Source organism: Polistes dominula, unplaced genomic scaffold (genome assembly GCF_049000335.1).
Source record: "Polistes dominula isolate Pdom_NZ unplaced genomic scaffold, Pdom_raw_medaka contig_15, whole genome shotgun sequence".
In the NCBI taxonomy this organism is placed as follows: Eukaryota; Metazoa; Arthropoda; class Insecta; order Hymenoptera; family Vespidae; genus Polistes; species Polistes dominula.
Genome location: NW_028300915.1, coordinates 4,737,257 through 4,809,345, shown reverse-complemented (window position 1 = coordinate 4,809,345; position 72,089 = coordinate 4,737,257). Strand labels below are relative to the sequence as shown.

General features: G+C 33.2%; 7 long non-coding RNA genes across 18 annotated transcripts in view; 4 read left to right on the top strand and 3 right to left on the bottom strand.

Annotated features, from left to right (window-relative positions):
- The window catches only part of LOC149033186 (uncharacterized), a 14,770-nt gene extending 4,185 nt beyond the window's left edge, over positions 1-10,585 (top strand). The window contains exon 2 of the long non-coding RNA XR_016175922.1: positions 5,062-10,585. This is a non-coding gene — a long non-coding RNA (uncharacterized LOC149033186). The remainder of the gene's footprint in view (positions 1-5,061) is intronic.
- An 885-nt stretch (positions 10,586-11,470) lies between these two features.
- LOC149033185 (uncharacterized) lies at positions 11,471-24,506 on the bottom strand. 2 transcript variants are annotated; one of them, XR_016175919.1, is made up of 3 exons: positions 23,806-24,506; positions 19,873-20,054; positions 11,471-11,589 (listed from the first exon to the last, which is right to left on the bottom strand). It is a non-coding gene; the product is annotated as an uncharacterized LOC149033185 (long non-coding RNA). The 2 variants fall into 2 exon arrangements; XR_016175918.1 differs by lacking the exon at positions 23,806-24,506 and adding an exon at positions 20,411-22,122.
- Positions 24,507-29,222: 4,716 nt separating this feature from the next.
- Positions 29,223-35,489, bottom strand: LOC149033184 (uncharacterized). The gene is made up of 2 exons (XR_016175884.1): positions 30,824-35,489; positions 29,223-29,883 (listed from the first exon to the last, which is right to left on the bottom strand). It is a non-coding gene; the product is annotated as an uncharacterized LOC149033184 (long non-coding RNA).
- Positions 35,490-49,258: 13,769 nt separating this feature from the next.
- LOC107071213 (uncharacterized) lies at positions 49,259-55,789 on the bottom strand. Of its 3 annotated transcripts, none has more exons than XR_016175914.1 (3): positions 54,662-55,789; positions 49,569-49,649; positions 49,259-49,507 (listed from the first exon to the last, which is right to left on the bottom strand). It is a non-coding gene; the product is annotated as an uncharacterized LOC107071213 (long non-coding RNA). The 3 variants fall into 3 exon arrangements; XR_016175915.1 differs by having other exon boundaries at positions 54,724-55,789; XR_016175916.1 differs by lacking the exon at positions 54,662-55,789 and adding an exon at positions 50,459-50,600.
- LOC149033183 (uncharacterized) lies at positions 52,242-57,905 on the top strand. The gene is made up of 2 exons (XR_016175917.1): positions 52,242-52,382; positions 55,809-57,905. It is a non-coding gene; the product is annotated as an uncharacterized LOC149033183 (long non-coding RNA).
- Positions 57,906-58,410: 505 nt separating this feature from the next.
- On the top strand, positions 58,411-71,208 carry LOC149033181 (uncharacterized). Of its 9 annotated transcripts, XR_016175911.1 has the most exons (4): positions 60,631-60,788; positions 63,295-63,623; positions 68,121-68,212; positions 68,699-71,208. It is a non-coding gene; the product is annotated as an uncharacterized LOC149033181 (long non-coding RNA). The 9 variants fall into 9 exon arrangements; XR_016175912.1 differs by lacking the exons at positions 60,631-60,788; positions 63,295-63,623 and adding an exon at positions 58,411-60,490; XR_016175909.1 differs by lacking the exons at positions 60,631-60,788; positions 63,295-63,623 and adding an exon at positions 60,483-60,623.
- Positions 66,006-66,730, top strand: LOC149033182 (uncharacterized). The gene is made up of 2 exons (XR_016175913.1): positions 66,006-66,146; positions 66,291-66,730. It is a non-coding gene; the product is annotated as an uncharacterized LOC149033182 (long non-coding RNA).
- Positions 71,209-72,089: the final 881 nt, after the last annotated feature.

The following is a 72,089-nucleotide window of genomic DNA, read 5'->3' as shown; positions in this document are numbered from 1 at the left end:
TCTATCTATCTATCTATCTATCTATCTATCTATCTATCTATCTATCTATCTATCTATCTATCTATCTATCTATCTATCTATCTATCTATCTATCTATCTATCTATCTATCTATCTATCTATCTATCTATCTATCTATCTATCTATCTATCTATCTATCTATCTATCTATCTATCTATCTATCTATCTATCTATCTATCTATCTATCTATCTATCTATCTATCTATCTATCTATCTATCTATCTATCTATCTATCTATCTATCTATCTATCTATCTATCTATCTATCTATCTATCTATCTATCTATCTATCTATCTATCTATCTATCTATCTATCTATCTATCTATCTATCTATCTATCTATCTATCTATCTATCTATCTATCTATCTATCTATCTATCTATCTATCTATCTATCTATCTATCTATCTATCTATCTATCTATCTATCTATCTATCTATCTATCTATCTATCTATCTATCTATCTATCTATCTATCTATCTATCTATCTATCTATCTATCTATCTATCTATCTATCTATCTATCTATCTATCTATCTATCTATCTATCTATCTATCTATCTATCTATCTATCTATCTATCTATCTATCTATCTATCTATCTATCTATCTATCTATCTATCTATCTATCTATCTATCTATCTATCTATCTATCTATCTATCTATCTATCTATCTATCTATCTATCTATCTATCTATCTATCTATCTATCTATCTATCTATCTATCTATCTATCTATCTATCTATCTATCTATCTATCTATCTATCTATCTATCTATCTATCTATCTATCTATCTATCTATCTATCTATCTATCTATCTATCTATCTATCTATCTATCTATCTATCTATCTATCTATCTATCTATCTATCTATCTATCTATCTATCTATCTATCTATCTATCTATCTATCTATCTATCTATCTATCTATCTATCTATCTATCTATCTATCTATCTATCTATCTATCTATCTATCTATCTATCTATCTATCTATCTATCTATCTATCTATCTATCTATCTATCTATCTATCTATCTATCTATCTATCTATCTATCTATCTATCTATCTATCTATCTATCTATCTATCTATCTATCTATCTATCTATCTATCTATCTATCTATCTATCTATCTATCTATCTATCTATCTATCTATCTATCTATCTATCTATCTATCTATCTATCTATCTATCTATCTATCTATCTATCTATCTATCTATCTATCTATCTATCTATCTATCTATCTATCTATCTATCTATCTATCTATCTATCTATCTATCTATCTATCTATCTATCTATCTATCTATCTATCTATCTATCTATCTATCTATCTATCTATCTATCTATCTATCTATCTATCTATCTATCTATCTATCTATCTATCTATCTATCTATCTATCTATCTATCTATCTATCTATCTATCTATCTATCTATCTATCTATCTATCTATCTATCTATCTATCTATCTATCTATCTATCTATCTATCTATCTATCTATCTATCTATCTATCTATCTATCTATCTATCTATCTATCTATCTATCTATCTATCTATCTATCTATCTATCTATCTATCTATCTATCTATCTATCTATCTATCTATCTATCTATCTTTACTTAATCTGATTTTTTCCTTTTTTATTTTCACACTTTCATGGAGTATTTCGAATTTTTGGTTACTTATTTTCTTACTAGATACACATTTTAAGATTATTTCATTAATTTTGAACACGTTATACGTTCCGATCAGTGTTTAACTTTCAAGTGAATTTTTAAACTGCATAATCATATTTGAGCCGTTTATTTTGAAAAGTTGCCTAGCTCCATTTATGTTTAAATCGAAATATTGAAGGATTTGCGTTTCAATGCAATTAAAAATATACGTACAAGATTCTAACGAGTTATACTGCTTAAGTGTATCTAAAGGTGTTAAATTTATAGTTCCTATTAAAATGGTGGCAATTATTAAATTAATAATATGCGTTTTCTAACCATGAATGGAGTTAGGCCATTGTCAATATCAACAATTTGATTTGTTATAAAATTTCGAAGGGACTTAACTCCATTCAACATAATTTAAGATGCTTCAAATTGAAAAAAATTTATTTTACATTTCTTTAAAGCAATTCAGAAACATAATTCATGCGATTGAAAACATTTTTTAACTACATAACGCACAAAATTACAAACATAACCTACAAAATATTTTACTACTCATCTACAATAACCAGGTGCAACCGGAAAATAATACTTGACAAATAGAGTTAGGCCACTTTCAAAATAAACTTTTCATCATTCGGTTAATCTACAAATTTTCTTGTTACAAAATCTTCATGATTTTAAATATATTTATAACAAATTACTTCAAAATGAAAAGATCATGTAAAAATGTAACTACTACGGTAGGTAACTCGATTTTTTTGGAAAATGGAGTTAGGCCACTTTCAAAATAAACGGATCATTTATTTCTTTTTTATTCTTACTTTTCATCAAGTCTTATTTACCACTTTTTACGGTAACGTTAAAGAAATATTTTCAATTAGTAGACAAAGGTGGAAATCAGAGCCGTGTTATTTATCGTCAAGAGATAATTGTTCAATATATTTTACAAAGATTTTAACATCATCATTTTATCTCATACCATTTATTTATAAATAATTATCATTTCTTGTAATTTAGATTTTACAATCAAATAATTTTTATTTACATTATTATAGTTAATGGTATTTCCATTTTGACCATTAAATATCGTTACTGTACAGTATATCAGATTATTTATATTCTTATTACGCCTATTAGCATTTATTCATAAACCCTAGTTTAAAGAGATGATTATTTTTCTTGTTAACAGTCAATCATTATTATAATAATTATGTTAATTATTTAAATTGTAATAATACGTTATTGCTTCTTACGTAACATCATTCGTTTCTTTAGAGTTCTCTAGTTGCTAGAGAAAAACAGAAAGAAAGAAGAAATAAAAAAGAATAATAATAATTATAATAATATCTGTTCTCTTTTAATTTGGAGCCAGTCAAACGCTAACGACGCGAAAATAGACATATATGTACGTACATCGTATTATCCGTTGAACAACGATAATCTCACGAACGACAAGATTATCAATGGCGATGCACCGATCAAACAGGAGGACGTCATCGGCATGAGGACGAACCTGTACGTGCATTTTATAAAGCAAACGCAACTCTTTTTCCCCTCTCTCTTTCCTGGTCTCCATCTCTCCACCTCCCCTCTTTCTCTCTCTCCCTCTCATTAATTAATCCCCTTTTAATGATAATGCCGCTACTTTTCATCGCTTCGAGAGAGTTTCGAATTTTTCGGAAACGAACGAACGAACGAACGAATGACGAACGAACGAACGACGAACGAACGAACGTTCCATTCGTTCATTCGTCCATCCATCCGATCTCGTTCGGCGAGTTTGCACAAGCGATAATTACACGCGCGATCTATTTAAAGACTCGACTACATCGGTGCACGCACGAGGGGTGGAACAAGGGGGTGAAACAGGGGAAAGATGGGTGGGGTAGGGTGGGGAGTATATGTAGGGCCTTTAATCCGCGTGGAGCTTTCATGAACGTTGAGAGTTAAAGAGAGATACAGAAAGAGAGTAAGAGAGAGAGAGAGAGAGAGAGAGAGAGAGAGAGAAAGAGAGGGGAGAAATAGAGGGAGGAAGAATGTACACGTGGAAGGTTTGTGTATGCATCACATCGACGAGGAAATTGAACAATTCCCGTTACCGCAAGGCACACACAACGCATTATTTATCCCGGATAATAATGAATTGGTTCGTCAACGAGAAACGGCCGCTTTCCAGCGACGCTATCCGTCCCCTGGACCTATCTATACCTCCCTAACCCCCTCCCTCCTTCCTACCCCTATGATCCTCATCCTCATCCTCATCCTACTCATCTTTCTCATCCTACAATTCGCGTGTCTTCCTTTTCTCTTTTCATAATCCGTTAATATCACACCAATGATGACATATCCCAAACGTTATGCGACAATTTGGTAATCGATCGATAACAGAGACATCGTTTAGACCATTCAGTTGGTTTCCTATTAAATTGTCATTTGGATATTAGGATTTTAGTATGCTCATTTTCAGAGTAATTAAGTTGACATTTAGGAAACGACGTTAAGGTTTGTTTATCATATGTTTTAAGAGGATTCAAATGTTTTTCTGAGGAGGTCATGTCGGATAGTTTTTATTTGTTCATTATATTCTTACGTTTTGTTTTCTTTTACTTTTTAACAAAGAAATAAAAAAAAATAATTAAAATATGTTAAACTTTTGATATACAAATTGTATTTTTTTTATTAATTTTTTTATAACATAATTTTAATTTTTCATTTTATTGAATAAAATATAAATGTATTTATTTATTTATATATATGACTACGATGGCACCGTGCTAGATTTGTTTGGGAAGTTTGTTATTATTATTGATACAAAAATGATTGAAAGTAGACTATTGTCATTGCACTTCGTCGAAACATAAATTATATCGATATAAATAAATTAAAGATATATTTACCTACTGTCTCTTAAAATAATTCTACTTTATAAATATTTCAATAATTATGATATCTTTTATATTACAATTATATTATATCAAATATATTATAAAATCAATTCATTAAATTCTTTAACAGAGAATCCATTGTAATAATTATCAAGACAAATATGTTTGCGCGTATCAGATTAAATAAAATAAAAGTAAATTGTAAATCGTTTGGTTTGATAGGTAAATAATTCTCGAGAAATAATATGTAAAATAATACAACTTCACAAATATTTCAATAATTACGAGATTTCTTTAATATTTCATAAAATATTATCATATAAAATATAAATCGTGAAATCGAGTTTGTCCAATTTCTCAATTCAACTCAATGTCATAATTATCAGTAGAAATAAACTATAGAGAATAAAACAAATGAAATAGGTGTAAATTGTAAATTGTCGGGTTCTGATAGGTAGAGTTCTCTGAACGTAATACGTTCTGATAATTATGATCTGTAGGAAGGAGAATACGAATCGGGTCTTTCTCGTCAGGATCGATGTGTATCACGGTAGAGCCTGTGCGTTTGTTCGTTCGATGGTATCGGAGAACATGAGAGGTAACAGCACCGGCACCAGCACCGGCACCGGCACCAGCATCAGCATCAGCATCAGCACCAGTACCAGCAGTAGAAACAGCAAGCAAGCAAGCAAGAGAGTATAGCAGTAGCACTAACAGCAGAAACCCCGTTGCTGTGCTGGGGTCACAGTGAAAACGGATAACAGCAACCATCCTCTACGTATACCACTAGCCCAACGGAATAGATTCATTATGCTCGTGACCAACGCAGCTATGTTTGCTAGTTTGAAAACAACTATTTCTCTCGGCAATCCTTCTATTTTCTCCTACTACTACTACACAACCTCACCTTTCCTCCCTTCTGTTCATCCCTTCGAGTACGAGTTGTTACTATAAAGCTTTCCTACAGATCAAAGCAAAGAGAAGCTAAGATAGATAGATAGATAAATAGATCGATAGATCAATCGATCCTTTTAGTTTGCCTTTCAATACCTTCTAATGTTTCTACACAGCATTGTAATGTACACAACCTATCATTTATCTTTCATCTTTATTTTTAGATTTTAATTAGGAAGTAGTAACATAAATATAATATATATTTATATATGTATGTATATATACTTCATTGTTTTGATTCAAATTAAATAACAGGCTGAAAATAGCTTATAATAATTTCTCTTAGGTAATTTCGTTTGTGAAAAATGCTACTTACGTTTGAATCGTCTGGTTGAAGTAGACGAGGACAGAATAAAGACACTGGTAGATGCTAATAGTCGAATAATAACAACGTGAAAAATGGCCGAGAACTTGAATTTATTAAATTTGATCATTCGCGAACGTATAAAGCTTCTTGGATTTTAAATATATAAACATATATTTTTATATTATATATAATATAAATTTATTTAATTTATTTATTTAGTATTACTATTAATTATTTTTTATAATTTTATAAATAAAATTCTTATATATATTTTTATATTGTATAAAAAATTATTTATTATTAAATAAACTAAATTACTATTCGAACAATGTAATAGATCGATAGATCAAACGATACCTTTAATAATTTCTGACGTTTCTATATAGAAAAACTTTCATTTATATCTTTCATGTTGTTTTCAATTCAATTAGAAAGTTCATAGATATACTTCAATTGTCTTACCTCGAATTGATATAATTGACTAATCGATAAACGAATAGAAAGATCGAGATTGATAATCGTATTTACTCTTTGATATACATATACGTTAATAGATATAATAGATAAATCGATGTGATCATATTTAATACAATAATTAACGTTAATAATTCATTATTTTAATAGCTCTACATCATAGCATAGGTATTGTATACATATTTTAGTCTGAAATTAGTTGATATAGGAGTAACGTTAATAATTTCACGAAATTAGATACGGTAATAACTACAAACTCTAATAAAGAGAAATACACGTAGATAGAACTGGAGGAGTAAATAAACGATATATACATATATATATCAAATATTTCATAAAAATTTACTTTTTTTTTCCACGTAATTAATAAAAAATTAAATGTGAAAACCATTGCAAAACAAAAAACCAGAAAAAAAGAATAAAAACTATTATTGAAAAACAAAATAGATGAAACGAGGACGTGATTCCTTAAATAAAGGATTTAAACGAGTGGGTAAAAAAAAAAGAAAAGAGAAATAAAAGAACAAAAGGTAAAAAATGAAAAAAAGAAAGAAAATACACGGAAAAAAACGAGAGAAAGGAAGAAAAATAAAGAGAAAAATAGAAAACGAGAGAGAAAAGAAAGAGAGAGGAAAGCGAATTGTATCAACTCTTCGACGAGGGGAAGTAAATAAAGGAGATAAGTGGAAGGTGTAGTTTGTTTACGGCAGAGCGTAAAGCACAGGCCACTCGGTTGCCGGTGTAGGGTAAACAAAGTGATGCTGTGGTGTATGGCAAATGAGAAAGAGAGAGGGAGAAAGAGAGAGAGAGAGAGAGAGAGAGATTTTACTTTCGATCTCGTCGGTGCATACGATTCGTTAGAGTTAGTATGAGAAACCTTCTCGCATCTTCCTATAGTTCGTACCTCGTTGCACCTGTAACGTACACACCTTTTCCCCTTGCCCCACCCCCTCTTACCCTTTCTCACCGGGTTTTCTTCCCTCCCTTCGTTCCTCTTTTACCTCTAAGCCCTCGACTGTCGACCTCTTCAAAACTAACTACTATTTACCCCCCCATTCGCATAACGGGGAGACAGGTAAAGCGTACACGCCGCATCCGAACAATGCAGTCGCGGTCGAGAGAGGATTTATTTGAATGCATTTTCTTTCTCTTTCTCTCTTTCTATCTATACGAGTATATTTCTATGTGTTTGTCTGTGTTTAGAAATGTTAAGTATTTATAAGTGAGTATCCTACGTGTTTATATTTGAATAGATTTCTACTAATCGAAGATGTATCGTTTTGATTGAATATATCCTGTAAAGATATTATTTTGTATGTGTATGTGTGCTACATATCCTACGTGTAAATTGTAATAATCGTTTGTGATGAAAAATGTCAATTATTAGAATATACGAAAATACACATTTTTAGTATTTAATAATTTGTCTCACTTTGTTCAGAGTGTTACAAAATTTTGTAATAATTATGTTTATTTTGTTTTATGAAAAAAAAAAAATAAAAATAAAAATTGTAGTTACAGTTAATAGATAAATTTACATGGATCATCTGGTTATTTACTCGTATATGGAAATAATTAGAACCGGAATGGCAACGTATCTACCAATGACGTCTTCTGGGGAGCAAACCAAGGGCAGGGGGGAGTAGGGGCTCTGCATTATATCGGGCCCGGTAGGACGAATGTTTAGTCAAAATTGATGCTCCGTGTGTAATAAATTATGTCGATGGGAGACCGCGTCAGCGCAATGCACCGTACAAACATTGGATTAATAACGCGCCGAAAGCGTTCAATACCGAACGCGGATGCAGAGGAAGCTTTATGCGCCCGCTAACTTCAGAAACGGTTTGAAAATTTCAATTTACATGTTACATTCCGACACGTTTGGTTATCGTATTACTTTTATCCGATCAAATCTAATCAATTGTTTCTTACGATTATGTTTTGTTTTGTTTTCTTTTTAATATGAAGATTTTTAATTATAATATATAATCGAGATAAAATGATTTGAATGGGTCAGACTGTACGATATACACAGAGGGTGGTAATCGATTAAAACAAGTTTTATGATTCGGTCGATATTTAAACTGTCTGCTGTTACTGGTTGCTAGACGATTACTCGTTTTACCTGATCGATAATTACGAAAGATAGATAGATAGATAGATAGATAGATAGATAGATAGATAGATAGATAGATAGATAGATATAGATAGATGAGAGTATTTGGTAACGTGTGTACGAGTACTCTCAGAGGAGAAACTGAACTTTCTCTCTCTCTCTCTTTCTCTCTCGTTTCTCTTACTTTATGTGTGTTTGTGTATGTGTTTATGTGTATATGTGGATTCTCTTTCTCTGTGTCTACGTATAGCGGCCGTTGAGGATATTCGAGGTTTATAGCCGGGAGCGCTATCGCGACCAGACGAAACGAATGTCCCGCAGCAAGTGGGCAGTAACGTTTGACGAGCGGGCTAACCCTTTAATTGAGCGCAGTTTTACGATTTCAGACGTCGTTTTGGACAAAGGAGTCAAGAGTCCCGACGAACGTTTATATCACGACTCCGAGGAATCATTTCTAAAAGCACTCGAAAAAAGAGACGAACGTTATTTCTATTATCTCGTATTCGTAAGAATTTGCAAAGAATAATTCAAACGTCTGAATATGATATAAACGAATAGTTCAATATTTTCTACGATCAATTATAAAATCATTTTTCAATGAAACTTCAACAATCGACAATTTTTATTAATATCAATGCAATACTTAAATATTGTATATACGATAGATAGTAGATAAAAATATAAAGATATCCGTTTTAATCGTATTTAACCTCAAATAATTGACTTACTTATTATAAGTTATATTATTATTATATATATTTAATATTGCTTAATAAATATTTAAATATTACATCTGTAAGGTAGATAGATATATAGCACCAACAACAATCTTCTATACTACTCATATTTTTTTTCTTTCCATCTCTCTTACAGAATCATCCCCTTCGCAATTATCTTCCCAGCCTACCCTTCCCTCTTTTCCTATCTCCCTCGCTATCTCCTATCTTCTCCATGCTCCTTTTCTATTTCTTCTTCACTTTCTCTCTCTATCTCTCTTTATCTCTTTTTCTCTTTCTATTGTTTTCTCTTCTTCTCTTACAACGAAGGGTGCTTCGTCACTGTCCGTCATGTAACGCCTTTCTCTGTGTTCCAAGCACGTGTACTTTGTTTCTTTCTCGTACCAAACTTTCTCTCTCTTTCTCTCTTTGGTGCATTCGATTCTCTCGTTGCCATAGGACTCGTTTTTTCCTTCTTTCTTTCTCTTTCATTATAATTTTTTGTTGTTGTATTTTCTATCTCTTTCTGTTGGTTCGTGACGTAGCTACGATATATCCACAGTTTTCGTCTCTTTCAACGCGACAAAGTACGATGACAACACGAGATCGTTCCCTTTCCCTCTCTTTGATAACAACCTACGCGCATAGTCGTACACGCATGAGAGTCCACGTCCCGTTTTACTTCATTAAGGGATATGAGTTTTTCTTCCACCCTCCTGTAGTGCGCACGCAATTCTATCTCTCTCTTTCTCTTTCATTTTTTTCTTTTACTCTTTGTTTATCTTCGTGTTTGTCCTCTGTTTCAGTCTTACCAATGCAACGTGAAACAATTCTCTTCTCATTTTTTCGTGAGGGTCGAATTCTCGAGATGAAAGCTACGTCTTCTTCTTCTTCTTCTTTTTCTTCTTTTTATTTTTCTTCTTTAACCTTTTTCTTCTTTCTCTTCTTTTTTTTCCTGTCACCTAAGAGAAAAAGAAAAAGTACCGGTTTTCATCTCGACAGTTTTCTCTTACTTTTTTCTTTCTTTCTTTTTGTTAATTCGTTTTTTTTGCCGAGACTTTTATTCCTTTTAACTTGTTCGATTTTATTCTTCTACGATGTTACATAATCGAAATTTATCTGCTCGATTCTTCGTAGATGTTCAAAGATGATAGAGAAAATAGAGTGCGTAACTTTTCTATCAATATTTCGGCATGAACTAATGATGCGAGAGTAATGATTTAAAATAAACAAAAAAAAAAGAAAACCATTTATTTTCAACCATTATTAATGACAAATAAAAAACAAAAAAATTAAAAACAAAAAACGGATTACGTCGGATAAAAATTTGTACTTACAATTGGTATTATTCGCGTGGGATGATCTCTCGTTGACGATTTGTCATTTTTCAATAACATTATTTCACACAGAGAGAAAATAAAAATAAATATATTATAGAAAAAAAAAAAACCAATAAAATGAGCTAGAGAAATCGATTTCGAATTATTAAAAATGATTTAAGAAAGTAAAATCTCTTAAAAATCGAAGAAACAATCCAAAATGCTCGTAACGTTTATTCTATTTCATAGAATTCGTTTCTATGAGTCGTTTCCATTCGCGTGTTCATGGTTGACGAACAACCTCCGGTGAACAGTATCGAGTACGGACGGACTTACGCGCAATTTCGCTTAGATTTTTCCAAAGCAATAGAAGTATGTAATGTATATCTATATATTTACACGTGCATACAACATACACATACACACATACAGACATTTACATATTTATATATATATACGAATCTGTGGCGTCTAGCTCGAATGTTTTTCGGTGTGCCGCGCGTACGGTAAAGTGCAATTTCGAGCGGGAAACGGCATGAGGGGTGAAAAACAGAGAACGCGTGCAACACAGAATGAGAGAGAGAGAGAGAGAGAGAGAGAGAGAAGAGAAGAAGGGTAAGAGGGGAAGAGCAGTGGTAGTGAACGCGTACGGGTAATACACGGTGTTTCGACCCATCCAATTCGTCCGAATGAAGAACCGTTATACGAATTCGCATACGAGCGTGTACGAGAGAAACACCCACACACCTACACGAATATCGTTAATTCCGTCTGTAAAACGGCTCTACCCAGTTGGAATTTCGAAAATGCGTTGGTCGAGCAGGCCAGCCAGCCAGCTAACTCTCTACCTCTATCTTTATCTCTCTCTCTCTCTCTATCTTTCTCATGAACACATATACACATACAAATACACACACATATTCTCTCATTCTCTCTGTCTCTCTCTCTAAAATTCTCTCTTTCACTTATTCTTTCAACTACATTTCTCTCTTGCGTGTTCGTTTCTCCAAAATCAGCCAAACCGTTACCCCTCCCGCCGTACAGCACCTCCTCTTCTTTTTCTCGCAACCAGCACCACCATCCCCCGGGTCCATCAGCACTTCTTCCTTCTCCTAGTCTCCTCCGCCTCCTCCTCCTACCTCCTACGAAGTTTCAGTGTTAAATCCGCCGGTACAGCGCGTTAGTTTCGACTCTTTAACTTAATTACTCGCTCGTGTTCGTTCACGGGAGAAAAAACACCGAGAGGGAGGAGGGGTGAAGGGCTTTGGTTTCGAAAAGGTGGGTTAGGGCGAGAGAGGAGAACGGTGGGGAGGACGAGAGATGATCGAGAGGTAATTGACTATCGGCCGGGTAGACGGACGGCCCCTGTCGTTCAACGAAGGCCGCCGGAAGGACGAGTTTACCACGTGACAACAGGCCGCACGTGTGACGAGAGAGATAAACGCGAGTGTCGCAAACTTCTCAAAGTCCCTCCCCCTTAACCCCACCTTCTCATCTTTTCTCTGCTCATCCCTGCCTCGCTTACTTCTCCTTTTTCTTTTTGGTGTTTTTATTTTTAGTTTTTTAGTTGTAATCCAAAGTAACACATTTTTGGTCACTTTCTCTCTCTTTTTCTTTCACTTTTCGTGTGCTATCGTTTGTGTATCATTAATTTTCCTACCAATCAGCCTGCTACCGATTGGCAAAATCGTTAAACTAATAAACGTGATTTTATACATACATGTATGAAAGTGAGAGAGAGGGAGAGAGAGAGAGAATTATTATGCGTGATATAATAGAGAAGTAAAATCGAAATGGATATCGGAAGCTGGCCTGATAGTGGTGTCAGATTCGCAGGCCAATTGGAATCACATTACATTTGTTCACGTACGCCGGCTAATTACTGACCCCGTGGTGGATAATAATAATTTATTTTGATGAGTACGTTTTACGGATATATATGTTTGTGTATATATATAAGTATTTAAATATGTGTATATATTGATAAATTTCGATATTGAGATTTTCCAAAATCTGCCACACGCATTTTTTGAAAATAATTATTCTTACTGACTTATCATAATTATTCCTAACTCGTCTAAATGTTCGATTATTTAATGTTAAAATAACATTATTTACAAATACGATTTACTGAATTCATTTTAAATAAATAAAATGTATTAATGTATATTACTAGATGATTTATTAAAATATAGTAATCTTCATGAACTAGTCATAATTATTTCTAAGTTATTTAAATGTTCAATAATTTTATCCTCATCAGATAATACTTACAAAATTACGTATTGTCTAAATTGTTTGAAATAAATTGATTAAAAAAAAGAATCTACGTCAATAGCACACAATAATTGAGATTTAATTATAAAATAATAATCCATCGAGAGAGAATAATTCTAATTATTGTAAACTCATCTAAACTTCGTTCGTGTCGATTTACCAACGATTATTTATTGCCAAGTAGCAACATTGTACTAAATGTACGATTTTCCATGCACGTTTTAGAGTCCAAGTACCATTCGATCGATCCCCTTTCTTTTTTGGGGATTGTTACAAAAGGGGGTTCTTTCATGGTAAAAAAAAAAGAAAGAAATAAAAAGGGAGAGGAAAGAGAATCAGTAGTTCCTTTCATGATATAAAAAGTCCCAAAATTCAAGCAAGACAATGATCATTGTCAGCAAAAAAATAAATATACAATACCGAAAATCTTTGTAACTTACAACACCTATTTATTTATTCTTTTCTTTTTAATGCTGCTGTTATTGCAAAATAAAATGCAAAAAATAGAAAATAAAAAAGAAGAAAATATGATAAACGATTGAATATATCGAATCGTAGTTTAAAGTATCGACTCGAAAAAGATATACGTTCGATCTTCGTTCGAAGATCGCCCTTCCCATGAATTCGAAGAGTACTGAGATCTCGTTTACCTTCGCCAGCAAGAGAGCTTCCACCTGTTCTGTACATACCGAAGGAACCTGTACAGTCACGCTCCTCGATTTCTCGTCTCGAGCCAACTATACTTACTATGCTTCGAATACTATATGTATATTCTATCCTCCTATTTATGGTACTTGGGATTCTCAAAAAATATCATTCAAATATGAATTGTTTCTATTATAGTTTTGTTTTGGGAACATTTAGTTAAATATACTTGCTTTTGATAATAAAAAAAATCGAAGTTTTGATATTTATACATATAAATATATATTTTTAATAATATATTTTAAATACACACACACATAAAATAATAAATTTTTAATAAATAAGACATAAATAATATATTTTTAATAAATATACTTTATGTACATAAAATATATACTTTTGTAAAATTTTATTATTAAAAGAAAATTTTTATAATTTTTATACAAATTGTATAAAAATATAAAATTCTTAATATTTTAAAAAATTTATATATTATTATATATAATTTTATAATTTTATGTGATCACTGTCTTCATAATACATTATATATATTTATTTATTAAAGCAATCATATATAGTTTTTGATTGTTTAATACAATGTTTATCTTTGATATGATAAAAGAAAGAGAGAAGAAAGAGAAATAAAATTAAGTTATTTAACTAATTAATTATCTAATTATTGATATATTACATATTGTTTATTCATTAATAATTTGAATAAAATATCAAGTGTAAACATAATCATATGCCATCGTGACTCAAGTGTTTATTTAAAAAATGCAAATAGTTATTAAATTCATTTTATGTAAAGGTAAGTCAATATCTCTGAGATAATTCAAAAGTTCGAAACTTGCCAATATTTTGTATATATTGTAAAACAAAACGAGAGAGAGATAGAATTTTCGTTATAATGAGGATACTTTAACAACGTATCTTGTTAAAGAACTTCATATCAATAGAGTTTATTTGATTTTGTAACAATTATCCAAATTTAATTTCGTGATCATATCGTAACAATTGCAATAATATTAAAGAAATGATCTAACATAAGTGCAGACAAAAAAAATATGAATAAAAATAAATACCAAAATTTTATAAATTATGTTTAAAGTCGCGTGAAACGATGAAAAAGAGAAAAAGAGAAAAAGAGAAAAAGAGGAAAAGAAGAAAAAGAAAGAAAGTTTTGTTCTGCTATTCTACATTTCTTTTATATTTTTACATGATGAAAGGGAACTAGAATTATTTGAAAAATTCCTTGGGGATTTTTTACCCGTTAGATATGCTACTACAGTTTATGAATGAAATTTGTACGCTAAAAATAATAAATAGTTGAGAAGTTTTCTAATAATCCTCCAGAATATTCTCAAAGTTATATATATATATTTTTATATTTTAACAAATGATTAAATACATCGTCAAAAAAATATATTCTACAAATTATTATAAATAAGGTTAACGATCTACGATACTCGTATCAATAAAATTAAACCCAACACACATCCACACACATATATATATATATATATATATATATATATATATATATATATTGGTTTGTGATATTTTGTCAAATTGGAAATCGATCCAAAAAAATTTAACCCTTATGATCGACAACTGTCAAACGAAATATTATCCGTGCACATGTTGCACCCGAATAAAACAACAAACAAATAAAAAAAAATTAAAATAAAATAAAATAAAGAAATAAAAGAAGAATAAAAAAGGGTCAAAAACGTAAATACTTGAAAGCACGTAGAATAATTCGAGAATAAATCCTAAAGTCGAAGTTTTAGTAGTGATCGTAACCTAACCAAAAAAAAAGTAGAAGAAGAAGAAGGAAAAAGAAGTAGAAGAAGAAGCAGGAAAAGAAGAAGAAGAAGAAGAAGAAGAAGAAGAAGAAGAAGAAGGAGTAGAAAAAGAAGAAGAGGACCCTTATCGCGTTCGAAAGAGGGTTTCGTGAAAGATGGAAAGCTCGTATTTCCCGTGGCAAAGGTCTGACGTTTTGCGACGCTTGGCCGATCGCCAAGGCGCGTTTTTCGGAAGAACGCCGCTCTAGAAAGGCTTCTTTAGCGTTGCTTCGAGCCGATTTTCGCGGAGAGAGGAGTCCTTGTCGTTTCCGGTAACGGATCTTGTCCTTCTAAGCTCACTAAATCTATGAAAGTCGAATATAAACCTTCCCATCACCTCCTCCTCCTCCTCCTATCATATATATGTTAGGGGCAATGTATTACTGTATTGTATCAAATGTCCTTTAGTTGAGCTGTATTTACAGCTTACAGGGAGGAGGGGGTGTTTGAAATTTCTATGCTTTTTTTCACTTACATTATTTTCAGATGTCTTCCCCCCACCCTGTGCCTCACTTCATGTTCTAAATAACTTTTATAGATTGACCGAAACTATCTGGATATTCTATAGAATGACCGGATATATATACCTGGTCACTATACACACATGTATACACACTATCGAAAAGTTTCGAATTTTTACGTAGATTACGTAATACATCTTTTGCTATAATATTATATTTTATTTTTAAATAGCTCTCGTATGAAATTTAATGTCTAACACATTTATAATTCACTTATAATGGTATCACAGAAAAAATTGGATATTATTAATAATAAGTATTAAAATGAAAAAGAAATAAATATTCTTAACACGTTCCGTGTGCCAAGCCCTTTTTACTTTACTTGTCATTCAGGCCATTTAAATTTGTTTGAACAAAATCAATCTTTACATGTAATTATTAATAATTGTAAATATAACAATTAAACAAACTTATGTGCTTGATTTTATATTATGCTTATAATATTTTAATAGGAATATTTTTCTACACAATTAAATTTGTTATAAACATATATTTTTAGTACATTAAATAAATATGTGTAATTGTAAGTGTAGCACCGGTGGTACACGTGGCACGGAACGTGTTAAATATTCTTAATATTCTTAAAGTAAAAGTAATTATAAAAGTGGAGTCACAATTGTTAATTTTTGACTATACATAAATTACTTTAATGTTATACTGAATAGCTAGGTTTTTTTGTTATATCATTCGGATATTAGATGTTTTACATTTTAGAAATCGGCAAGTGATTCTATAATTTCAACGGATAATGTATATGCGCGTACATGCATATTTATGTGGAGGGTGTTGAAAAGCGACTAGGGACTTTGATAACATGTAGTACTCAAATGTTTCACCAACATAGTTTCGATTGACCTTGAAGGAGTTTGAGTAATCCTCAAAGTTTCCTAACGATAGTAACTTATGTAACTTGTTTCCGTTCATCTTTATAATATGTTACAAGGATCTTATAGATAAGATTTTAAATATAATTTGTGTTTAAAAAATTTGATTATTTTTTAAATAAACTTTTTTATTATTATAAAATTTCCAAATGAAAAAAGCGAATAAAAATTGACAAATCAAGTATGGTAAAAAATTGTTCAACTCGTTGCGAGTATTTTTATTTTACAATTACTTTATTCATCTCCTTTAAATTTTGAATCCTTTCTATTAACAAAAATAAGTTTTGGAAAATATTTTAGTAATAGAAAAAATTAATAATATTGCACATACATTCTAAATCGTAAATCCTTTTTTAAACTAACCCATACATAAATATATCTATGTGTATATGTGCAAAGGAAGTAACCGTTGATATAGGATCGAATAAACCGATCGTTGGATGTTTTTCGATGGTCCAGTAGTCAGCTTTAAAGTAAACGTTCGAGGTAACAGTTTAAAAGGGCAGCACTTTCGCCGCCATGATTCCTCAGTTTATCTGTTTCGCGACATTTAACGCGACTCCGTGAAAACGTTTTCCTTCTGGATTCGAGAATGGAAAGAGGTGGAGGAGGAGGAAAAGGAAGATGAGGAGAATAAGTACGAGAAGAAAGAGGATATAGAAGAAGAAGGTAAAGGAGTATAAGGAGGAAGTTGTGGAGAGGAAGGGGGAGGGGAAGGATACTGAACGACCCTGAAAAAGGTGCTCGACGTTCTCTGCCTCCATCGAGCAACCATTCTGAGATTCTGTCTTTGAAAAGACGACCCTCATCCCTCTCTCTCTTTCTACCCTTTCTAGAATAGAAATTGAAACGAATGTTTTAAAAAGTAAAAAAAAAAAAAAAAGAGAAAATGCATGAACGAACAATGAAGAGAATGTTAAAAAAAGAAAAAGAAACATACAAAATAAAAAAGAAAAAAAAACATAAAAAAGAAAAAAAACAAACACACCGTGCACAGATACCAAAAAGAATTTAATTTATTTATACCTGCCGTTGTTGATTCGTATTAATCTCGACTACTTATTTTTGGACATTTTGTTTCAAACTTTTTTTTCTCACGTTAACGTAAAATGATTTTTACGAAAGGTGGGGGTGGGCTCTATTTGTGTACTCAAATTTATGCTACGGGAAAAATGGTATCCTTCTTCTTCTTCTTTCCGCTAACTTGTTCGAGTGTCAGTGGATTTCTTTGGCGACAAAAATGCTGAGAGGGTAGTAAATCGATAACTCGTTTCGTTTCTGTCCCCCCCCCCGCCCCCCTGTATCGCCCTTTTCATTCACTCTCTTTTTTTTCTCTCTCTCTTTTTCTTTTTTTTTTCTTCTTCTTTTGTTCTTTTGTTTTCTCTTTGTTATGGTTGTCGAATTTCATTACGATGAGATCTCACATTTGGGAAGAGGGGACAATTAACGGTAGGAAAACCACGGCTTACCGCTAATTAATTACAGATAATACTATTTGAAGAGAGAAATTCGAATTAGCTATTTTCTCATTTGGGAAAAATCATTTCTAATGATCTTGTTCGCAAAAAATGTGTCTCATCGTTTTAATTTTTTTTCTTTTTATTATTCGTGTTTTCTCAGGTATAGAACGGCGAGATCGAAGAGAAATAGCAAATTAATGGTAAGAGAGAAAGAGAGAGAGAAAAAGGACGGAAGAATTTGTAAATGTTTAGCAAATTTTGTGAAAAAGAATTTTTTTACATGAATGTTCGAAAATAAAAGCCATAATAATGGTACAAAATTAATTATTGAATTTATTTCTATTTGGTATATTGTTTTTTTTTTAAATAAGTATTACAAAAATATTTGTTGAAAGAAAAAAATTGACACGGTGTTTTAATTGCTTTGAAAATTTAATAATTGTATTTTCGATAAAAAATTAAAATATGTAAAAAATAAATACAAAAAAAAATCTTTACGTAATTTACGAATGAATGAAAAATTTTTTTAAATAATTAATTTATCTATTATTTTCATCTATTGGAAACTATCATAAAATATATAAAAAGTTTTACAAATATCTATTATAATCTATCTTTTCATTATAATCTTAAACTATTAAAAAATATTCTTCAGATATCTACAAACATATCGATCGATCAATCTATCGATGCTGTATAATAATAAAACAAAATAATTAGTAATAGCAGATCCAGAGAGAGAATAAAACTATTTTTTTCCAATAACTATCTTTTTTTTTTCACCTATCTAAAAAAAATTGCATTTCCTCTATACAATTATAAAATACCTTAAAAAAAAAAATAAAATAAAATAAAAAAAAACAGAAAAAATATAGAAAATAAAAATACATAGATATGTAGATATAACCACACTGACGTGCTATTAAAAATAATATCATCGATAAAATACTCAAAACATTGAATACATTTATATGCATCTATCTATCCATCTATCTATTTACATACATACATACATACATACATACATACATACATACATACATACATACATACATACATACATACATACATACATGCATACATACATACATATATACATATACATATACAGATGTATAGATGTATTCAATGTTTAGAGTATTTTATCGATAGATATATAATATGTATGATATTATAGAAACATCCCCATAACAAACGTCCCCACATACGTCTGTTCATAGATAGATACATATATACATGCACGAAACTATCGACTAGAGAAGGTAACTAGAGAACTTTAGAATATAACAGTAGTAGTAGTAGTAGTAGTAGTAGTAGTAGTAGTAGTAGTAGTAGTAGTAGAAGTAGTGTCGTAGTAATACTAATAGTAGTAATAATAGTAGTAGAGAAGCGAGCTGGAGCGGGTTCGAGCGGATTCGAGCGGACTCGAGCAGAGTACGGAGTCCGATGTTAGCGCGATCGATACGACCACCCACCCCCTCCTCATCCTCCTCTCATCCTCCTCCACCGTTTCTCCCATTCTCCTAGCCGGGCCGATTTTTTTCCCTTCGACCCTCGCGCATGCGCATAACCCCGTACAAGATAGAACGACAGAGAAAGATGAGAGAGCGAGAGAGACAGAGGAAGAAAGAGAGGGGGTGAAATGGTGAGAGGGTGGGAGGAGGTGTGAGGGGAGGTTGGCCAACGAGATGGGTGGAGGAGTGAACAGGAGGGATGGCAGTGGCGATGTCGAGGGGTGTTGTGGGACGGAACGGGGGTTGCCTTCATTATAGTTACGCTCTCTTGCCATACCCCCGGCACACCGGCGTTCCAAGTAGAAACTCCCCGGTACTGGTGCTTCCATCGGTGCTGGTACTACTATCGTTGCTGTTGCTGCTGTTACTGCTGGTGGTGCTGCGGCTGCTGCCGCTCCAGGCCACGCCAATACCAATTTTCGAACGCCCCGACGCCGAACCAAATCCACCTACGGGATCCTGGAATTAGGGGAGAATGTACCAACTACGAATATATCTATATATATTTATACACACATGCATGCATATACACATATATACACAAGCCCGTGAACATACACATATATATTTAGATATATTCTGATATGTAGACCTGTTTTTCACTATCTTTCTCTCTACAAAATCTACTTAACTTGTCATCAATGTCAAAGTTCATGAAAAATATTCATTAACCAAATGTATTATATTTCATTTATTTTTATATTTTTTCTTTTAATTTTATATTCATTCGAGTATTTACATACTTGATATTCAATGATACTATACTATTATCTTTAATATTATTATGTAAAATATAAATACACACACGTGAATACCTGTAAGATCGTCAAGATTTTTCATCGATCAACAGACACCTCAGTAGTATTCGATGGATGTTCCTTTATTTTTATATTATCTGGATGGGGGTTGGGAGAAGATGGTAGGTGAAGGGTACTGATAAAATAGATAGTAAAATATATAATATTATTCATTGTAAATAGGGTCGACGACCGATGGTATTCGCGTCGATAAACCAAAACCGATTTAATGAACGGGTAGTGGCTGAGCATCAAACCGCGTCAGTCTGCTTTTCTCTTGCTATCTGGCTAGAGATATACGTAGGTATTAAGCCACGTGCAAAATAATGCATCGTCGTGGTGATGTCCACAGCTGTAGCTGCTGCCTGCGCAGCCTGGACACGTTACTGTGAGTTCGAAGCTATTCCATTCTGCCATCCTCTATTTCTCTCTCTCTCTCTCTCTCTCTTTCTCTTACACAAATACATACAAACACACACACCTATTCTTTTCGTCTCTCTCTTTTGCCCTCTCGAGCTCACTTCTACATAAGTGGAGGACGGTCACACGCATAGCCGATAGTTTCTCGACGTCCTCTCTCTCTCTTACTTAGGGGTTATATTTAGGTGAACTCTGGTATTATCCAACGAGTATAGAAACGGACATACAGACAGCGAACGTCGTGAAGAGTGATTTTACCATCTTGTCCGTTAAGTCCAAAGCCAGTGTAACCTCCGGCACACGTTCGATAGATCGATAACAACAAGTCTCGCAATGATGCTCGCAAAATCAAACGAACCTTCGACACTTCATCTTTTAACTATCCAACCGAAACACCTTCAATCAATCCTATGAATGATCAATGATTCATCCATTTATCTAATTACGATGTATCGAGTACTTCCTTTTTTTTTCTATTACGTTTTCATACACATTCGTTTATTCATTTATATTATTATTATTATTATTTGCTTTATTGATCGTGCTACGGGAATTTATTTTATTTTATTTTTTTTTTCAAATCGCATGATCAAAGTCTTTTGACTTTTTAATATTTCATTTTTTTTATTTCTATTGTTTTAAATACGAACGAAGATTTTTTTATTAGTTGAAAACGTTTAGGGTAGCTTTTGATTGTTACTTTGCTCAATGATGTGTTATGATTTTTATTGTTTTTTTTTTTTTATATTTTATTTTTAGTATCAATTGTATGTATTTTTGTTCAACTTTGTCTGATATTTTATTATGAATTATCGTTGTTGTTACTTTTTCAATTTTCTAAGTTTGTTTTATTGTTAGAGTCAGATTCTAGAGTAGAATTGTATCGATCGTATTTTCTTACCAGCATTTTCGTTCGACGTTCTCGCTCGTCGTTTGTACTACGTAGAATTTGTGGTGTCCGTCTCGATAAATCGATACGTTCATCCCGAACGCGCTAAGAGCATCAAAGGGAAAGAACATTTCCCGTGTTATTTCGAGATCCGATCGATTCTTCGACGAACTAAGTAAGCAAGTTGTATATAAGAAAGTACACGAAAAGGAATAATTGTCCAAATTATCTCAACAAACATTTTTTCTGATCTTTTTTATTACTTCATATTTCTTGTCACTTGGTAAAAACACTAAAGTTAATTTTCTATTTTTTATCTAGAATTATTTTGAGATTGTTTTAACAAATTGTTAAGAGAAACTTTCTATCACACGTTCTTTAACGTTTAAAAAACAAATAACATAATATGATTTCTATAGATAACGAAAAGAAAATGTTTGATTAGTATAATAATAGTGTTATCAAATATCAAATATTTTTATTCTATTTATATTTGAAAGTATCTACGATTTAGAACAATATTCAATATGCATACTTCATTAATCCTTTGATAAGAATTTTCGGATCTATCTTAAAATAAAAGAAAACAGATATTTTATAACAAATTTAAATTCGCAAAAATATAAAACAATATATATACACATAATTATTATCAACTATCTAAATTTGGTTTATATAAATGATATCGATCTAATCTGATTCTTTCGAAAAGAAAAATAATCTGCGAACATATAGAAAGCATAGAATAAAATATGATTATTATCTAAACAACATACTAAATATATATAAATTAACTCATTCTTATCTGATTATCTTAAAAAGATCGATTAATACTTCATAAAATTATTGTTACATGTGATTTACATTAAAAAATAATATTAACCAACGCCCACTCTGAAAAAAAATAAAAAAAAGCAAAATAATTATAAAAAAGATTAAATTAATGAGATACGACGATTTAGTCGACGTTCGTACACGTCCGGTAGTGTTCGTTTTCTCCCTCTCCTCCCTTCCTTTTTTGTATTATTTAATTCGTACATTGCGTTGTAAAAAAGGAATAATACACATACAGAGACACACATACATAAAAATACGATGAACGTCAACGCAAAAAGTCGCTTGTGATTCTCAGCAAATGGCTTATTCGCGTGACCGCCAAAAGCACGAGGGAGAAACGAAAGAGGAGAAAGCTTTCCTGGGGGTATGAGGATGGAGAGGGACGGTGGTGGAAGTTTGCAGAGAAAGATATAGACAAACAACACATACGCACGCACACACACACGCGCATATATAAACACATGCATAATATACACAATATCTTCGATTCGATGGAATCTCGTAAAATTCCAACATTAAAGTCCTCAAATTTTTTTCTCTAACTACGAAAAATACAAAATAAAAAAATATCCGCGCATTTAGCGAATATCGGTTCGATCGTAACACACGTGTACACATCTATGGTTTATTTTCTGATTTTTTCTTTTTTCCTTTTTTCTCCTTTTTTTTTATATCGGCGGCAAACTTCATCGTTCAAAACTCTGTCGTCTCAAGGTCACGTGATCGACACTGCCGAAGCGCCACACAACGTTCCTTCCTTCCTTTCTTCCTATCTTCATTTCTGAATCTTCTTTTTTGATATTTGTCATATATTCTTTACGAAGATATAATACAAATGTTATATCTGCATAATAATGCATATTATTTTTTTCTAATATTTCAATTTTAATTATGCAAATAAATAAATCAGTCTATTTGGGAATTCGTCGGGCGATTTTTGTTCAGTAATTTTAATATTTATAATATTGAATATTGTAAGATCAGTTTATTTTAGTTTACAGCGAAGAAACTAATTATGAGATTTATAATAAATTTTTCTATTTTATTGTCAATATATAAATTGTACTTTTTTTCCAATAAGATGAACAAATAGAAGGTTTAAAATTATCGGAATAAGAAATCTAAGCGCCATATTGGTTGTTGTAGGTTAATCAGTTATTTCAACAATATGAATTAATACGATTGACAAAGCAAATAAATGCATGTTTAGTCAGATATATTAAAAGTTGTATGAGTAGTTGATAAAATCAAGTATTTATACACTTACATGTATGCTTAGAAGGAAGAAATTTTTATTTTTCCGTTCTGACCCGCTACCGAGATACAACGGCAGCCATTTTGTTGGCGGCAGAACACGATATGACGTCACGTGGCCTACATGATAACCCCCGCCGCTGGCATCGCTAGCAAACGACCAACGATGATAGCATTTCGCGGTTCTTCCTTCTTGCGAAAGAAGCAACAAACCTACTACGAAACTTTGCTTGCGCGAATGTTTATGAAACCTTTTATGTATACCTATATATATTTATACATATATTGGTACAAAGATCAGAGTTTTTATCTTTATTGGCGGGAAGTTTAAATAAAAATTGATTAATTTAACGAGAAAATGTTATAACCTCGAACTTTTCGTAGTATTATTCGATTATTTGATGCACGAACAAACACAAACACAAATAGACAATAAAATGGAATGAAAAATAAAAATGAATAAATATAAGAATTGATCGATAAATTGATAGAAAATTCAATTCGATTAGATTAATTTTAAAAGCTTTGACATCGTTTTACGATCGAGTGTGAATCACTATCGTCAAGATTATCGATAGGCATGGCTAAAAGATAACGAAGAGATTAGAAACGACGTAGTATGATTCGTCGAATCAAATATCAAACTTTCCAAGCATACTTATTATACTTAAATACTTAGTATAACACATGTATGCGATCTATGAAAAAGGAAACATATTAATCTAATACTAGTTTTAATTGAAATATATTTAAAAAATATATATTTAATAAAATTAAAACATTCATGTTTTTTTTCTCTTTTTTTTTTTTTTTAGCAAAATATGCAAATTGTGTTATTCATTTCATTATTTCTTCAATGAAATAAAATTTTGATATTTTTTTAATAAACAGCAAAAATTATACTTAATCAATTTTATCCTATTGAATAACATCATGTTCAAGTTTACTTTAATTTTGTTGTTATTCATACTATTCGTACAGCGAACGCATTAATACTCGGGCTTGTATTAAACATAATGAAACATGTTCTCTCACTACCCACGAGTTTGATTACTTTCTTTGTACCAAATGAAAATGAATAAAATTGTAAAGTGAATGTATTATCTGTTAACGCTAGAAATAAGATAGACACACTTCTGCAATACTGATCTTTTGTTATCAACGATAATGGTTTCTATGCATTTTCCAGCTATCCGAACAAATCCTAAAGTTAATAAAATATAATTCAATTAAGAGATAAGTTATTTAACGCGATTATATTTCTCTTAGAAAACTTTTATTCTACGATTATAAATTTTTATTTTATTTCAAATATTAAACAGGAATAATTGAAATAATTTCTGAATATTTATGAACAAATGATAAATCTATTAAAGACAAATTTATGGCTAATTTATTTTGTTGTATTCTTAGAATATAATTTTTGGATTGATCATCTGTAAACAATTTCAGAATTTTTACGAGTATGGGTTGAAAACTTTTCATTCTTACATAGAAAAATTTTTTCTATCTCTGGGGTAATCTTTTATTTTTCAATGTAATCTTTTCGATTCATTCTCGTATATTTAAATAATATTAAGAAATTATTTATTTAACCGTAAAATACTAAATATTTTTAATAATAGGTAGAAAAATTATTTATTTACATACAAAGTAACGTAACGAAAAATTTTGTTTTTACTTATTCGACGTAGAAGAATAAAAAAATCTGCGTATTTATTTGGATAACCTTTTCGTAGATTCAAAAAAAAATTAAATAAATAAATATATATATATATATTATAGAGGTCCATTTTTTACCACGTGCGAATATTATTCTGTAATAGAATAAAATTGGATCGTTGGGTTAATTCGTTTCACTCGAGTGATACGCTCAGTAAAGTGCAGTACGAGAAGGGTGCGTCACCGATTTGTTGGCCTTCGCCGAGGTGACTAAACTCTTTCCAGTACTCTTTGAAGAAATTATCGACGATTCGCACAAGACCGGTAGTTTTATCTCCATTTCGGAGAACTTATTTCGAAACGGTCGAATAATTTCTCGAGTACGGCGTTTTTAAACGAAAATTTTATTCCGACTAATTTCTCTTTTTCTTTCTGTTTATCTTATGAAAAGTATAAAACAAAAAAAACAAAAAGAAAGAAAAAGAATCAACCCAATAACTCAACGTGCAGAAGAAAAATATATTGATTAAGTTAATTGCAAGAAACTGTTTGATTCAGGTAAAGATTTTCGAAAATAGAACAAATTTGGTCGATCGATTATTCGTCCAATGAAATTATTTATAATTTACTCTCTATTTTCGAGGAATTGAAATTACTAAACACACTTTGTGAGGTTATTTCGTTCTCTAATACAATTGGTAATAGGTTTTTGTATGATTAATTAATTAAATAAAAAAAAATAAATTAAAATATTTAGAAACTAGTTTTGTTTATTGTTATTAATAAGTTCTAGTTCTCTATTTTTTTCTCTTTTGTGTATATAGAAATCTAATTCGTGTCATAATAGCTTAATAATTAAATAAAAATGTCACACACACACATAACACTAAAATATAAGTGAGTACCGTACAAAACAAAAAATTATATTACAATAGAGTATTTGTATAATTTTATTTCTTAATAATGAATATACAATATTAATACTCGTGATTGATCAATTATTTGTTAATAAACTTTCACACAAAACGTTTTTCATATAATTAAAATCCAAAATCAGTCCAATAAATAATAATAATAATAACAATTAAATCGTCCTATTTAACAGAGGACTCCCTTCCAAAAAATTAATACAACTATAAACAATATATTTGTAAAAAAATAAAAAAATATCATCCGGACAAATAAATAATTACTTACTCATCCTGTTGAACGAAGTTCCCGGTGACTAACGTAACTGCAGATAATCTATTCGAGGAATAGGTGAGTTTATAAACGTAAAGAAATAAAGAAGTGAATCTAAAGAAAAATAAGAAGAAGAGAAAGAAGAAATAGAAGATGATGATGATGATGTAGAAGAAGAAAAAGAAGAAGAAGAATAAAAGGAAGGTTACAGAGCTCGTAAGAATCGAGAGCGCTGCGCAGAAACCGCGGCGTGTCGGCGTCATCGTGGCCTCATCGACCTAACCTACTTTGTCGAGGGACACCCGCACGAACATACGACGACGACAACGACGACGATGACGACGACAACGACGAAGACGACGACGACAACGACGACAACGACGAAGACGACGACGGTGGCGCCGTTATTCGAGGACGTTCAACGGCGACGCCAGTAAACTCATGTAAACTATTGCCGTTCACCAATGTGTCCTCGTTGAACTGCCACCAATAATATTTCTCTTGTCTTTTTTCATTTTTTCTTTTTCTTTTCTATTATATCTCTATTTTTTTTATTCAAATATTTTAAATCTCGAATATATATTAGCTTTTTTTATATAGATTTTTTTCATCTACAATCTGAAGTTGTAGGAAAAAAAGTGTCGGCCATATTTGTTCGCTATTTAATACGTTACGCAATACTTTCAACAGTACCAGGGTGGATCTATAACCTAGCGTGGGTAGCTTGCCAAGAACGAAAGAAGGATCTTTTAGTTTGATTACGTTGGTAATTTTTTTTATTCCAAATTTATTAATTATATATATTTTTTTTTAATATACTTAATATTATTTTTGAAACACGAAAAATTCATATATACGATAACAATTATATTAGGTTATTCGATAAGTAATTTGCTATAATTTTTAATATTTTCACTAATATTAATATCAAAAAAATAACTTAATACTATAATTTAGTAAAATTTAATTAAAATTGTTCGGATTTTCAATAAATAATATTTTATATATTTTATTGGAGATTTCTTTATTAAGATATCTCACTGATACATCAATGTACATAATTGTATTATTTCATTATAAACTTACATAGTAATATTGGTGGTATAAAATATGAAAAATAAAATTAATGGGAACAATTTGGAAAATTAGAAGTTACTAAACGGAAGGTCCATGGTGTTATGAAAAATCAAAGACAAAGATACGACGATGTTTGCGGTTAGTCCTGTCCAAGTCTTTTCTTCCGCGACATTAAGTACAGCAAAGTAACCAACTCTGTTCGGAAAACGCGCCGCAAGCCTGATGTGACTTCTCTCTCTCTCTTTCTTTCCCTCTACTCTCTTTCTCTCTCTCTTTCCCTCTCTCTTTCCCCCTCTCTTTCTCACTCTCTATTCTGACTGGTGCTTGAGTCATAGAATGAATCACATTCTCTCTGTTCTCCGTTCTCCGTTCTACATACGGCAAACGAACCAAAGAGTTTCACGATTCCCGTTGCAGTGCCATGAACATACCTCGTTAGAACACGTTATAGTTGTAAAGGATGAAGTATAAGAAATAAGAAAAATTTTATTAAAAAAAAAAAAAAAAAAAAAAAAAAAACAGAAAAAGAAGGAAAGCAAATAATCAAACAGAAAATAATAATAAATTAAATAAGACAAGTGGGAAAACAAAAATGTAAAATAATAAAGAAAGAATATTTAAGGTTGTTGGTTCTTCGTCCAGAAATTCGGCTCGTGAAAGCAATGGGCTGGCCTAAATTTAGAAAGTAGCCAGCAAAGCAAGTAACTTCTCTAGCCAGCTAGAGCAGCAACTTTCATCCGATGTGCCAAGATGAGAATCGGCTACGTTCCTGTACTATTCGGCGGCCATTTTTGTTGAAAAAACTTTTTACACCGTCGCGATTTTGCTTTTTTTTTTATTTACAACAGAAACAGAACGTAGTTAAAAATAAAGAATACTAGACAAATATCATTACCACGCGTATATTAAATATTTACATATGCATTTGCGTTACGATAAACCAAATAAGAATATATTATACACGTAGGAAAGGTAAGTGCCCGAGTACGTGGATGAAGACCCTAGGCTTTTGTTATGAACAAGAGAAGTGGATCGGTCCTATCAGGTCTAACTCAAAACCCTGACAAATAATAAATTATGAATTCGTAGATAGGATGACAGGGACGGTACCAGGGGAACGGGACACGTTCCTGTGTTTTCGACAGACACGCGATATTAAAATCCTCCTCGAGTGTCTTTTTCGTCATATTAAATTTCCATCAATGCCTCGTTCAAGAGGGACGCGCCGATCCATTATGCTCGAGTGCCGATTTTACCCAGGAAAAATCAACTTCTACATATACTACATTCGTATTTACGTACGAATATACGCGGCTTGTCTTTCTATCTCTATCATTTTCTCTTTTTCTCTTCCTACCACACTCTATCTTTCTCTGTCTAACTCATTTCGTCTTTTTCTGTCTCTTCTCGCGCGATGTTTAAATCGAGTTCAACGAGCGAAACACGATCGACTCGAAAAGATATGACTCGAGGAGTCGATCGTCCATGAAAAGGATCTCTTTCTATTTATCTTTCTCCTCCTCCCCCTTTCCTTCTCTCTCTTTCTCTATCTATCTATCTATCTATCTATCTATCTATCTATCTTTCTTTCTTTCTTTCTTTCTTTCTTTCTTTCTTTCTCTTGGTGGAGAGTAGTAGAAGGACACGATAAACGAACGTGCAAGACGAGTTTCTTCCTCGGGAAGAGGAAGAGGGGGAGAGGCAAGTGGATCGTTTATTAAAAATAAATTACTGCGACGAAGCTATTCGTTCGAGATAGAAAGAGAGAGAAAAGAGCAGAGATGCCGACCGAATGTCTTTGAGAAAGCCCCTACGATCATCGTATGGACGATGGAAAGTTAGAAAGAGAGGAAGAAAAAGAGAGAAAAAGAAAGAGAGAGAGAAGCAAAGGATGATAACGACCAACAGCAAAGACCAAATGGAGGAAGAAGAAGAAGAAGAGAAAGAGATGGAAAAGAAGTAATGAATATAAGCGGGAGGGAATGCAGGAGCGTAGAGAGAAGCGACGCGTCGTAGTCGTTCGAAGGACGAAAGGTGGGAGCATCCTTTGAAACCGGTCCTTCCTCTCGGACCACTGCTCGCTAAGTCGTGAAGCACAGAGAGTCCACCAGAAGAAACCATCTCTTCTGGTTTCTTCTTAACATTTCGAACCTTTCTGTTCTCTTTCTATCTGTAGGAATACGAAAATATCCTTGTTTTTTTTTTTACCGTTTTTCTATAAAAAAAAAAAGGTTTCATGTCAGAGTTAATAGGAAGTTTATAGGAAAAGAAAGAAAGAAAAAGAGTCAATTTGGTGATATAAAAGCAAGCAAATGTAAACGACGATGAAGGGCGCTTTGACGTGAGGATTAGGGGGTTAGTGGGTAGGGGTAGGGGGGAATAAAAGGGGTGTTACGAAATGGGAAAGAATCGGAACGTAACGCTCGTGCGACCGATGCTTCATCGGCGCACTCACAGGCGCCGATCATTCAATCTAGCATGCAATCGTGCGACCGAGTAGAACGAGACGAGGACGAGGCGTGGGTGCGAAAGAAGACACACGGTGCGGACGATCGTCACGGCCTCGAACAACATGCCATACCATGCCATGCCATGCTATATAACCCTGCTATAACCATACCATGCTATGCCATGCCATGCTATGCTACGCCATGCCAGGCTACGCCACGCCAGGCCAGGCCAATCCGGGCCCGACAATTGACACGAAAAATGGTTCGACGTGACGACTATCATGCTAGTATTTGTAGTAGTAGTAGTATTCTCGCGTTCCTCTACCAGTTCCCTTGATCATCTTGAAATTGTATCTGTGAGTAGCGTCCTTCTTCGAGCCGAGTAGGCTGGTGCCTTGGTTGCTTGTTTGCTTGCTGCTAGCTTGCTTGGTGTGGAACTCGCTTGACGATGCCTTTCCTTCTGTCTTTGTCATGCAAACGCTTGCTTATGGGACTGAGCGAGCGAGAGAGAAAGCCAGATATAAAGAGAGGGTGAGAGGGAAGGAGGGAATAAAGTAGAGGCAAGAGAGTGCCTGCCAGCCAACCATACTCTTCTTTCTTTTGCTTCTCATTGCTCTTTCTTTCTTTCTCTCTCTTTTTATCATATATATACATGCTTACATATATGCGTGGGGAGGACTCTCGCGCCTTCCTCCTCCTCCTCATTCCCCTCGTCGTCGTTCTCCACTTTGGTCGCACGCGTATCTACCGTCTCTGTCTGTGCGAGGCTTCTTTCTCATGGCCCGATGCCAGTCTCTCCTGTCTCGGTCTACCCAACGTACCGATGACCTCCCAACCTTGTCTCGTTATAGAGTCCCTCACTGCACTCCTCTTCACCGCTTCATCCTCCTCATCCACCCCATCCTCTTTCTCGGACGAACGATCATTGCGCCTTTCTTGTCTCTATTTTTCCCCCCTTTCCCCTTCTTTCGAGCCCATCCCACCTCACCGACCTCCTTCTCTCTCTCTCTTCGAGCCACTCGCCAATCCTTCCCACCCTCCCCCTCCGTTCCCCTCACAGCAACCCAACATCAACTCTTTCCTTCCCCTCATCCCACTTCTCTTCCTTTCATTCCAGCATTTGCTTCTTCTTCTTCTTCTTCCTTTTCGTGTTCTTTCTTTCCTTCCATCCTTCCACCCTTCTTCTTCTCTTTCTTCTTGTTCTTTTTTTTTTGTTCTTTTTCTTCGTTTCGTTGTTTTTGTTCTTTTTTCTTGTCTATCGACTACTCTACTCGCGCTCTAAGTTTTCAAAGTAACTAACGGTAAATCCCCGTAGCATGGCGCGCGGCGCGTAACCAACCAAGCGCGAGGAACGGCGTGGTGTGGTGTCTTTCGACGATGGCTAAGAAACGTCACGTAGACAACTTTTATTAGTATAACTATTTGTTATATTAACAATTGGAAGTTATGATTTTATGGGTTAAACCTGTTGATAAGTTTTATATTTCGAATTTTTTTTTCTATAATATTTTTTTCGACGACAATATTAAGAGGACCGAAAAGTAATCAAAATATTTTCAATGAGTTCACTCACATTTAGTTTGTGTCAATAAAAAATCGAAGGATTTTTTAAAAATGAGAATTGAACATTTGCCTTTACCCACAGCAAAAAGTATTAGAAAATGATGGAAACATTTTTTATTGATTAGCATTTGAAATTTCTTTATTAAATAAATATTTTCTGCAACGAAACCAAATTTTGATTACTTTTCGGTACCCATAATAAAATATTTGAAATAATAATTTAATGATTCGTCAATATTGACGAAAGGTTTTATTTTTTCTCGATATAATTTAATGTTTTACTTATAAAAACAAAAAAATAAAATCGCTATATCGGTAATATCTTTCAGAGAGTCATATTTAACGTGATACTTTCATTCCCTAGTTTTCCTTATTTAAGTAAGTTATATTTAAACGTTTTTGGGAAACAATTACAACGACAATAATTAAATCATTTCTTTCCAGTTGTATACAAATGTTAAATGTAGAAAATAAATGCGAGATGATATCGCGTATTTTTGTTCAATAGTTTTCATTCGTTCCGTTGTATTTTTCCAAAAATTACAAGTACCGTGCCATTAACTGTGACCATTGGGAAGGGGTTACACGATTTTACGTGTAATACATTACAGGATACTCCAAGCTCCGTTAAATAGTTTTTACAAAAATTTATTTCAACTGATACGCGGTTATTTGTACGCCATGAAATACGGACAACAATTTATAATGTTTTTTTTTTGTTAGTTAAATTTGTTGCATTTTATTATTGAAATAAAACGTTCATTTCTACTTTTTCTTTTTAATTATCAAATAACGATCTGGATAATTTGTTAGAATATATGGGGCGTCCCAAAAGATTTACTTGAAAAGAATACCGATGGGGATCCCGTAGAACAACTTTTTAATAGGAACCAATGACCGCCGTGACCAACATAACGACGCTGTGGGGTCTTGAAGTTGGTCATTCGGTACTTCTTCTCTCGTCGTATAAGATGCGACGTAAAATAATTTATTTATTCATCGGTATTCTTAAAAAATGTTGTAATTAGTCTTAATTAATAGTAATAAAATGAAACGATTAAAAAAATCTTTTTTTGCAAATATTGGAAAAAGAAGTAAATTTTCGATTGGGGGGATGCCATAGATACGATGATAAAAATTAATTTACGATATCGTTGTTCGTAATTAAAAGCACAAAAAAATAAAAATAAAATAACAGAATATTTAAAAAGAACATTAACCCGTTTGTTTTAAATATTTATTAAAAAAAAAAACATGATTCTACGAGTGCTCATAAATGTACTCGTAAATTATGATTCCCCAACCTTTAAAAGGGAATATAATTTGATTTAATAGCTGGTAAAATATGATGAATTTCTCTTTGAAAATGATTCCATCCAAGATCGCGGCAAATGTTAAACCGAAGCCGGAAGTATAGAAGGAAAGAAAAATTTCGCCTAACGGCAAAAGAAGAGGTAAAAGCAAAATCGCGGTGGCGGAAAACGCTGTACCGTATCGTATCGTATCGTATCGTGCCGTACCGTACTGTACCGTACTGCACCGTACCGTACCATGCCGCAAAGAACTTCGTTCGGTACCGACGGATAAATTTACCCTCTCGTTCCCTCCCTCTCCTTCTTTGAGCACATCTTCTTTCTTCATTACATGACTTCGCAATCTCTTTCTCTCTTTTTCTTTCTTTCTCCCACCCTTTCTCTTAGAAGTCTCCTTTCACATATTTCCCCCACCACATAGTCCTCGCGACGCATTCTTTCCATGCCTTTTGCGTTAAGAGAAAGAGAAATAAATAAATAAATAAATAAATTTCATTTATTATGATTATATCTGCCAATACTAAAATTCAACTTTAAAAATAAATTCCTTAATTTTTCTTGAAAAAATAAACATACAAAAAAAATAAGAAATGAACTTTCAGTGCAATTGTTTCGAACGATTATCTACTTCAATTAACCGTAAAATTAATTTTCTTAATAAATACAAAACTAAAACAATTGTATTTAATATTAAATGTAACAAAAATTTAATTACAAAAATAAAAAATAATATAATATAAAAAAAATGTAATCGTCCAGAACATTTGATTATATTGAGTACGTAATTAGGGATACAAAAAAAAATAACAATAAAAATGGCTGACATTTCTCTCGGTAATTTATAAATGAAAGTATTGGCAAAACATCGGTCATAGGGAGGAAGTCTTCGCTAAAACCTCGATTCACTTTTATCGGAATAACACGAATATTGCTATTCGGTAGCAAAATGAAAGTGAAAAAATAACGAGAAAGCCAATGAAAAAAAAAAGGAAAAAAATAGAAACAAAAAAACAAAGCGTTGCAGGGCGGAAAGGGGTTGGAAAGTTACACCCGATAGAAGAGAGCTTCCCTAACTTTTTCGTCGATCGGTTTACTCGTGCGAGATTAACGCTCTATCGAACGTGAGATATACATTGTGTCGTTCACGAAATTCCATCTCTTCGTTTCGATATCTCGTTGGTATGAAAACGTTGATAACAATCGGCGTTGTTGAAAAACTCGGTTCTTCGTACGAGATAATACGAAAGAGTATCCAGAGATGAGCTTTCAAAGTTTACTCGTACAAGATATTTCATTTTTTTAACTTCTAATGCAAATGCATCATATACCATTTATTTCTTGAAAAATAAAAATAAAAATAAAATAAAATTAATTTTTATATTCTCCTAGATTTTCTATTTCTGATATTAAATGTGAAATGTTTATTGGTTCAGTGTTATGCTACTCATCAATTACTACGTTCTAATACTCGAAAATTACAAACTATGATATTACAAATGCGATATACAATATTACACAGGTGTATCTGATGTTCCAGATTTATTTGATCTTTCTTTTTTTTATTTATGATTTTAGGATTTATCTTTTTATTTACTCCGAATAATAAATTATGATATTAGCGAATTGATATTACCAGTTTATGTTATTTATAATTAATTGAAATGATTTTTTTGTCATATCTCTCTATTAATTAAATAGAAGAAAAATATTTAGATATTCCAATAACTTCTCGTAGATTGTAATATCTGAGAAAGATTCAAAAAAAAAAAGAATAAATGATTAATTCATCTTCGATCGAAATGAAACTCGAAGCTACGAGCTCAACTCGATACCGAATAAATCAAACCCGAGCTCAGTCTTTTAAGATAAGAAACGTATATCATGTATCATAATTATCCTTACTGCATAAGATTAAAAAGAATGTAATTAATCGTTATATAAGATAACTCAGAAATCATGCTCCAAACCGGATTTTGAATCGTTGTACTTATTAAATTCAAACTTTTTTTTTTCCAATGTATATTTCGATTTATAGTTTTAAAAAACAAGAGGATCCCTTAAAAATTGATTATGATTTACAATCAATTCCGTAACATTGCTTTAAAAACTCATTAATTGTACAAAAGTTATTCAATGATTTAAAAATTAATTTTTTTTCGGATTATAACAAAAGTTTCTAAGTTTTTAAGAAACGTTTGTACGATTTAAAGAAAAAAATTTATTAGCCTTAAATAGTAGAATAGTCTTATATTTCTCGTGTTGTTATTCAAAAATTAGCATCCATCGAGGGTTTTCATTTGTTCAATCTGAAATTATTAAAAATAATTTCAATTGTAACATTCGTTTAACAAATCTTTTTTCGTAAACTGTATATCATTTTGTTATGTCAAATGTGATTGTTAAATGTTTATTTTATTAAATAGTAAATGATTTTGAGATTAAAAGTAAAAGTCCGATGTCAATAAATACGACTAACTAAGGCTTTATGCGAAAAACGAAATTTATTTTCGAACATTTAATATATTTATATATGTATATATTCATAAATACATATAATTCATTTAATATTTAATATTTATACAATTCACACATTCATTCATTAATTATAATATTATATAATTTAAATTATATACATATTCAAATTTTTGTTTACAAAATCATAATATTATATTACTATGATAAAGAAATAAAATCAAATAATTACAAATTATAAAGAAATTGTTGAAAAATCTGAAATCCAAACGTTATATTAGTTCCCAATGATATCTCAGTGATTGTAAAAAAAAAAAAACTTATTAAAATCACAAATAAGAGGTCAAAGTTTCTTCTGTTCTTTAGTTTGGCAGTTAGGTGTATAAATATTAATAACGTTCGAGAAAAGGTAAAGAGTTTGTACCTTTCTTGTTCAGTTTCAATGTCTTTTTCCGCGTCGGCAAGTGAACGGAGTGAACGTATACGAGAAAGTAAGCAACCGGTGTTGCTGGATATCTTACGTAACTATAGTTAGGTGACCTGTACATATTCATATTAACATATTTTTACAAAAGGCTTATGCAACCCTGACGACGAGCCACTCACAAAATTCAACTGAACACGCACGCGCATTCATTATGCATTAAATCATGGAAATAAACTCACCTCCCCTTCCCTCTCCCTTTTTCTCTACCGCAAATCCGAATATTTCAATATTTATCTACTCTCATCAATAGATCATCGATCATTGATCCAAAATATTCCAATTAACATTTGTTTCAATGTTTATAAACTGACCGTTTCCAATTTCTGACGAAAACAAAATAGAATTTATAATAATAAGCACAATTTTACATTTATGTATTATAGATTTACATGTATTATTTAAGTATATACATAAGTATGAATAAATCATTCTTTATCACCGTTGTCAAACACTATCTCACGTATCTTTCACACTTCCTTATTTATTTATTCATTCGTTCATTCATTCGTTCGTTCGTTCGTTTATTTTTACTTTTCAAATCTAACAAAGATAATGAAAAGTTTATTATTACCTATTTAAAATGTGATATCCAGTCGAACAGTTAATTATATTGGAATCTCACGAATGAGATAATGGGATTTTATGATACACACGTCAAGGTCTGTACACGTTACATTATACATATCGTGGAAATGTCTAGTCGAAAAGAATCTTTAAAACATAACAAATTCACAACTTTTCTGATCACAGTCCGGTCAAATTAAGTAAAGTAACCAATAACTATATTTGTTAATTAAAATGATAGCAATAAAAACGAAATATTTTATATGCAATTAAAATGGCATCAAGGGACTAATTGATGGTGAAAATATTTCTTGTTTTTTGTCCAAGTATTTTTAATTAATTAACTAATAATATGCAAACAATTATATTGTAATAAATTCTTATTGTTAAACAATTCAAACGTATGTCGAAAAATGTACAACTCATCAAGATTCGGTTGTTTAATTTGAAATATTTACTAAACATAGATATATATATATATATTTATTTGTGTATGTGTGTGTGTGTACGTGCAATACATATTTCCTAGAATGTTTCGAAATATTTACAATCCATGTAATTATCTATTTGTATATTTAACACAACAAACATACAAACATAAACATGCATATGCACATACATAGATAGGCGCACGTGCACGAGCGTCCTTGTACATTAGAGTGTCGTAAAACGATGATCGCAATGCTTAGATAGCAGTTACGCGAAGTCGATCATTATAATTCAGGTTGGTCGATCAGCCGATTAGTTTCCCGAAGAATACATAGACCTCGTGTGTACGTGTGTCTGTGTATAGAAGGCTGATCGTTTTCATGTTTAATGTGTCTACTACATTAGTGTGTTGTGTGTGGGTGACACACACGTACTATTGTGCCGGTGGCTCGCGTTCGTACTTGCAAGGCCGCGTAGATTATCCTCCGTGTTAGCGCAAGGCACGTGGTTGGTTTGTCGTGCTGCTCGGTCAATGAACGACCGAATGAAAGACCGAGATAGAGAATGAATGAATCGAATCGTGCTTAGGTTACGCGCGCGCAAACGACAAACGCTTTAGACTATTTACCCGATTCCATATCGTACTTATATATATATTATATATATATAACTATATTATGTTCCATATATGTTAGAGCTAACACTAAAAACATAGAATTATGTCTTACGTGTGTTGTTGACATTAAAACATTATTTTACTGATCGCAAGTCTAATAATTAGATAATTATGTTGATAATTATGATAACGACACATGTCAATATATTATATTTATTTATATCACTTTAATGTTAAATTAATTAAAATTTTAAATGAGAGATTAATAAAGACGATATAAAGTTAATCATGGAAATTGATCTTTTTTTTCATTTATAATTATTCATTGCAATTATTATCGGCACAATTCGAATTGATATAAGATTTTTTTGTGAGAGAAAGTTAAAAATGTTAAAAATTAGTAACAAAATGATGTAATTTCTATTAAAGTGTAACATAATTTCTAATGTACAATGAATGACATAAATTAACATTGACATCATTTTGACCACGAATTTAACTATTTACGTATTGATTATTTAGAATTGATCATTTACTAAACAATTTATAGATACCGAACAAAGAAAAATAATATTTTTAATATTATAAAATAATATAGAAATTATATAACAATTTATTAATATATATAAATTTAAAAATTTTGTGTAATTGTAATTATATTATGAAATATAATTACAAATCGTCTGACAATTAGATACGAAAATTCTCCAATTTTTATTACTATTCTTGTAAAATGATCATCGATTGAAATAGCACATCAAATAATAGAAACAGTTATCAATGATATCCCTGAGGTTTTTAAACAAAAATATTTCTCAAATCCAATGAGACGACGAACTTTAACACGTTGAAAGATATTAAAAAATATATATATATATATATATATATATATATATATAAGACTTGTAATACTGTGTTACCAAGTAAAAGAAAAACCGAGTGCGTGGCATTTGTTTGATTCCATCGGAAAATCTGTTGAAAACTTGCTGTATATATACAGCAGACGTATATAAATATTTCGATTATTCAATATCGATGCGGCTGGTGTGATAAGAAAAATAAGCTGTTATATGACACGTCATAGAATTTATACGTAATCCTTTAGTATTGTATAATATTACACATTCGTATTGAGAGGACGTCACGCATCGTTTCACAATTATAATAGACCACACATATACACCAACATACATGCAAATACGGTACGTCTACAAATAATACATATACACATAGATATCCAAATAATCTGAACACGTATATTGAACATATGCACGTATATAAATAAATACATCAAATACATTCATACATATACACATGTGTATACATACATAAATACACACAACATTTCTCTAAGATATGTTTATGTAAAAAAATATATAATTATATGGCGTTAAATTGTATATCGTACATTCTGAATTATTAATTCGTAATTAATTCGAATAAAATTTAAGTCTTCTACGATTTAACTGAATTATACAATTTAACGCTACATATACAATATATTAACATATATATATATATATATATATATATATATATATATATATATATATATATAGCATAGTACTCACTAGTAATATACACACTCGCTACATATGCATATTATTTGCATAGAAACAATCAATTTCACGTATATGAGAAATAAATTAGATACTTATCTAATATCGTTTTTACATCTCTCGATGTTAAAATAAAACTGACAATTAATATGAAAACAGTTTCGCAGAATATACTTCATAGACACCGAATAACCTTTTCAACGAGCACGAAGGTCAATGAATTTACAAGTTCGATGACGAGATTGTTAAAAGGAAAAAAAAAACCAATAACGTTAGAATATAGACGTCAAGTGTGGATTGACGTAAGTACATATGTATAAACAAAACATTAAACGACCGAGAGACTGTTTTTTCGATTAGCTCCTTTCCCTTCCCATCCCTTCTTCATGGTCATTCTTCTAAGCTTCTAACCAGACATATTCTTTTTTTACCTATTATACATTTTTTTACCTCATTAATCTTCTCATTTACATTAGATACAATGTTTTATATTTTCTATTTTAACGATGCGAAAATATTTAAAAGTTTAAATAATAGTATAAAAATTTATTGGAAATATTTTGGAAAAAAATTCAGAAGCGTGAATTATTTAAAATAATTACGTCTCTGATATACACATATATGATAAATTGTGTGTGTGTGTCTTATGTTAGATTTCGCAGTTAAAGGTGCATATAAAATATACCAGAGGATATTTATTATAGGATCGTAGGAAGAGCGAGTAGGATGATTCATTCGGTCATTCGTTCCGTCCTCGTTATCTTTAATGAGTCCGTGAGCACGTTATGTTGATTCGTATTATGTCACGTCCCTGACGATGACCCCCTATCGAGAGAGGCGGCGCCAAGCTGACTAACACCAAGCTTTAATATTCATCGAGATATCGCATTTTCTTAACATTTTAAACCTCTCTTATCTTCCTTCCGACTAATTATGCCTTTGCCTTTTTATAGATTTACATTTATATATGTATATATAGTTTCTATATATACTTTTTTAATATTATTATCGCATACCATATGACACATTGCAATAATTAACTTTAGATAACAAAAATAATTAGAAAAATAAATAATATAGATACTTAGAATAATTAGAATAATTTTACTTTTCAATCGTATTAAATAATGAATTATTTAAACATGCATACATGAATATGTAAAAGTGTGATTTATATATATACATTTTCTACAATATTGTTATCTAATACTATACGGTAATACAATACTTAACATTAGACAACAAAAATAACTAGAGAAATAAATAAGATAATTAGAATAATTAGAATAATTAGATTCTTTAACCACATTAAATAATGAATTCCTTAAACATGCATACATGAATATGTAAAAAAATAGATTTATATATACATAAATTTACTATAGTATTATTATCTAATACTATACGTTATTGCAATATTTAACATTAGTCAATACAAATTTGTATATATAATTATACAGAAATAAATAAGATAATCAGAATGATTAGAATAATTTCATTTTTAATCGCATCAAATAATAAATTATTTAAACATGCATACATAAATATGTAAAAATATACATTCTTATTTTTTTTAAATTGTTAATTGATTTTTCTTTGAACGATAGAACACGAATGACCGAAATCGAGCGTTTAACCGAACCAAAAACACTAAAGTTTCTTAAGGTAATTATTTCTATTCCTAAACGCTAATTTCTCTCTCTCTCTCTTTCTCCTTCTCTTTCTCTCTTCCTCTGTCTTTCTTTCTCTTTTCCAACAAACGATCGTTTCTACATACTCTCTCTACAAATCCTTTGTGTTCGTTAACATCGCCATAGCTGATCAATTACACAGAAAGAAAGAAAGAAAGAACGAACGAACGAACGAACGAATGAATGAATGAATGAATGAATGAATGAATGAATGAACGAATGGACGGATAAATGAATGGAATCGAGGCTATGCATTTACGGCTATCGTTCTTTCAGTAAGCAAGGATAAACTGTACGGGAATTCGTAGCGTGGGTGTCTCATACCATTTATGTATACATCTATATCTATGTATATGTGTATATGTAAATGTACATACAAAGAGAACCTTTTATCAAACCACGAAATCTGGATACGCGGTAGTAACTCTGGTTAGAGTCCGCTTGGCGCCAACCTTCCGAGATACACTAACACTTATATATACACACACACAGATACTAACAGTTAAAAATTTGTGAAATCGTTTCTTAGTTTCCTTAACACTAAATTTATCACTCGCTGTCAAATGATAGGCGTTTTATAATTTATAAACATATGATAATATGTAAAAAAGAAATAATACGACGAAAACTCATAAAATGTATACATTATTCATTATAAAATATATTATTCATTAATTAATAGATAAAAAATCTTATTCTATTGTAAAATATGTGTTTAATTTTAAAGTGGCCATTTGACCGCTCCCTACTTCAAACTTTTTGTTTATTTTTATTGTTTTGTACAATATAATGTAATTTCATTCATATGCTAAAATAAACACAAAAATAAAAAAAAGAGAAATTTGGCCGCTTCCGATAGAAATAGATTTACATAAAGTATCAATAAGTTTAGTATTAAAAATTAAATAATTCACTGATTAATTTATTAAATATAAATTTTAAATAATTAATTTTAAATAAAATATTATAAAATTATTTAACACATTTTAAAACTAACCAGTAATGGTTACAGTAATGGTTAAAAACCAGTACTGTATTGATAAAAACATGATCACCTTACTTTACACTAAAGTATATATATATATATATATATATATATATATATATATATATATACATACAAGTAGGAAAATGTAAAGTGCAGAAAGAGGACAGTTTCGTCATTTATCCATTAAAGATGAAAGAAAGAGAGAGAAAGCAATGCGAATGTTTTAACCGCTTTCACGTTAGATGCAATTACGAAAGAACGGCCATGATACGATCATCTTTTCCTCTCTTTTTCTGTGTGTATGTGTGTAGCCTGTAGAAAGGAAAAGGAAAGGTAAGATCTACTTACACGATCGATGGATCGTTGGATCGATCGATCTCACGATCGTGAGATCATTCGAAGAAGAGTACTGGCACGCGTCTCGAGTTAAATATGGTAAACGCGTGATACTCATGGCGCCACGCTTGGGACCAGTTTATTTCTTTCTTTATTTCTTTCTTTTTCTCTCTCTCTTTCTTTCTCTCTTTCTCTCTTACTCTTCTTCTTCTTCTTCTTTCTTGTTTTTCTTACCTTTTTCTTTTCTTTCCTTTAGTATACTTTTTATTTGCACGCCAGGAGCGCCATATAAACTCTCACCGATCCGGACCATGGGTGGAGGATATATTCTTCAAGGTCACCCGAGATACTTTTTGCGCCTACTCCTTCTCGTCACGCTCCTTATTTGATATCTTCGAAAATAATATATGAAGTATATATTTAATCATTTGTAATAAAACACAGGTGTATATATTACATTTGTATTATTGTAAGTAATTATGATATACGAATGATATAAATCAAAGAATTGTATTAATTTATTAAATGATTTATTTTATAACATAAATAGTTGTTTTTTTTTTATATATGGAATAAATCATTGAATTAATTTTTCTTATCTTATTAATCTCTTTAAAAAATCTGTAATTTTACTTTGCTTGTTGTTTCTTACCAGGTCATTGTAAATTTCTTGGTATGAAGCTAGACAGTTTTGATGCTTCCTTTTGAATTTTTGGCTCCTTTTCTTGAAAGGATCTGCATTCAAGAAAAATGACTCAAGATTTTCAGCTAAGTCTAGGCCTTCTTGTAATATTTTTAATATTAACTTATTAACAGCACAATCTTCATCAGTGCTAGTGTCCTAAAGATCAATTTGATTTACAGTTTCGGATACCATTTCCATCAAATCCGCTTTCTCAACTTCTTCTTCCACTAAAAAACTTTGAACGTCCACAATAGCCATTTCCACAAAACCTTCGCCTCCGATTGATTTAGCAAGTTCTGATTTGCAACCAATTTCATTTTGTGACGATTCACGTACGTTTTCTATTTTAACTGAAGAGAGCTATATCTTCTTCCAACACGCATTTAACTTTAATGCTTTCAGTTCACACAGCGTGAGACACTTTTGTTTTCAGGCCATGGAGATAAAAAGAAATACTTTCCGCAACAATGTATCTTTAAGACGGTAATCCTCGCCGCGGCTGTAGAAATACAGTGTTGTACAAAGGTTTTTTGAAAGAAAACAGTTTTATAGAATGCCGTGTTGTAGGAGGGTTCCCACAATAATGAATCGTATTATAGCAAAATCGTGTTAGGAGAAACCGTGTTGCTGGAGGGATTAGCGCAAATTGTAAATCGTGTTATTGTGAAACCGTGTTGTTGAAGGGATACCTGTACTTTAATAAATTAAAATTAATTCTATTATATACATCAGTTATATTTATATTATTGACAATTAATTGGAATCTTCAATGTTGTGTTTACTTTCTTTCTTTTATATAAATCAAAACATAATTATAGATAAAAATAAAATATCAAAAATAATTAAAACAATCACATATGTATATACAGGGTGATCTGTAACTGATGGTACAAGCGAAAAGGAGGTGATTCTACATTAAAAAATAAAACAAAATTATAGAATAAATATTTTTCGTTTGAGACTTTGTTTTCGAGAATATCGACTTTGAATTTTCGCAAAGTACACGTGCACTTGATCATGTCTCGTTACTACGAACTTTTCAGAAATATCCACTCTACGAACTTTTTGGAAATACATTACGAACTTTTCGGAAATACCCTACGAACTTTTCAGAAATATTCACCTTGTGAACTTATCAGATCAAGTAGACACGTACTGTGCGAAAATTCAAGGTCGATTTTCTCGATAATAAAGCTTCAAACGAAAAATTTTTATTCTATATTTTCAATTTATTTTTTCATGTAGAATCATTCTCTTTTCGCTTGCACTACCAGTTACAGATCACCCTGCATATATATAGTACATACATATGTTCATATATTGGATACGTAAAGAATGTTGCATATAGTCAAAGTTAAAATTGTAATCTTTGATTGGATGTCATTGTAAAAACGATTACGAAGCATTTAGAGTATACGGATATTTCGATTTAACCATGAAGAGAATTGAAAGAGATTTGATTATACCGACCAGGGAAAGATATACAATATGTATATGTATATAAATATGTGTATATATATACGGCTTACGTTAGTCCGATAAATCGAGAATTATCTCTCCATATTGGATTATACTCTCGACAAAAAGAAGAGAAGTAATAATGAAACAGAAAAACAAGTAAAAAAAAGAAATATGGGAGCGACGATATTTACCTGTAGATCGAATTATATGGAAATGAAATGAAACGTTTTGTTGCATATTACGTTCTGTCATAAATGTTCAGTTACTAGAGCCTTCCCATCCCCCTCCCTTTAACCTCTGATTAGTTCTCATTTTTTGTTTTATTTTTAATAATGGGATATACACCACAAAGGTAGTCTACAAAAAATTCAACGCGTACTAAAGTACATTCAACAAATTTGAATATTAAGGCATATATATATATATATATATATATATATATATATATATATATATATATTATGCATATATATCATACATTAAAAAAATGTCCTAGAACAATTTAATCCAAACCAATGACATTTCAATTCAATTCACGACTTTAAAGGAGATATACTTTAAAAAAATTTTTTTTTATATAAAACACGAAACAATTTATATACAAAGGTTTTAATTATAATTTACATAACAATTAATTTCAATGTAATCAAAATTGTTATTAAAAAATTGTTCTATAATGAAAATCTTGAAATTGATAGGAATACTTTTAGTTTGACTAAATAATCAATTTTCAAATATTACAAATACAATAATCATATTATTATAATATTATCTTTTCCTTCAAATTTTATTATTATTATTATATTAATGACAATCGAAATATCATTTACATCAAAGTATAATTAAACAATAACACATATACATATATTTTATTTAAAAAATAAAAATATATAATTGAAGTATTATATATAACCAGTTAAATTTCGTAATGCGTTATAGGGAAGATTAAATTAATTCTCATTTGAAGTTTTTGACTTAAAAAAAAAACAAATGGGGAAACGAATCAATTCGTTCCAAGGATAATACTTTTTTTCTCTCTTTCTCTTTCTCAATGATCTCTGAGTCAGAAAGTTTTCCAGGAAGGAAAGACGGAACGTGAATACTCGTTTGAGTATAGGCGCCATGACGACATCTTCATCTTCGTTTGGAAAAAAGAAAAGATACGATCTGCCATTGAAAACCATCCTCCTCTACTCTCTTGATTTCTCGTCTAAACGTCTTTGTAAAGAATCTTCCTCCTCTCTCTCTCTCTCTCTCTCTCTCTCTCTTTCTCTTTTTCTTTATCTTTCTTTATTCTTTGCAAAGTTGATCTCGTTCTTTCTCGCGTGCCTACGCGCCGAGCAAATCGTTGCAAAAAAGGAGCAACCTTATAGAATCCGTGGCGTTCCAGTTCGGGAATGTGAGGTATACACGAGCCTTTTGTATATATATGGTACTACGGGAGAGAAAGAGAGGGAGAGAGAGGAAGAGAAAGAGAGAAAAAGTCAACGAGCGCAGAGTCAACGATTGAGTCATTTACCGTATTTAACGTTGGCACGTGCCACTCCTTCCAACGATCTACATCGGGATCGTTCGATCCGATCGATCGGACAAACCGGATTAATCGTTTGATCGTTTTACCAAGTATTTGAATTCGTTGAATTTCACCGAGGGAGACCAACCAAGAGAGAGAGAAAGAGAAAGATAGATAGAGAAAGAGAGAGAACAATAGATTTGATCCTAGTTTTAAAACGAAAACAAAACAAAACAAAAAAAAAGAGGAAATCGATACTAATTGGGATCTACGGGATTTAAAAACGGATCTTCTTTTTTTTTTATCATCGATCCTATCATTTTCTTTGATTATTTTTTTTTACGATGATAATCAATATGATCCCCTACTTTTTCTCTTTTTTGTTTTTTATTTTATCTCTTTTTTATGAGGGAACAAACAAACGATGTAACAAAGATATTATTTTGTTAGAATATTTATGATTAATAACATCGATGATATTTAACGTTGTAAAAATAATAATAAATGGTTTGGATGTGTTACAAGTAACGTTTATTACGATTGAATAAACTTTTGTATATTTTTATTTTTAATAAATAAATCTAATAAATATTATATATTTACTAATTTTAAAATATGCTAACATAAACGTAGAAGAATTTAGAAGCTTGCATTACGAAAAATTATCAATTGTTTCTAATTTATAATCCGAATAGATACGTACTACTTTTTTGATTGATTGTAGACAAATTTCAAGCTACGATATAATTACATTAAATGAAGATTTAACAAAAAAAAAAATAAAAAAAAAAAATTTCAATTGACGATTTAAAAGAAAACAAATAAAATGATAAATAATAAAAATAAATCGAAAAGAATTATAGTATATTCTATAAATTGTCGGCATCTTCCCCTTTAATCGGCTAGGAAATAAAGTGAACGAGCAACGGGGTGCATAATTCACGGCTCGGCTGCAATAATGTTTACCTCGTTGTCATAACGTCGTATGTGTGTACGCGTGTACTACGAGAGAGAAAGAGAGAGAGTGAGTGAGAAAGAGAAGAAGAAGAAGAAGAAGAAGAGGAAAAAAGCATGCACGGGGTTAAAAAAGCGACTCGTAGGCTTCGTTATCCATTCATAAATCCCATTAAAACCATTGAGAGAAAGAAAGAAAGATAGAAAGAGATGTTACGACCTTTAAACAACTTCCATCTTCTTCTCTCATCGCAATATTACTATCTCCCTCACTCTTCCCATTTGTATCCATCTATCCCTTTCATTTGTTTTTCCTTTTCAGTCAATGTAATACTCGCAACCTCTACTAACTATTCCTCTTCTACCCACCAGATCCATAATTAAGTCGTTATCCCTCTTTTATTTCTCCCTTTTGTCTTCTTTTTCTTTAATCCGGTAAATCGTTAAACCGTACCAACGACCAAACGAGTGTTTCAACTCGTATCTCTTTTATCTCTGTCTATCAACGAACCATTGAAAACAAACACTCGCAATAACGTATACTCTATATAAATGCATGCGTGTAATACGTTTGTATTATATATATATTATATATATATATATATATATATATATATATATATATATTGTATTTACATACGTAAAAGTAATAATTCAAATCTGGGATGAATGTACTTTTAATTTGAAATATTTTATATATATTTTTAAATCTCTCATGAAAATAAATCATATATCGATAATAAAAATTGTGTTAATATTATAATAATCATACACGGAAGAAAACTGATTGTTAACAACAATAAAAATCTCTAAAAGTGAACATTTCGACAAATATTATTTATAATAAATTAAACTTTCATACATATACATATAATCTGTGGGATATACAGGGTACGTGTCTGTTTCCCATATTTCATATATATTTAGTCAAATTCACATTTACATATTTATTACAAACACAGAGATTTGAACATTCTCGTATAATATATATATATATATATATATATATATATATATATATCCAGTCATTTCGTACGTAAACTCAAAACGTAAACGCTCGTACTTGCGTGTAAACGTTAAAGAGAGAGAGAGAGAGAGAGAGAGAGAGAGATAAAAAGATGGATAGATAGAGAATGGAAGAGAGGAAAGAAGAGAAGGGGGAAGCCAACGCAGGTGTGTCCTGTCGTTGAGATACCCGCAAAGCTCGACGGTACACAAAAGTCGACCTATTTTCTCTCCTTCTCTTCCCAACCATTCTGCACCTCTCTCTTCTTCTCTCTCTTTCTCTCATTCATCCTCTTTCTCTTTCCTGCTTACATTCACTAACTCACTCACTCACTCACTCACTCACTCGCTCATTCTTCTCTCTCTTTTTCCGCTTCTCACATCCCTTCCCAGTTCCTCTCTCCACCCACTCCCCCTCGAAACCTTTCTTTCTCTTTTTCTCTTTTTCTCTCCGTTTTATTTTTTTTTCGTCGCTCGTTCGACCACCCACCTCCGCAGGAGTCGTCACACTTGTTGCACTCGAAGAAGGGTGGGTAGGAAGGAGGAAGGGAGGGAGGGAGGGTTTGGGAAATGCGAGAACACATAAGACAACACATATAAACGAGAATACATGACGAGAAAGAGAGAGAGAGAGAGAGAGAGAGAGAGAGTGAGAGAGAGAGAGTAAGAGAGAAAGAGAAAGGAATAATAACATGCTTGTTGCGTTCAACCATTAAATGTTTCTTATACGATCTAATCAAATTTGACAAGATATTACATGTATGTGTAATGCATATATGTGTAATTTATAGAACCATGAAGAGAGTAAACATAAGGCACGCGCTTTAGTTAATTTCTAGTTTCGATGAGATATATACGTAAGATCAGAAATTTATCTCTAAACGAACATAATCTATTATTATTGTTATTATTATTATTACGTAAAACGAATTGATATCTCGTATAAAAATATGAATGAATAATAAAAATCATATTTGTCGAAAGTATTATGAAACGATGTATGAAATAATCTTAATACTTGGACCTTGAAGATATTTTGGTAAAAAAGAAACGAAACAAAAACAAAATATATCATAAAAAAACAATACCATCATCCCATGTATCGAAGCTTAAGAATAAACATCTTGGAAAAATTAAGTAGAAGAAGTATAATTAATTACAGAAGAATTGAATATGATTCATAGATAATCAGGTATAAATAAATGCTTAACACTCTAGCTCGAGGGCTTATATATATATATATATGGTATGTATATTCGAAAGGATTAAATACACCTATTGGCTTCTGATGCTGCTACTGCTTGCTGCTGCTGCTGCTACTGATGGTGGTGTTGTTGCTGGTGGTGTGCCGGTCGTTACACATCGACTATCAATGAGAATCTCTGTAAGCTTGGAATACGATGGGAATACGATGGAAATTGGAGTGGGAGAAGTTCGAATAGTATACCTACATATATATATATAGGTATACATACATACGTACGTTGTTTATACGCGAAACGCATACGCGAGAGGGACTACCCCACCTGTTCTCGTTCCATTCTCTCTCTCTCTCTCTCTTTTCTGTATGTGTGTTTGTGTGTCCGTATATGTATATATGTCTCTCTTTATCTCATGCAGGCTGTTTGTCGAGCAAATCGAGCAGCACGAGGTGCGCAAGAGAGCACGTGCTGCCGGCACATCACGATCCTCTTCCCAGGAATGTGGTCTGTAAACACACACGGGTTAAGGGACTTCGCGAGGAGGCGCCGAGCTCGTAAATCACTCACCGATGGTAATCTGCTTTCTCCGTGTGAGAGAGAAGCAAACGGGGCACGCTTTGCAAACCTTCGCTTTCGGCGTGAGATACCCTTGAAACAAAATATCTTACCTTTATTTTTACTTTCTAACATGTGAATCTTATTATAGTCTCATTTTATGCTTCATAGAATGGGATAGAGAGAGAAAATGGGTGTATATACTTTCTATTATATGTAGAACAAACATGTTTGAATCATTAATATCAGTGTATACTAATTATATTACTTATGATATTTTTAATTACGCAAAACTTTTCTTTTTCAATTGCGATAGCATGCATGACATTTTTATACTACTAATTAAAACATTAATATTACTATTGTAATAATAATAATCTTTACTATCAAATAATAATCTTGTATTTTATGATAAACGAAATCGGTCAAAAATTCGTCATATATATTTAAAAAGAAAAAATAAGAAAAAAAATGAAAGAGTTCATTCAGTTGAGGCTTAAAACTTTTCAACCTTCTATAATATGTAATCCCATTTAAATAATTAATTTAATTAATAAACACAATTAACAAACTGACAAACAAATTAAAAAGATCACATGCAACATACATACGCTTGTCTATTATAATCTGACGTAAGCAAGAAGATTACTCGAAATATTTCACAAACTAACTAACGACAGAGAAAGACAATGTGATTAAGTGAATGCAAGAGAGAGAGAGAGAGAGAGAGAGAAAGTCTGTCAGATGCGGGAGAGAAGTGGAACGATGCGGAAACGTTATGATAAGCTCGCGTTGAACTTGACCCACTCGACGAAGCGGTTCCTACACAAGCAACCACTACAATGATATGAAGTTACGGGCGGCTCGTGCAAAGCCGTAACACGATAACAGCTGTTGCATACCTCTCGATTTGCTGGACAGCAAAAGTTTCGACGATCGCGTGTCCGACCGTTGGGTTGCACGAACGGGAGGAACCTCACGCACACATCTATCTAAGTACGTTCTCTCTCTCTCTCTCGCGCGTTTCCCTTTCTCTCATTTTTTTCCCCAACGTAGGATATATATATATATATATATATGTAACTATATACGTCAACGTGAACGTTTTACGAGCAGCGTACGTAGCAGTAACAGGAACACCATCCGATGGAGCAACATCGATCATTCAACCTCTCTTTCTCTCTTTCTTTCTCTGTTTCATCGTTCGTTTGATTTATATTTTCTTCACTTTGGATTTCCTTCCGTTTATACGAAATTGCAAATCATTCGAAAGCGATAAAGTATTGGAAACGTTAATACTGAGCAACCGAGCGTATCTTAAAAGTCGATACTCATATGATTTATTTACACATATATAAGTCCTATCGTAAGTACGTGTACTGAGTGTCTGAGACTTTTTACGATCAAACAATATCGATATATTATTATATGTACGAAAAGAACAAAAATAATCATAATGATAATATATAATTAATATAATATATAATTGGTCATTACAAATGAATGATGCCTAGAAGAATGAGATATGTTAGATTTCATCAAATTTAATTATTATAATTGTATTCAATTTTGCATTTTAACAGTTAATAAATTATTTTCTCATTATAAGACAATATTATTCTTATTTAAAAGTAAAAATAAATTGATTATTTTTTTATTTCCTAATGTAAAAGTAATAAATCATTATTAAATGTTCTTTCAATTAATTTAATGAGATATAAACATGCGTCCTTTTACTAGACACCCGTTTAAATATATCATTCGAGATTTCGATGTATAAAATAGCCGTTCTACTGTGAATCATCAAAGATCGGATTATTCGACGGTGAGTCACGTGAAGCTATACCGAATGGAGGATTCAGTAAGAAGATCGAGATCTTGGAGTAAGCAAAAAGGTAAAAGTGAAACCAGTGAATCGAAGGATCTGCCGATACGATAGAGAGGGCAATAACCTTTTGAAGCAAGACGCCGGCTAGTCACGTGTGCGAAAGAAACACAGAGAAAGAGAGACAGAAAGAGAGAGAGAGAGAGGGAGGAAAGAGACTGCGATATCTCAATAAGACATCGATCGCTCATTAGTAACACAAGAACGGTTCCTCGTTCTCCTTTTACTGGTACACGCATACACATACGAGAGTTAGAAAGAAAGAGAGAGAGAGAGAGAGAGAGAAAGAGAGAAATACTCGTGTTAACCTTCTTTATCGTACACACGATGCTCCATCCGTTATATCCGTCACCCTTCTCTTCTTCTCTCTCTCTCTCTTTCACCCAACTCACTCACTCACTTCACGTCGTACATACATACATACATGTACACGTATATATCAACGTACTCTCGTAAACTTGACCCAGTGAAAAACGGAACGGCGGATCGAACGAGTAGTTTCACCTCTCTTTCTCTTTTTCTCTCTTTCGCTCTTTCTCTCTTTCACGAGTTACGTCTGGCTTGCATCCGTTCTTTTTCGTTCGTGCCGTCGAGCAGGAGCACGTGCGTCCACGCATGCACGCGACTACCCTGCGAGATTAATGCGCTCACTCGAGAGTCGCGAGAGGTCCGTTTAGAGTTTATCTCGATAACGCCAGGAAATAGAATAGACTACGGTGGATTTATTTCGACGCCAAGGTGAAATCAATCTTTCCATTGCGTGCAAACAAGACGGAAAGTTTTTGAGAGAAAGAGAGAGAGAGAGAAGTCTTTTCTCGCATCGTAAACCTTATTTTCGATTTATTTATCTAGAATCAAACGAGTCCTCACACGTATTCTATACTAATCAACAGTTCGATTACGCCTACTACTACATTTGCATTTGTATTACGCATAGTTAGGTATATATATAATATTATAAATTTACTCAATTTTATTAACATTTTTTTATTTCCAACACGTGTTTTATATGATTTGTCTGTTATCAAAATTCATTGGATTCTTCAAAGTCGTAGTCGTATTAAAACACTTTAAAGACTTTTAGCATTGTTACAAATATTAGGTCTTTTAGTAAACCGATGACGTCTCTCAGGTAAATTGTTTACCTCTTTTGCGATAAGAAATGAACAGTTTCAATTGACGTGTACTCAAACTTTCTGCCGATAAAATATATGTTTCTAGTAAACAAAGAAGAATTGAAAGAGGTGGTAGTGATGATAATGGTGGTGTAGGTAAAAAAAGAAGAAAGGGGAAGTTTAAATCGACGTTTGAAAGTTCGTAAGCTGGTTGCAGTGAGTTCCTTCCTACCTACCTACCTACCTACCTGTTATCTCGGTGAAACATCGATCGGTGGTACTTGGGAATGGAGCAGGAGAAGAGGCTCAGTTACTTCCATCTCTCTCTCTTTCTCTCTTTCGTGTCCTACGCCTCCTTCAAAGTAGAGAGAATCTTCTCGCTCCCTCTCATTCCCTTTCATTCCCTTTCCTTCCTCTTTCTCCTTCGGTCGAGTTGAACTTGACCCAGTGAGCAGAGAACCGTAGCAAGAGGGAACACGCCTGAAATCTTTGAGGCTTACTCTCTCACACTTAATTGCCACTGACCCTCTTCTCTCTTTCTCTCTCTCTCTCTCTCTCTCTCTCTTCACTTACTCTTGAAGTATTTCTCGTCCGCCTGGTCTCTTCCTTTGAAACAAGTATCTGGACATCGAGACGCTTACGTCAAGAGTCTCTCTAATGAGAAGTCCTCCTTCCCTTTTTTGCGGATACAAAGTCTTTGACAAATTGCTATTAGATGCACTTTCTCCGTTTTAGCGTCAACGATAATTTAACTTTGTTGTTGAGCATCGATAAGATATTCTCCATTTATCTCTCATTCCTTCCTACTTTTTTTTTCTTCCTTTTTTTCTTTCTTTCCTTTCCTTTTTTCTTATTACGAATTCGTAAAACGTTTCTCTTTCGTCTGGAGTCCTATATAGAATTTTCTTTTCATTTATTTTTCTCGTAGTACTCTCATTTACCTTATTTTCTCTCTCTCTCTCTCTCTCTCTCTCTTTTTTTATTCTGTTTTTAATCTATCTCTTTCTGGTACGAGCTGGCAAGGCAAGCGCATCGTTTGCAACGATAAACAAAGGAGAGAACACAACAGCCTGAGGGATTCCGTGCGCGCCTGACCGGCTGGAATGGAAAGAGAGAGAGGAGTGAGGGTGTTAATGTGCTAGTGAGAGAAAGGAACGGGGGTGTTAGTGGAAACGGGTCGAGAAGAGCTCATGGATATCCGTGCTTCTTGCTGGTAGTAGTCCTATTACTTGGCCAAAGAGAGTGAGAGAGAATGAGAAGTGGAGATGGAAGTAGAGGTATAACGCGATTGCGGTGGCGAGACCAACACACACACATACATATACACTCACACACACAAAGAGCATGCACAAAGAGAGTAGGAGAGATAGAGAGTGCGAGGAAGAGGGAAAACGGAGGCACGTCAATGGGCGAATAGGAGAGGCCACGTGTGAATGAAGGAAGGGTAGGTAGATAGGAGCGGGGATGAATGAGTGCATCTTAGGAACGGTACCAGTCAGCTGATATTACATATACCTTAACTTTTTTAACTTTTTCAAATATTCCACGTGAAAGTACTTCGAATTCTGTTCCACCATTTCGATAGAATCTTCAAAAATTTTGTTTTCCTTCTAATACACGTGTTACAATACATATATGCATGTATGTATCAGAGGGGGTAGTAGAGAGACGCGAGTCTATTTTGGTTCACATCGTAATTTAAATATATCTTTTTCTAGCCTGTGGGAAAGAACGGGAACGATGGGAAAGGACTGGAAAACAATCGTGTCGATAAATCTTAGAAATGTCTTCGTAGTGATAGTTCATCGACCTCGGCGTATAGGGTAGTCCTAGGAAACCGACACGAAGCATGCCTCGCGATCCGTTCCATTCAGTGCCATCCAGAACGAAAGAGAGAAAGAGAGAGGAAGAGGAAGAGGGAGAGGGAGAAGGAAGCATTATCTCCCTACGACCCTGAAATTCCCACTGTCCTCCTCCCACTTCTCACCCTCCTCGGCTCAAAGAAAGTAAGATAGAGATAGATAGATATATAGAGTGAATGAGTGAGTGAGTGAGTGAGCGAGTGAGTGAGAAAGATAGAAGAGGAGAAAGAGGCAACCCCCTACCGTTTTCCACGTCGCGCCGATGTGCCCGTTTGCTCTCCTCTACACCCGTACCTACTACCTACTTTATTGCCTCTAGGCGCCTGGCGCTTCTTCTTTATGCCGGAGTGCGAAGTGTGAATGGCTTCTGTGAACCTGACCCGACCGACAAACCACCAACACATCACCACCGACACAACCACTAACATCGAGACTCATTACATCAGCCTCGACGGAAGCAGCAGCGCAACACGCGGACCTGCCGCGACCCATGTGTACACACAGATGAACCAACCAGAGAGAGAGATAGAAAATGTGTACGCATGCGACAAATACATACTGCAACACACAAAAAGAGAAAGAGAGATATGTACATGTAAAAGTATAAACGAGCGTGCAAAGCGAAAGCTTTCTCGTGGATTTGTTTAGTACGTAGTAGAGAGACTCGGTCGAGCTCACAACACAAGTCCCCTCTTCCAAACACGTAATACATACTTTACGGACCGCCTACCGGCGGGTAAAAGCCTCCCTCCATATAATGCACCAACGGTTGGGCGCGTGCCAATTCTTTCGAAGCATAGCCCAACAACAATAAACAAGCAAAAGAGAGAGAGAGAGAGAAAGAAAGAGACCAACACACAGTCAAAGAAGACGTCCAATCTACTCTTTCGGTCTTTCTCTCTCTCTCTCTCTCTCTCTCTCTCTATCAATGACTAGGCCTCTTTAACACTCAATCCGTCACGTTCGATTAACGATCCCCTAAATCCTCCGACCGTTTCATTCTTCTCTTCTTTGGCTTTAGGATAAGAATGAAAATAAAGAAGTATTCAGCAGGTTTGGCTAAACTTGTTCGTCTACCAATGATGTATCTGTATAATCTGTGTGTTTGTTTAACCTGTATTGGAAATGGGAGTTAAAAATATTTGATAATGGTATTTTGTGGTAACAAATATACTCAGCACGTATTTGATACGATCGTGAAAAATGTGTTGAACACATAGGATAGGAAAAAAGGAGAAAGAAAGGAGACACTTGGTATTTCCGACCGGAAAGATTTTGTCAATCTTCCTCTTCCTTCTTTGTTTCCTCCTTCTTCTTCTTCTTTTTCTTCTTTTTCTTCTTTTTCTTCTTTTTCTTCTTTTTCTTCTTTTTATTCTTCCTTTATTTTCAGCTGTGTGCTTTTAGCCGAGCGCTCAACCGAATCGCTCCGTGACTGAGAAACCAAGATTTCATTGAGGAACAATAGGTACATGACACCTGTAAAGGACAACCCACCGGCGGCGCCTAGACCTACATTACGACAATAATGTCGCTTACCAACGACGCTTTCAAACGACTCGACTTGCCAACAGAAGCAACAAGGATACCAAATATATAATAGTCTTCTATATAGGCATGTAAATGTGTTACATGTATACATAAAGTATACGTGCATGTGTAAGTTTCTCATGCTATGTAAAATAGAGAGAGAGAGAGAGAGAGCGAGATGGAAGAGGAGACTCACTGGCACGAGTCTAACAGTAGGGCAATGTCACACCTAGGCTATTATTCTCACGAGCAAATCTACGGCAGACTAATAACCTGTCACCAACTGCCACCGTGCTTGCTACTCACGGAGTAACGTCAAGCAGCAGCCTCTCCTTACGTGACTAATGCTTCTCCACTGTGTCTCGCACTTGGATCCATGTATATGTGTGTGACTTTATATGCATAAACGTGTGTATTCATGTATACTTGTGTGTGTGGGTAGGTGGGTGGATAGGACTTGGACGATATCTTCTTCTCGCTTTGTCTTCTTGGTCTTCGTGTTTCTCTCTCTTCTCTCCTCTCTCCCTTCTTTCTGCTAACTCCTTACTCACTCCTCCATTCCTCCTTGTTCCCCACTTCACTTCGTCATCCTCATCAACCATCTCTTTTACGATAGCACGATGTCGACCCAACAACTATTTATGTAAGCGTCAAGCAAGCTGGCGCGAGCAAGCGAGAAGGGGCAATTAAGTACGGCGCGTGCCGTTCCTCTGCATAGTTATTAAGCCTCCCCTTTTGGATGGTTACGAGGTTACGAGTACGTTGTTAATATACAACGAGGAGAATTATTGCTAATCGGTATGGAAATCAAAAGTAGCCATTGAATAATACTTTCCTTCTTTAATTCAACCAATCGAAACAAGATAGTGTTTTTGTCCTATTCGATTGATATGAATATGTTTGATCATAGATTTATAATTGAGTTTTGTTAAGAAGAAAAGATTATTTATTTTTTCAAATTAATGATAAACGTATTAATCTTTTAAAATCAATTGTGAATAAAAGAAATTGTTTTTTCTGTAAAATGAAATACATATCTTGAGGTGTAAGTCGCGTTGAGAGTTATTTTTTATTACATTTTATTCTAGATAATAGAAATATTTTTAAAAATGAATGGTTCGAACAAAATTATAGAAGATATAAATCATAGAAATAATTTATTCGAACCTGTACGATGACATTGTTTCCAAAATGATTTTTGATTTATCTAGTGTGAGGAAACATTGTCGACAATTTACAAGATTTTCAAGTATTCGAAGAGACATTAAGGAAGAAGGGTCAGCGAATAAAGTTCGAGGTCGAGTAAGTTTCATCGTCAACGGCAAGTTCTCGTTTCAATCGTCTTCCGTGAACAATATTGAAAATCTGTTAAAGCTTGTTCGCCAAGTTCGAGAGGGAAAGTGTTAATGTGTCATTTTACTATCCACATAAGATCTCAAGAAAGTTTCGTGAGAACTTTCGAAGAAAAAAAAAGCATTTGTGAAAAACAAAAATATGTAGATAAAAGAATTTTTCGAACGAGATCATCTTCAAATAAAAAAAAGAAAAGAAAAGAAAAATACGAATAGGATAAATGTCTCTAATTTTTCAATATTTTAAATCATAAATTCTTATTTGCGTTATAAAAAAGAATAATCAGAAATTTAATTGAACGCATTAGTAATTTGATCATTGTACTTCCTCGCTATTATCAGAATGACTACTTTCATTACTAACAGCACTTTCCATTATTAATTTTCTACGACCGAATTAACAAACGTAGAAATTCCTAAGCCATTAACACCAACACGTATCGAATTTTAAATTTGATAAGAATCAAGAAAATTAATTGCCCTAATGATACAACTATGATTGAACTTTGACAAACGAAAATAGATTAATTTTGATATATTTGAACGTAGGGAGATTTACCCTCCAAGGAACTTTTGCAAAACTTTTTAAAATCCCAAGTTTCATGTATGCGTGCACATAGATGGAAAGAAGTAAAAGAAAGTTAAAAGAAAAGAAAGAAAGAAAGAAAAAAAAGAAAGACAGGTGATATTCTGTGAGAAGACTTTATAGCAACCAAGAGGCGTAGGTACATAGGTATGTAACGGCATCGTGCCAGTTAGAGTGTGTTTGAGAGAGTTAACTGACCTCGCATAACCCTGAAGGGAGAACGAGCTATTAACGTGGCGTATGCCATTCATTCTTGCCGCGTCCCTCGGTTTTCCCTCTCTTGCTCTTTCTCGCTCTGGTCGGTCTCTTTCTCACACCAATACTCAACCGACCTTTACTTCCCTCGTATTACGAGCGCGCGTACACAAACGTCGAAAACGGCGTGTATCGTACCGCCGGCTAATGGTCTTACGGTGCATAGTTCGAGTCCATTCATAACTCGACGAATGGGAAGAGCCTGTATATATATATATATATATATATATATATATATATATATATATATATATTGTATGTATATGCGTGCATTTGTGTGTGCGAGAAAGAGAGAGAGAGAGAGAGAGAGAGAGAGAGAGAGAGATAGACCCCCTACATACTCTGTGGATTCGTCACCGGTACACGGGAATACCACCAATACCAACTTACTCGACACTGATATGTTCTTCGGAGGAAGACAAAATAGTAAGAGAGAGAAAGAGAGAAGAAGAAGAAGAAGAAGAAAAATAGATGTGACAAGAGAAAGAAAAAAAATAGGTCTTTGCACGTGTGCCAATGTCGTGGCTATTCTTGCGTGGGAGAAATCGTGATACTGAATCCGAACACGTCCTCCCCCTTCAACGTGCTTTGCAATGCTTTTGCTTGATAATACATACTGATTTTTTTCCTTGATCATTTACAATCCTATATCTTTCAACTCAAAATCAACGGGTGTTCTTTTTATTCTGTTATTTTGTTTTTCTTATGATAAATAGCTTTCTTCGTTCCTTTCCTGTATTCATATTTGTTTTCTTTCCTATAGGTATACATTCGTCTTTTGATTTATATTAGTCGAGAGAATTAAAATTTTTGCAGTGTAATGTTTGCTTAATAAATTATACACACAATTAGAATTTTTTGTGTAGTTTGTAATTAAGTAATAAGTAGATTTAAAGATTTAGATTGCTATTTATTGATACTCGACTTGAGTCAATTATTACAAAGTATAATTAGTTTCGCTAAGAATCGTATTATTATAATTCTTGTTCTATTTCTCATTTCTATTTCAAAATAAATAACATCACAAGTACTGATTAGAATACTGGTTACAACTTCCATTCATTTTTATCTTCATGCAATTACGTATGTAAATATGTAAAAATAAATAAGATGGAACGCTATTTCTGATGATTGCATTCATCGAAAGTAAAGTACAAAAATGAAAAAACATGTACGAGGATAAATTGAATAGTTTTGAACTTTATAAAAGAATAAAAAATGTTTCTTATATTTTGTTTTAAACAAAATAATATAAGAAGTAAGTTAAACCAAAGACAAATTGTTTTTATGTTACATTCAATGCTTTTCGATATACCACTCACGTTCAAAATCTCGGTTTGATAAACAAACAAATAAAAAAACCATATAAAAATACGTGAAAGAATCTCCAGACAGCTTGTCGCATAACCGAATAAAATAAAAAAGTAAAAAAAAAATAAGAAAAAGAAAGAATGGACGAGGAAAGAAGGGATTGAAAAGATTCCAAAGATATCATGCAAACTATGGGATCGTGAGTTACGGTACGTTGAAAACTATGACCAAGGTCAATATCGAAACGGAAATGGTTTACCCACCTGTTCCCCATTTTTCTCTCTCTTTTTCTCTCTTTCAATCTCCCCTTTCGCACAATCCTATTCACATATACACCTACACACACACGCATAGGTATATATATCGTCTTGGTTAGCAGATTCTCGAGACTCGACCATGAGACGACTTTCGAACATGAAAGAGAGATAGACAGAAACTGAGAGAGTGATAAAGAAAGAAAGCGAGAGAAAGAGAGAAAAAAACGAATAAAAGGAAGATCGTAGAGAACGTAAAAACAGGTGGCACGCGCGTGCTAACGTGCGAGAAGATCGGAAGATCAATCTCTTCGGATTAGATACAGAAACGAAAAGGAAGAAGAATGGAGACAGAAACAGAGAGAGACAGATAGATAGATAGAAAGATTGTTAAATAGTTAAATTGTTAAATAGATAGAAAGAAAGAGAGAGATAGAGATAGAAAGAAGGTTGACTCGTATAATGGCTGCCCTGGATTACACAGAGTCAACTTTTATCTTTCTCTCTCTCTCTCTCTCTCTCTCTTTTTTATCTCACACATATAAATACATCTACACGTCCTACATCTTTCCCCACATATATATACTACTTTCCTATATATATATATATAAAATATATATCTCTCTCTCTTTTTCTGTTGGTCGCGCGTCGTGAAATAAAATGCCGGAGAGAAAACGTCGCGGTGCCGGAGGCAGCAGCAGCAGCAACAACAGCAGCAGCATCAGCAGGAGGAGGAGAAGGAGGAGGAAGAGGTGGAGGAAAGGGCGGTAGTAACCGAGAATGGAGGGTGAGAGGTGTACCAAAGAGGGATCGGGAAACTATTGACCACGTTGGGAAGCCGTTTAACCCCCACGAGTGCGCGCGAAACGAGACTGAGAGAGATAGAAATAGAAAGAGACAGATAGAGAATGTGTGTGTGTGTAAGTATGAGAGAGAGAGAGAGAGAGAGAGAGAAGAGAGACACGCGGACTCGCACACGAACGCGAACGAGATGTTCGGCCGTGAGTGAACGTGTAACCGTACAGGAAGGGAAAGCATAAACGATCTCTACACACGACGGGCTCATTCATGACGTTGGAACTTTGGTAGGTGTGAGACGCGTACGGTTGCTCTTTCTCTCTCTCTCTCTCTCTCTCTCTCTCTCTCCTCTCGTGGCCACGTGCGAACCCGAGCCACGCACGTGCTATTATCGTACTTAAACTTCTACCTTTCTCGCTTCGTCAAACTGCACGTTTACTGGATTTATTATCTCTATGAAAATCTATCTTCCCATGCATTCCTCCATCCATGCATGCATGCATGCATGGATGTATATGTGTATATATGTATGGATGTATGTATGTATCTCTATGTGTTTGCATGTGCTGACCTTTTGGGATATTTATCTTCAAAAATTTTCAATCTTTCTAATTAATAGTTATGTACATTCAATCATTTTTTCAGTGCTGTATTTATATGTGTAAGTATTTTTGTATCTCGTGTAACTTTGTAATATTAGATTGAAAGTTGGGAATAATATTTGATATTATGCGATACTTGTTATTACTCTATATATATCTATATTACTATTAATTAATTAATATTTATTATATTCATTCAAAATTGCTGTATTACTTTTATACACATATACATATTTATGAAGTATACTTCAAGAAGAAAAAAAGGAAGAAACTAAATCATACTTCCTTCAATGAAATTATTCCCAATCATTTTGTACACCTATAAAACGATAAAAGTAATCGCACAAGAAAAGTACTTAAGTACTTACCTACATTAACATACATACATGTATCTACACACAAACACACAGAAAACACATTCGCACAGGCGATAAGGAGACGCACGTGCGTCGAACGAGAGTGAAACTCTCCGATGTGACGTAAATAACCATCGTTGTAGTCGTGTAGTCGTCCGCATGCGGTATATTACGTGGCACGCGTTACACTCGATTAAATAATCGCTCGACTTGCCAAAGTCGAGGTCGTTGTCGATGCGTTGTCGTTTAGTCCGTCGATCGAATCCATCTTCGAAGGAAGGAAGGAAAATGTGTCGCGTCGATGATTCAGGTCGTTAACCCGATGTTTGCTTGTAGGACAGAGAGGAAGAGAGAGAGAGAAATAGTCTCGTCTCTTTTATGTACATACATACAAATACACAAACAAACTTACATACATCTTACATACATGCATATATGCATAAGAACGTAGATGTGCATTTGCGTTCGTAGTCGAAAGACCTTGAAAGTTTTGCTAAGTTTATACGATGTAGTGTATTGGTATTATATGCACGCGTATATATAATATATATATATATATATATATATATATATATATATATATATATTTATATTTGTGTGTGTTTATGAAAGAGAGAGAGAGAGAGATCGTAAAGGCACGCGCCTTGTCACATAGTTGGAAACTTAGGACCCGCGTTAAGCGAGCGTGTACGAGTGTCTCTCCATTCGATTATAGTAGTCTAGCCATCCCAAGAGTATCGTACATACGTAGTACGTCACTTTATGGTCGATAAACGTTCATGAAGGATGCCAAATACTATGAAATGTTATCTCTCTTCCGTTCGACATCTCATTCATACATATCGTTCTTGATCACTTCTCGTTCGAGTATCTTGTCTATTAATAATTTCTATTAATCTAGGTAATTATGATATTTCATAATCAATCTATTTAACAAAACTATTATTCATCGTAATTATCATTATTATAGAAAAGATGCCTAATAATAACAATAATGGATAAATTGTTTCTAAGTTTGCATTAAGTCAACAAATTTGTTTTTTATTATAATTTAATTTTGATATTCGTCCGTTTCGTAAAAAATTGAAAAGCATACAATTTTTGAAAAGCGTAAAATTCGTTTGTGTTTTTAATTTGTTTTTATTTATTACAATATCGAGAATGATCGATGAATTTTTTCTAATCTAAAGTTTAATTTAACGGAAGGAAAGTTTTTCTATCATCGCTATATTACTATATTCTCTCTCTCTCTCTCTCTCTCTCTGTCTTTGTCACGTAAGCTTATTGTTAGTGTGTTGCACACTTGTGCGTCCTTCGACGTTGGAAGTCAGGGCAAGGGCGTTGATTACTGGGCGGCACAGCAACGACGACTAATAGCTCCGCTAACTGCCCGTAGCCCTGATTGTTGGCTCACGATCACCGTCTTTGAAACTCACCCTACGCATAATAACTACCGGCTAGCGAAAGCCACGAGCTGCCATTGTTTTCATCTTCTAACGCACAATCAAGTTACAACCCTTAAACGAAGATTTATACACAAATAATATTCTATAGAATAATTTTAACAAATTTCCAATCAATTTTATATACACTCTATTAGTAAAAGAAAAAAAAATTAAACCGAAAAAATAATAATCCTGATAAAAGAAAAAAAGAAAAACATTTTAAATAAAATTTGAATCATTCTAATAAAAAATAATAAATATAATATTCTCCGGATACATGAGAATTATTGAAATTAAATGATCGAAATTAATTGGTCGTAAACAAAGTAAAGATATTTTTTATAATTTCTTTTTGGACACATGAACGATTGATATTTCATCTTATTTCAGAATAAACACAATTTGTTGATCGAATAAAAAAAGAAAAAAGGATAGAAGAGTGAAAAGTAAAACAGACGTTGGGTGTTTGTTCCTGTGCTTGCAAGCCGTTCGAGAGCTCTCACTGACCACCAAAGAGAGTTTGCAGCACCGAAGCGAACAACCGTTTAAACTCCGCTTGGATATCACTGACCTGCCCTCATATTGCTCCACGTGTTCTGCCTCCCGTTACGAGAGATAGTCTTGTTTCTCGCATCTCTATTCACGACTTTCCACAAAAAGACATTTTTATCCGTGTCTTCTACGTGTTTCTCATCAACGTAATATATAAACACGAACACGTAAGATGCTTTTCATATGAATACCTTAATAAGTATACCTACAATAATTAATTATAAAGTGCAAATTAAAACTCGTATCGGTTATATTAATTATAGGCTTTTAATTCATTTCCATATTAATCGTTATCATCCATAAAATTATCACAAATAAAATAAATCATTCGTTTAGATTTTTTTTATTTAGAATTTAATTTTCTATTATAGTTCTCTATAATTGTAAGTCAGAATATTGATTATATAGTTACATAAATTTACATAATCATTTACATATTAATCACTATAACTACGAACAAAATTATCATAAGTTAAATTAAAGATCTTATATCTTCTTTTTTTTTCTTTTCTTTTTTTATACTGTCGATGTATTTTTATTCTATAGGTTTTAATTACAAATTTAATTATATTAATCTATAATAAATTCCACGTAATTATTTTTATTTTGTCTTTTTTTTCGACTCGTTGTCAGATATATGTATATTTTAATTCTAAGTTCGAGTTAGTTGAGAATGAAAAAAAAATTAAAGCAGATCGATTGATATGTAACGTCCCATATAAACGACCTTGTGGCTAAGTCATTCAGAATCGATGATCGATTTTACAGAAGGGGAGAAAAAAATGTGGTAATAATAAAAAAGAAAAAAAAAGAAGGGAGAAAAGGGAGAATCCGTGTAGCAGACGGGATCGTAAACCTTCGGGAATAGCTTCGGGTTGATGCTTTCCTCTCTCTTTCTCTTTCTTTCACACTCATATACACACTCACTAACTCACTCACTCACTCACTCTAGAATCCTTTATTTCTTCCAACTTTATGGTTCGAGTTACGACGATCCGTCTCTACTAGGTGGGAGAAGAATGACTGGCGAAGTTGTGTAGCTATCGAGATGGGGACAAGTTCAAGTGGCAAGGTCACCAGCAGCTTGTTTCCTCACCGCCCACATCAAGATTTATACTTTCCACGTGGTCCATTCTGTTGACCCACTTTTCAAACGAATTTCCGCGATTCCATCGAGGTTATCGGAAACCTATTCGATATCGTGTTACAGCTATGAAATATGCTGCGAGTATATACACTCACTCAGTCATTGAAATATTCTTACCCACATTCTCACACCTTTAAACCCTTTGACCATCAATTTTTCAATAATTTGCATTACCTTGCAATATTGAATTTACAAATTTTTACATTGTTAGATTGAAAAATAAATAACCTAACATATTAGAAAACAATATTTTTAATAAAAAATATACAAATTTTGACTCATTATACTTGCTTTATTTCACATTGAAATACAGTGACGTATGATTTTAATATACGTCATAAATCGTCGAACTTGATTAAACTCAACATTCGATAATTATAAAGGTAATTAATAAAGGTAAAGGCTAAAAGGGCAATGGGAATAAATTTGTCTCGTATAAAAAAGATGATCGAAATATTACGAGTTTAGATATTATAACTTTCACATTATATTTTACAATAATAATTTATTTCCGATTAGATTTTTAGATGTCTAATTAATTCAAAAATTATGATCGTATAATCGTTAGAATAAGAATAAAAGTGTTGGATCATGTTCGATCCATTTAGTAAAAAATACTTGAGAAAAACCCCAAAAACTTGGTAATACAAAAAAAAAAATAAATAAGCTATCGAGATTGATATTTCGAAAGAAGAAGAAATAATCTTGAAAAGTAAATTGTTTGGAAAAGCAGGAATCGAAGTGACGGATCGATTGGTACGAAATCGAAAAGCCTTGGAAGGAAAGAAGGAAGGAAGAAAGGAAAGTGCGAGGGGTGTGTAGTACGATGATAGGAAAAATGCGGAAGGTACTTTGAAGGTAACGCTCGGGGGCCAGCGTGCATCCTCGAGAGGACCTGTTGCTCCCCTACAAGAGAGAGTGTTTGTGCCCGCTTTGCAGTCAGAAACGTACATGGAGAAAGCGAGAAAGAGAGAGAGAGAGAGAAGGAAAAGGAGAGGAGGTCGCAGAAAGGGCGAAGGGAGGCCCGTCGAGTTTAGCGGTTAGTCGTAGTGGTGAGAAAGAGTAAGGGGTAAGAAGGGGGCAAGGCCAGGGAGGGATTCCGGAATGGAAGACGGGAGATAGCAAGTATATCTACCCTTTGTAAATTCGGCTTTAATGCGCAACGGCCTCGAGAGGGTCGGTGAAGGCGTTGCTGAAGTTGGATAGAGAAGGATAAATAACAGAAGGATGAGGATAAAAGGGGGATGGGCGTTACTCGGCGTGCCAACAACGGGGTCACTAGGGTGTTTCTCGGTAAGTTTTCAACGCTGGACAAGTTTAGACCAGAATGTAGATCTTCCCCCTTCTCGGTTGGCCACTTTTCGAGTGTGCCGAATGTTGCCGAGATTATATTCGTTCTTCTGCCTACTGCCGGAGGATCGGACGAAAATAAAAATCAAAAGTATAATCAAATATCGGAAGGAAAGAGAGAGAGAAAGAGAGTGAGGAGAAGGAAAGAAGAAGTCGGGAGAGTTCAACGTTCTATTCGTCCCATTGAAGGCAGGTAAATGGAAGAATAAAAATAGATAGACAAGGTTACGGGGCTAACTCGATCGGTGGCAAGGGTTCATCAGCTTCTCCAATCCGTTCCCCTCTTCCTCCTGTTCCTTCTCCTACTTCTACTCTTCCTCTTTCTTCGTCGTTTCAGTAACAGATTCAGCGATGAAGCATCGACGCGGACTGATCCGAGGTATCCGACGAAAATCACGTCACGAACGATCCGTTCATACGGTTGAATTGAACGGAAAGCCAGCCCCGGAGAGCGATCACGAGAAGCGCCCAACGTTCGGGAACTGAGTGATCCGTGCCAGAAGAGGACGAGGAGGAGGAGAAAGAGGAGACTTTCGGAGGAAAGTGTGAGAGAGAAAGGGATGTAGTAGGATATTCCAGTAAACCCCGGTGTGCTCGACCTCGCTACTCTCGAATCTCGATCTATCTCCCATAGATACACTCATACATCCTCGAATCGAATGCATCGATGCTGTGTGCACGGCTTACCGTGCATACCGTAGTGTAGTTAGGGTGCGAGAGAGACAGATAGATAGATAGATAGGTTAAAAGAGAAAGAGAGAGAAAGAGAGAGAAAGAGAGAGAGAGAGAGAATAACGGAGGAAGAGGAGAGAACTCCAACCCCGTTTTCACTTTCGCTCGCCCGCTAGCTCTCGCATGGCACATATTCGCGTATTCATCCTTCCCTTTCCCCTCCCATCCTTTCCTACCCTACCCTTCCCTTCCCTTTCCTACCCTTTCTAGAGCCAACAACTCGTCGTTTCCCCGTCCCTTCGTTCTCTTCATGCTACACCACCACCACCCTTTAACGTCGACCTCGTATACACACATATAGAAAGAGGGAGAGATAGAGAGAGATTGAAGCACCGTTCTGTTCTCTCACTGTGTGTTTCGCCTACGTAAATGCACAAAGCTCAGCTGTTCTGTGACGTATACGTGCCTCAACCGTAAACCTCTTATACCCTCTCGTCGATCCCTACGAATCCCTCTTTCGTTTTCATCCTCTTTCTTCTTCTTCTTCTTTTTCTTATTCTTAGTGAGCTTTTTACCTTTTTGTATCTATGTTCAATTTAAAGTATTTAAAGATTTTCTTTTAAACACGGATCATCATTTTTCAGAAATTGTTTAAATATCTTACAATTTACTAGTATATTAGTTTACACCTATTGGTATGATATTTATTGAATTTCTTGTTAAATCATTAACTCTTTTTTTACGACATGATTTGTTGCTAATATGTACTGGTCTTTACACGGACGACCCTTATATGGATTGCTAGTAACGAAAGAATTAACATCAATAAGTTATTCCTAATTACCAAATACATCAGACCCAAGTAATTTCATTAATCGTCATTGCAAATCAGAACTATGATAAAACGATAACATGTTTGAATTTACCAGATCCAACTAATTTCATTGACCCTCTAATTACTGAAGAAACATTGATAAGACGATAAACTTTAGTATTCATTTCTCATTGAGGAATTTCCTTTTCTCTTTGCTAGTAAAGAAAATCTTCGTCCCTTAAATACGTAAGATTTACTTAGATCGTTTGAGTTTGAAGGAACACGGTCAAGCGTTAGACACCAGAGAAGAGTTTTGGAAGCTCGTCAGAGGTTATCACGAGGCGATCGTGCGAGACGCAAAACAGAGTCGTTCCGCGAAAATCCCTGAAGCGTGTCATTCGAGCTTTAGGTAACCTGTTGCTCCGTTCTCTGCTGCATCGGATCCCCGCACCTTCTCTCCCCTGACACAACCCCCTACGTTTCCCCCCAAGGTCCCCATCTCACCCCTAAACCCTCAGACCCCTTACCCAAGCTTGTTTCCACGAGCTACTACAGCATATAGCATCGTCTCGCATGTATGTTTATCTATGTGTGTGAGCCTGTGTGCATGAGTATATACACAATATATATATACTTATATGTATGTAAATGCGTGACTATATATCTGTGTCTATGTTTAAGGCTATCTGTGTGTGTACCGGAAGAGGCATCCCCGGAATACCCGATCCACCGACAACGTAGAGGGAAAATGCCGAACACACGCGCTCCTCAAAGTGAGTAAGTGAGCAACCGAGAGTGAGAGTGAAGTAAGTGAGTACATAAGTGAGTAACTGAGTGAATGAGTTAGCGAGTGTGAGGAGAAGTAGAGTCGTGCTTCGGTGCCGTCTTATGCTAAACTTTGTGGATTGGACGAACCGACGGGGCGCCACTTGTCGGCCCAGTCGACCCAGTCGTTCCTCTTCCTCATCCTCCAGCCTCCCCCTCCTCCTCCTCCACCACCGTTACCGCCACTACCTATTTCCTTTCTTCCTACTTCTCATTCATTCGTAATAGTATTCATTTCAAACAGGGGTGGTATCTTACAATTCGGATGTTCAAATTCAAATTGATCCAAGGGATCTCACACAGTTTAGATCAAAGACTCGAATGATTTAAACGCAAGATCAATGAAGCATGCATGTTGATTTTCCTAGCAAATAAATTTGTTTTCGTGTTAATTCATTTGGTTAATTAATTAATGTGGAAATTGTTATAAACAGGGCTGAGACAATCTGAGGATACAAAGGATACCCCATATCAGGCTGACAACATTCGAGTTTACATATAAATTCTTATTTTATTTATTATATGTAAATGTGGTAACCAATATAATTTTACACCCGAAAATAAGTACCCTTCGAGTGCATCTCATTATTAATATGTGATATTAAAAATATGAGATTTATTATAAATAAAAGGACACCAGATTTATATGCAAAACAATTGAACTGCATAAACAATAAAAAAAATTATTATACATCCTTCAGATACAAAGGCAAACCAATAAAATTGCTAACAATAAAATAAAACTTTATAATAGCCAGAAAAATATAAGCACGGCTTTGAACTTCAAATTTGCATGGTTTCCTAGAGGATTAATCCCATGAACAGGTATCAAAAGAGTTAAATTCGTGTGTCATTTGGCAAAAAGAGAAAAACAAAAAAACTACTGAATGAAAAAAGAGAGATCAAATGATCCCGTGGGTGTATTTGTGTACATCACCTCTAGGATACAGGGCCACGTGTATTTGTGTATGAACGAAAAAGGACGCGGATGGAAGGAAGAATGAAAGAGAGAGAGAGATAAAGTTAGAGATAGAGACAGATAGATAAAGTGGGAAAGAGAAAGGGATAGAAAGAGAGAGAGAGAGAGAATGAGAGAGAATGTACACGTAACACAAAACCGGCCTGTGGCGGAGGAACAACGGAACGAGCAACAGGTACATATACGTAGTACGTGCATCTACGTAGATCTCTCGGTGTCTCTCCAATTGGGATATGCACGTGCACATGATGTGTTCAAACGTAGAGAGTCTTCCCAAGCTACATGATATCTAGAAAGAGTCTTATCTTCCAAAGTATAAACGTAAACTATCCAACTTATTGTTGGAAATCATTTCCTAGAAGAAATTTGAGTAATAGGAACAATTGTTTACAAGAAACTCTTCATTATCTTTTTATTAATTCTTAGCAGAGTCTTATGAAAAATTTGACTATAAATCATAATTATATTTAAATCTGCTTAGAAAAAATGAGGACAGAAATTTGTAGGCTTGTGTACACTTATAGGAACTTAAGTACAATTTTTTATAAAGAATAATAATGAATGATAGTCCATAGAACTTTAAATTTGATCAGTACACATTATTGAATAACAAGTATAATGATTCTATTATTTGTAATATTTCCATAAATGTTTCTTAAAACAAAATATAAAAAAGAGAATAACAATTTGAGAATAAGAAAGAAAATGATATCAATGGAAGAAGGATCATTTGATAGTAAAAAATCAAAATAAAATCAAGAATTGTAAAATGCATTCAACAGTATATACGAATCGTTCGTTCGGTCGTTGAGTTTGCGATCTCGTAACAGACGAGACGAGTAAGAAAGAAAGAAAGAAAGATGGAGAATAAAAGAGAGAAAGAGAGAAAGAGATAGAGTACGGTCAAGGAATACCATAAAGATGATAGAACGGAGTAGCCTCCCTCTCGGCAAGCCGCACGTTCAAGCCATTACAGTACCATGCGATCGGATATGTCGGTCAACGTGATCCTCAAACTAGGTGAAACTGTACTTCCTTCTAGCGGACCTTCCGTCCTTGCGAGAATAGAAAACGAACGTTCTATGATGCTATATACATACGTGTATTTATTATACTCATTTATCGATTTTATATCTTCTTAAATAAAAATAAAATAAAATACGAATAAAAATTGTTCATATGAGTATAATAAGATTTGCCTGAAAAATTCTTACCACAAATTATATTATAAATATATGTTAAATCTTTCGAATAAATTTTGTTGAAGTACCTTATACTACATTTATTGAATATATTCATTATTACTCTAATATCAATACTTGACGATTTTTTTTTCAAAAATTTACAAAACTCGTCATATTCTGAACAGTCACAACTCTAAAACACCAGACGATCATTCATATTTTATAAATATCGATTTAAAATGTTCAAATATTATCATTAATACAAGTACAACGTTCTATTAAAAATAACAAAACTCGTATTTTTTTCTTTTTAATAAAGACAATACTTTTCCAACAACAATTATGATAACTCATTCACTCCCAATCTCGCAATTATTAAACACCAATATAGAAGAAAAAAATAATACTTTTTCAGCGAAAATACGTTTTCACTTATGGGACAAAATATTGAAAACCGAGAAACAAAAAATGAAAAGAACACAAGTAACACGTGTCAGAATGATATCATCGACACGTTCATTACCATATCACAGTATAATTAAATTCATTAATTCGCGGCTAAATGCGTACGTTCATATGTACGTAGATTCGAATGAAAGGGCGTGTGCCTCGAATTAATGAAGTCGGTAATCGCTATATTACCAGATTTTGACATTCGTTTGGTGGCGCATGGTAAAAGTTTATTATCGGGATCACGTACCAACACACAAAGCGAATCTCGATTGGATTAATTATTACGAAAGCGATGAACCCACAACCTTACCAATGGCATATGGAGAAATTTATCGGAGGCCTGCCAACCACTATCGAACAGAGATACGATATTTGCTTTAATTACTAAATCGTTTTACGTTTCTACTCGTAAAGTCATCGTTAAAAACATAATCGAAAATACTAGGTTGTTAATAATTTGTTAAATCAATTGCATTAAAAGATTAAAACTCGATGTAAAAACAAAGTCAGTTAGATAAATCGATAAGATAAAGACAAATAAATCCAGAAGAAAAAGAAAAAGGTGAAAGTGATGGGAATAGAAGAATGAAAAGGAAAAAGATTTTTACAGAATATTGACAAACTTTGATAGCATCGAACAACAAAATAATCGAATATGCGAATTTGTTGGAACTTAGGAGAATTTGAAAAATTTGCATACATCTTCCGTTTCAAATGTATTATAATAATATGATCGAGTACGTAAATATGGACATATGTTGGAGGTATCTAAGCATGTAAGTAAGTAAGTACCTACTAGGTGGTGTTTGCTCACGTACTGACAGACCGTACGTTGTACTGTTATGCGTTGGCACGCGTGACGCAACAGGAAAACGCGATCCGATTGGACTTCCTTGTCTCGAACGGAGACACCGCTCGAAACGTCGGTATATATATACGTAGGTGTATATATATATATATATATATATATATATATATATATATATATATATATATATATATACTCACGTTACGTATTACGATGTAAAGTATCGTAGAACGAGTAGAACAAATTTTACATTTAAGCTATACCTTAGCCTTCATTTAACTTATTTTTCTGTCATGAAAAAGTAATTTATATAAAATACAACAATCTACAAAACTTAATAAAATGAATTAGAGAAAGAAAAAAAGAAGAAGAAAAAAAGTATTACAAAATAATCCTAAAAA